The sequence below is a fragment of the Adiantum capillus-veneris genome, chromosome 6 (assembly GCF_014529385.1).
Source record: "Adiantum capillus-veneris isolate H3 chromosome 6, ASM1452938v2, whole genome shotgun sequence".
NCBI lineage: Eukaryota > Viridiplantae > Streptophyta > Polypodiopsida > Polypodiales > Pteridaceae > Adiantum > Adiantum capillus-veneris.
In genome coordinates this window covers 159,079,191-159,151,279 of record NC_140936.1, presented here as the reverse complement: position 1 = coordinate 159,151,279, position 72,089 = coordinate 159,079,191, and the positions used below count along the sequence as shown (strand labels likewise).

Below are 72,089 nucleotides of genomic sequence, written 5' to 3'. Positions count from 1 at the left end.
GTGGCTTTGAGTTGTAGGTCCCAAAACTTGTCTACATATTTGTGGATGGATTCATTGGGAGAGAGCTTTAAGCTTCGCCATTCGGTGAGTACTTTGTCTTTGGCATCGGTGGCCAAAAACTGCTTCATAATGGAAGCTCTTAAAGCCTTCCATGTTCGTGGAGCTTCACCGTTGGCTCGTAGGCTAGACCACCATTGTCTGGCGGACTTTTGAAAGTGCATAGCTACATGGCGTAGCTTAGAGGACTCCGTGAAGCCCTCATCTCCAAACGCCGCATCGAATTGCTGGATAAAGGCCAAAACTTTGTCTGTAGCACCGAAGGTGCCATCATAGGTAAGGAAAGAGATGCTCTTCCCTCCCTCTTTGAATTTCTTCAGCTTGGACGACCTCTTCCATGCGGCATAGGATTTCCTATGGCCTCTTCTTTTTGATGGTTCAAAAGTTGCACCATCACTTTCTTCAGAAGATGAAGAATTTGAAGAAGGTGGAGAAGAGGGTGACCTCTTTCTCGCCTTTTTCTTGTCTTGATCTTTGTCGTCTTCACCATAGCTTTCATAAGAGGAAGAGGATAAAGAAGATGGAGAAGAGGGTGTCCTCTTTCTCGCCTTTTTCTTCTCTTGCTTTTTATCATCCCTCTTTGAATTATGGCGTGGAGAAGAGTGTGATGGTCTTCTCCGCTTTGGTGGTGATGGAGAGCGTTTAGCCCGCCGTCTTCGTGGAGCCATCTCCGTCGAGGTGGCGGGAGACTCGCTTCTTTCTCGTTCCTTCGGTGGAGGCTCTTGAGTTCTCCTTTGGGAAGGAGATGCATCATCAAGAAGTAAGTTCTTGAGCCCTTCATATGGATTCTCTTCTTCTTCCCGAATCGGAGAGAGACCTCTTTTGGTAGTCTCACAAGGAGGCTTCCTAGGTGTTCTCTCGTCATGGTGATGAGCTTGGAGAATCCCGTGAGCACGGAGCTGCCGTTGCACTTCACTTTGGAGAGATGGATTGCCCATGGCTTGTTGAAGCCTAGAAACAAGATAATTAACAAGCATTGAAGCATCATTAGTAGCTTGCTCATGAGCAAAATCAAAGTTATCAACATTAATTTCACTCTCTTTAATATTGTCAGCCATTCTAACAACTTTTAGGTGTAAACTTTTTAGGTGTACTTTGGCACTTCAAGCCCTAGTTGCTACTCCTCTTTACCCCTTTAGAAAAAGCACTCAAGCTACTGTACCCGCGGCTCGAATACCATTAATTGCAAGGAATAGAAGAGAGGGTCTTTCGACACCAAAACAGCACCGGCTCCTGTCAAGCTTCTAATAGCTCAATAGTGGTTAAGCCGTAGGCAAGCCCCGTAGGACTCCACTATTAAGACCATAGCTCTCGATGGTGATGCCCCGTTAACTGCACAAAGGCAGGCGCACTGCAAGGCTGAAAAATCCCTATTCTACTTACTCACAGGCAATTAATAATACCAACCATTTGTAGCTAGCTTGAGGACCTCCCTTCTTGAGCAAGAAAAGAGAAACCTTGAGCTCTGATACCAATGTAACATTTAATGGCCTAAAATCTCATGTGTAGCGGAAATTAGCATGAACATAGTGAGCATTTCATTAGAGTTGATTCCTAATGAGAATTACAAGAGTGCTTGGGTGGAGAGAGCAACAAAAAGCATAACACCTAGTTAGATAGCATCGACAATACTTTCAAAAGAGAGAGCAATTAAGCTATTGACAACAGTTGAGGACCGGATTTGCATGGAGCCGGTCCCCCCTCCAAAAGGCTTTGTATTATGGTTTCTCCCATCAAGAGAGACATTGTACAATACAATTCTTTGTGTTCCTTCAAGACGAGCTAGTGCAATGAAGATGGAAGCTTCATACACCAAGCAAAACACTTAATCAAACACAACTTGAATTATCCCCGTTCTCAGACCCAAGACCTCACACACCTTCGAAGATGGTGAGAGCTAGCAGGGTATGAGAGTAGATTGAGAGGAAAAAGAAGTATCTTACGAGAAAGAAGTACATCTCCTCACATAATCACTCATATTAGCATAGCTTAGCTTAGTAATTAGCTTGGTAGAGAAGATGAGCATGCATTGAAGCTTGGCTCTTGGTTGGATTTGCATCCACATGCCAAGAGAGTGTTGATGTAGGCTTCTATCTCACAAGCTTGGAGTAGGTGATGAGCTCTCCATTAAAGCTTGGGAGGAGATAGAGTATTTTCCCTTCACACATGGTCCAGTGTGAGAGTGTGTGTGTCAATGCCAAGCAAAAATCAGCCCCCTCTCTCTCTTGGGCGAGCCCTAGCTGCTAAGTTAGTCTGGCTTTTGCCTCATTGGACCTCCCCAGGTCAAGCCAATAGGGATTAAGCAGCATAAGTGATAGCCTTCTGACATGTGTCCCCCTTTCCCCTTTTGTGAGAGCTTTAGATAATTAAATAATTAAACTAAACTCTCATTGGACCCCTTTGCCTCCTGGCCAATAGGAATCAGGCAAGCCATGGGGCTCCTGAATGCTCATTGGACCCCTTGGGAGACTGCCCAATAGTCTTCTAGGACACTTAATTCTTATTGGTTTCTTTTATTAAATGTTTTTAAATTAATTAAACTAGATTTACTCTAGCCTAATTCTCATTGGTCCACTTCAAGGGTCTTCCAATAGGAATTGGGCATACCTTGTGGGCATCTGGCCTAGGGAGCTGACATGTGTCCCTCATTCCCTTTGTGTAAAGGGAGCCTGTGTGTGTGTGTGTGGCTTTCTCTCTCATCCCCTAGCTTTGGGGCTCGCCCCTTCCCATGTAGGGATGTAGAAAGACTTTTTGGGCACACACTAAGCATCCAATTTTCCCTAAGGTTGACCTTTGGACACAACCTTTGAATTTTGGAACCTTAGCATTTTGGAAGTCTTAATGGGCTGAACCTTAGGGTCTTTTTAGCCCGTTGTTTCACATGGCTCTTTTGCAGATGGCCCCCCCTTTGGATCCCTATTTTCCCTCCTTTGGATCCCTACTGTGGCCGGTCTGCTAACTTAACCAATATTCTAGCTTTTTCTCCCTTGGCACTTTCCCACATTAAATGATCAGTTTAATATGAGAAAATCATTTAGGAGAATTAGATATTGATTATTATGACACATTTCACATAATGTGGAAATTTTTCCCCTCCCCCACCTCTCTCTCTCTCTCTCTCTCTCTCTCTCTCTCTCTCTCTCTCTCTCTCTCTCTCTCTCTCTTTCTCTCTCCCCCCAATTGTGGACATACAACCAAGGAGATTGGTAGTTCTTGAAAAAAGGTGGTGGTTATAAACACCATAAATAAAAAACAACATTTGGGTTTTTATGATTTTTAAGAATTGTATGTATGTCAGTGTGATTGGATTTCTACATTTATATATGCAACCCTTGATGAGCTTTCTTGGCTCTCCTTTTTGGTATCTTCATTCTTGTATACGGTCTTAGATTTTTAAATCTCCATGACCAAAGAATTACATCGACAGCTTTCCAAACACAAGACTACTTGATTCTCCATCGAAAGCCCTTTCCAACAATCAACATAGATCTTAGCATCCAAATCCTTGCACATGGTGCCCAATACTATATCATTAAATTCTTATATTTCTGTGATATCAAATAGGGTACACATCTTGATATAAAGGGAGCAAAAGAACAAAGTCTCCTTGTTGGATATCTACAACTCGGTGGATTCTTCTCTTGATTTCTCTCTTTGAGGCTAACGATAATGAACGGTTGAATTCTTCATATCCTAAAAATCTTGCAATATCCATGGAATCAACAAAGTTACGACCTTGAGATTTGGGCCAAAAATGCATGGACAACCCAATCTATGTGGGAGGATGGGTTTATGAAGCTCCTATATTACATTAGTTTGTAATAGTTTGGAATGAAAGATCCATTTCCAATTTTTTTTTCATAATCTAATAGAAGCATTTATCTTGAAGACGACTTCCGCATGGCCTTTAACATACTCTACCATTGGTAATAAGTGAGGATCATCAAATGGTAATATTGGCTTGCCGTTGTTGTATTTCTTCAAAAGTGTAATACCAGCATTTGGCCTCCAAACCGGTGTGGTCACATATACTTTGCATTGCATTATTGGTGTGTCCCCATTCTAGGAATGAATCAATGCCAATGCATTCCCTCCCTAATAGCATATACATCTTGTCTCTATGTTTTACTTTCATACCTATAGTCCATCTAGATTAAAGTAGAAGCCTTAGTTTACAATTTTTGAAAGAAGACTTTAGACCACAAATATTTTAGAGAAATAATAATAGGCCAAAATAATAACAAATCAAAACTAGATTCTCAAATGTGTTGAATCTTGTAATTGGCAAATGGTTTTGGAAAACTTATTTAGATAGAATGGTCTTTGGACCATTCGTAAAGTGTAATATACAAATCCAATATTTCTTAGGGATAGGATAAAATTTCTACCAAAGATATTCTTACTTCATATTTTTACATTCAACCATGGCCTTGGGACAATGCATCCTATCAAAGTCTTGTGAGGAAGCATCAAAGGATGATCATGGGACTATGCAATTTTTTTGAATTCAAGCATGGTCATGAGACCAAGCATCTCATCATGGGATTAGGATGAAACATCAAAGAATGGTTTTTAAGCCAAGCATCATGAGTTTATATCTAATCAAGCAGGCACATACACGCAAAGCGTACACACACCCAATTTTGGAAGGTGATTAGTGGTGCTAACCTAATCGTACTTGGATGATTAGGGATTCAATTTAAAGCATGAAATAGGGACTTTATGATTATTCTATTATGCGCAAGCAAAGGTCTAGAGCTGGCAATTTTATTATGCAACGAAGATGATGAAAAGAAAAAACCATATTGGGAGCAATAAACCATTATTAAGTCTACTTATTCCATCTTAATTACTTCCCAAAGGGTAATTGAGTATGAGTACACGTACACTCAATACCATAAATTGGTGCGAGTAATTAATACATAGGATGAGGATTTTATTGGAATTTGACCTAAATGCATGCACTCACACCATAATGTAACATGGGATAGTTCTCAATCTACATCATTAAGGTAAAGGTTGTTGCCCTAATATCCTTTAAAGTCATAGTCCAAAGGGTGTTAAACTTTATGTATCTCAAGTGAATGCCCAATGTGATCCTATTAGGCATGATTTTACTTATTTGACATGATATTGAGTTGGTCAAATCTTGAAGGGGGGTACTTAAGGACCCCCAAGTTAGTATAAAGGTAGACTCTCGACCCACATTGTATAATCATTTATTCATTGCTAAGTTAGTTCATTGAGAGCACACTCTCTCTCTTTATCTCTCTTGCGTTGTCTCCCTAACTCTATGCTTTTGCATCATTGACTTAAACATGGTATCAGAGAGGCTTGCTCTCTAAGTGTGAGAGAAAGGAGTTGCACAGAGAAGGGGAGGATTGGCATGGTTGACAATGTTTTGAAATTCTAGTGGTAGAAGCTCTTTTGACAACATTCATCACCACATTTTGAAATGTTGGTGGTATGTGAGGTCTTAATCCAATAGTGTTTTGAAACGTTGATCTAGAGGGCGACCTTTCCACCAATAATTTTTTTTACATGTACTATTTGTCTCCCCCTTTTCTACGTTTTAATGCTAGCTCTACAATACGTCTTTTCCTACCCATTTTGCTTGCATCTTAAGACGCGCCCCCCTTGGCTCTACGTCCTCTGTTTGCCAATAATGAGTTTTTTGATACACCCTTGACTTTGGTCTGCTTTTGGACTTGTTCTCGCAAGCATCTTGAGACACTACCCATTAGTGAGACCCCTTTACTTGGTTTTTTGGTACCCTCCACAAAGTGTTTTGAAAAGCAATCCGTAGGGTTGTTCCTTGCAAGCAACTGACAATACAAGGTGCCAGTAACAAAATTCAGATTCAGAGAAACAACACTAAGAGCTGGAGAAAGGAGTTGCGACCAGAAGAGCTTTGCCAGAAGTATAAGGTGAAGAAAATTGAGAGGATGCTGGTGGTAGTGAATATTTTTCTACTAGCGAAAATAGATCTCAACGCAGTATTATTGGACAAAGATCAGGCTGAAAAGCAAAAGAAGCAATTTCCAGATCAGTTCATTGAACTGAACTTTGGGGAACGACCAATTCAGCTGACTGGAAGGATGGAAGAACCAGATGATTCCAGTACACCAGCGGTTTCTAAATAAGCATACTCTGGAGAAGTTACTGGAAATCAGAATAGCAGTTCAAAGCTCAAAGGACCATCTTGGGATTATGCTGAGGAGTCAACCAAATAAAAGGGTGGTGGGCCTAACTGGTTGCTTCCAGATGATCAAGAAATAGAGGAATGGAATCTGGGTTCTGAGGAAAATCCTAGATTGATCAAAGTGAACAAGCATTTGAATCCGGTAAATGAAAGAGAAGCCCGACGCATGTTCCAGCAGTACAAAGATGTGTTCGCATGGGAACATACTGATCTCAAGGGAGTAAATCTAGAGGTATGTCAACATCGAATACCATTCAAACCAAATGCCAGACCAGTGCGGTTGCAAAGGTATAGAATGAATCCAAATTATTCTAAGAAGGTCAAGGAAGAAATCGATAACCTTCTCAAGGCTGGGTTCATTACTGAAGTAGCGAGTAGTGACTGGTTATTTCCTATTGTGGTGGTGCCCAAGAAGAATGGGAAGCTTAGAGTCTGTGTGGATTATCAAAAGCTGAATGCTCAGACCATTAAGGATCCCTTTCCATTACCATTTACGAACATGCTGCTTGACGAAATTGCAGGTTATGAGATGTATAGCTTTATGGATGGTTATAGTGGTTATAACCAGTTACAGATTGCTCTTGAGGACCGAAGTAAAACTACTTCTATTACTGATTGGGGAGCATTTATGTATCTGGTTATGCCATTTGGTCTTTGCAATGCTCCAACAACTTTCCAACGATGTATGATAGAAATATTCAGTGAATTTCTCCATCGATTTCTTGCCATATTCATGGATGACTTCACTGCATATTTAGAGGAGGAGAAGCATTTACTTTTTTTGGAAATGGTTTTCCAGTGTTGTTAGGAAAAGCGGATCTGTTTAAACCCATTCAAATCTGTTTTCTTGGTCTGGAAAGGACAGCTATTGGGACATGTAGTGTCCAGAAATGGTATAGAAATGGCCAATGACAAGATTTAATGTGTCCAACAGGCCAAGGCGCCCCGCAATGCATCAGAGTTAACTTCTTTCTTGGGATATATCAATTTCTATAGAAGATTTATGCATCAGTTTTCTTCCCAAGCATTACCTTTGTATGAGCTCACAAAGAAGAACAGCAAGTTCATTTGGACTGCTGAATGTGAGGAGAGCTTTCAGAGTTTAAAGAATTCTATTATCAGTAAGCCAGTATTTTGATAACCAAATTGGGATGTCATTTTTCATGAACATGTAGATGCTTCAGGACTGCCGATGGGAGCAATATTAGCTCAGCCAGAAGGGATGACTGATTATCCAGTGTATTTTACTAGTCGGAGATTCAGTCATGTTGAACAAGGATATACCACTACTGAAAGAGAAGCCTTAGGAATGGTTTTCAGTGCTACTAAATTTCGACATTATTTACTGGGCAAGCTATTTCATTTTTATGTGGATCATCATGCATTATTATTCTTAATTAACAAAGTCATTATTCAAGGCAGACTGATAAGATGGATGATGTTCTTGATGGAATTTGAGTTTCACATTTTTCATAAGCCCAGTAAAACCCATTGTGGTGCTTATTTCCTGTCCAGGAGTACGGATGGCTACTCTGAGGCGTCCTTGAGAGATGAGCCAGTGGATGTAGAACTATTTCAGATAACAGCAAAAGAAACAACTGATCCAGAGTTGTATGATGTATATCAATTTCTCTTAGGGAGGATTCCCAGACAACTGGACTCAAAATCAGAAGAAGGCTCTGATTATTAAGAGTCTGAAGTTCACCATCATTGGCGGATCACTTTACAGACTGGGAGTAGATGGGGTTCTTCGAAGATGTGTTCCTATGGAAGGGAGAATGCAAGTTATTTCAGAGGCACATGATGGGGATTCTGAGGATATTTCTCCACTGATATCACTTACAAGAAGATTTTGCAGGCTGGATTTTGGAGGCAAACTTTAGTGTCCGATGTCAGAAGCTTTCGTAAAACATGTGATATATGCCAAAGGATGAGCAGACCCACAACAACAGATATGACTCCTCTAGCTCCAGTTCAGCCACTGGGTGTATTTATGAAATGGAATCTGGATTTCATGAGTCCATTCAAGAAAATTACTCCAAGGAAGAATAGGTATATATTAATGGCCACTTGTTATGTCACCAAATGGGTGGAAGCTAAGGCTCTTCCTGACAACACCACGAAGTCCACTACTATATTCTTATTTGAAAATATTATATGCCGTTATGGATGTCTTGTGGAGATTGTGTCTGATCAGGGAACACACTTTATAAATGATATTATGGACATTCTAATGGAAATGCTCTCAATAAAGCATCAAAAATCAACACCATATTATCCCAGATGCAATGGGCAATCAGAGACCAGTAACAAAATTGTCAAGGCCATTCTCACTAAGATTGTGCAGAAGGAGCCACACCAGTGGGATTTGAAGCTCCAGACTGCTCTCTGGGCATATAGGATAGCCTATAAGGTCACCACTGGACTAACACCATTCAGAATGGTGTATGGCACTGAAGCTGTCGTGCCTATGGAATTTGTAATTCCCAGTCTCAGGAATTTGTAATTTCCAGTCTTAGGATGACACTGGAATATGGATTGGATTTTAATCACAATCCTAAACAGAGACTGGAGGAGTTAACACAGTTGGATGAGTTAAGACAAAGGGCTATGCTGGAACAGGAAATTGTTCAGCAAAGAAGGAAACAGTGGCATGATAGACGTATCAAAGTTAGGGAGTTTCAAAAAGGAGATTTGGTTCTACTCTATCAATCTAAATTGGATCCTAAGAAACCAAACTTAAAGGTAGCTTGGGCTAGTCCATATGAAGTCGATTGGGTATTTTCCAATGGCACACTAAGGCTGAAAGATTTATCTGGGTTACTGCTACCAGGTGTGTATAATGGGACCAAAATCAAGCTATATTATTCAGAAGACAAAGAGACTTCCAGGAATAATGATACTGCTATTCTAGGAACTGAAGGCCAGGAAAATTCAGAATCAGTTATTTTAAGCCTTTTTCATGTACCACCAGTACCAAAGCCAGTCAAAGGGTCAGAAAATTCTCAGCACGACAAAACCATGTCAGTCGCATCATTAGTAAAGTGACAGAGCCAATATCAGTTTTTATGGGAAAAAGGGCCAGTCAAACTGTCTGTGATAATCATTTCAAGGAACATGGAGAGTATTAGCCAATGCATGTATGCCACGTCATTGGTGATGCACAGAACTCTAGGAACGGTAAGTAGTGAAGCTTTTATGGCGTGAACGCGTATAACAGTAAGGCGAGTAGGCATTTTTCCTCATAAGTCTCCTGCGTGATGTCTGCTACTGTTACACATTCTCCATCGCCAAGCTCCAAAGCCTCTTCCCTACAACCACAAACTTCCTCATCAAAAGCAACAGTTGATTGTTGTTTGTCTTTACCAAACACACCTAGATACGGATTTGAATATTCGGGTAAGTCTTCTTCTTCTTCCACAAAGTCATTGTCTTCACCTTGTATGGGCAGAAGAAAAATGTCAGGGAAGATGCAGGACACTATAGATCAAACTTCGGCACTTATCACCTCTATCAAAGCTTCTCTACTACTTATTCCCCATAGTAAGATACAGCGGTATGTGTTTATTGAGCAAGCAGAAGCATTGCTATGAGTGTGGGATTTACATGTGGTTGTGCAAGCCACAAGAATAGAGTTTGACACAGCTATCATTAGGTAGGTTCTTGATTCCTTCAATGCTAATGACGGCAGCGCTGTAGTGTATGGTATGAAAGTGTCAGCAACTCCGGACGACATTTCTTATGCTTTCAAGATGCCAAATGAGCCGAACCGACTGTGGAAACTGCAGAATACATAAGTGCAGCTCTGAAGGAAGATGAAGCAGACAAGAAAAAGTGTAAGGCCAGTGCACAAGTAGCGGGTCTGGACGTCCCAGTTGCTTACCAGTTTGTGGTTGAAGCTGTGAATCTGAAAAATAACCCCACATATGTTTGAGAGAAATTCATTGCTATGTTACTGGCAAAAATATTAGATGCCACAGCTTCAATCAACCTATGTCAGATATTGTCTCATAATGTGATTCAACAAACCGCCAAGCTAAAGTCTCAGACTATTTTTAAAGCCTTGTATGTCTGGCAATTTTTGTACTGGGAAACTTCTCCTGATGCTCATGACCAAATACGAATGGATTGGAGTCAGAAACCCATCTTGACGACTAACAATGTTGACTTATCTTTAGATGAAGAAACACCAGGTACTCAGTTGGCTTTCACTGGTCAGAAGAGAAAGGCTACGCAGGTGGAAGCTGGTAGCTCTAAGAGAGCGAAAACTACATTGGCCAAGAGTAGTGCTTTCTTGAAGCAGCTAGAAATTCAGGTCAAAACTGTGTCTACTGAAAAAATCCAGTAGGCCATACTTCAGTTGCCAGGCAGACCAGCCACTAGTAAAGATTTCTATTGGGACCAGCTAGCAAGCAGGGTAGAGTTCAACAAACACCAATGTAGACAAAGATTAGCCAGACATGACCAGTACTGAGCAGTCGGCAGTTCATACTGATAAGGGAAAAGGTCCAGCACCTCCTAGTCCAATTAGGAAAGTTTCTATCCCTTTCAGTGAATTGGCTTTAGCCTTAACCAAGAAAGACAAATTACAACAGCTACAGACTCATCCTCTCACAGGACGATTAGTCCTGCATAAACCTGACTTTACCATATTACCATATATGGCTCATGTTACAGTTTATGAGACAGTTGCCTTTGACCCAACGACGGTCAATGATGGCTGCTCAGTGCTTATCTAGTCATCCTGGAATACGATTGTCCATGCTTTGGGACAAATGATGGATGCCTTAGCGTCTACTGATGAACTGACCAAGTTAAAAGAGAACTGAGGAACAGTGAGCAGCAAGTCGTGAAGTTGAAGATATAGGGGCACAATCCTTGCGGCATAGTGTTCTTGAAAATCAGTCAGCCAGGACAATTCAGACATTGGAAAGTAAGTTGTTAAAGCTTGAGTTTGAGATGAGGCAGTTAAATGAAGAAAACGTAGAGGTTGAGAGAGGTGCTGACAGATTTGAGACTATGCTAAGGATGAAGAGAGTTGATTTCAACACATTGTTGACCAACCATATTGCATTGAAAGCCTCTTTAACAAAGAGATACATATATAATAACTTGGCTGATATTCTGAATCCAAAAGGCAATGCCATTTTCAATATAGATAATCTGAAGGCGCTCATGGAAACAATGCAGAGTGATTTGCAGGATAAGCTGTTTGAAAATAACATTGCTTTGAAAAATCAAGCTATTCTGGACTATATTGATAAGCAGAATGACCTCGATGAGGATTCTGAGAAAGCAGTAGAGAAGGATGAAGAGAGGGAGGATGAACCAGCAAATAAACATGATGATGATAATGATTCTCCTCCATCTCCGCCTTCAGGATCTAGTGCTGGTGGATCAGCTGCCACAGGGGACATTCAGCCCAACACAAACTAGCTAGACCAATATAAGGATCAGCAACCGGGAGACCAAGGGACTGATGATCAGCAACCAGGCAACACTGAAGATTCCCCATTACACCAATCATCACAGCACAGTTCAGATGTGAACGGGAAAGCTAAAGTTGTGACTGAGACTATGAAAGGTGATGAGCAACATTCATTACAGCTCATCACATTGAACAAGAGGCTAAGACATCAGCAATCTCCTATAATTAGGATGTGTCTGGAGGATGATGTTCTTCTTTTTTATTTGAAACATTTTCAGAGACTATATGTCGGCGCCAGAAAGATGATCCAGCATTGGAAATTAGCCGCTTTCCATGATCATGAGTTGTGCCAATTACCTGAGCATCCTAGCAGAAGTCAGCTGCTAGAGAGAGTACCTGAATGGGCACTACCTCTGATGATAAGCTGGTCAATCCACACTGGCAGTCTACTGCAGACTGTCACTCCTTAGCCATTGAATTAGAGCTCCTACTTGGGAACAAGCCAACATATAAATGTATGAAAGAAGTCAGAAATCAACTAAAAGAAGTCCTACTGCAAATGCAAATTGCCAGAGGAGTTCTGGACCAGAGGGTACAAGCTATTATTGAAGATCAGACTTCCAGTAGTAAAGGACCACAAACTCAAATGAAAGTAGGGGAACAGGCACCTGCTCTTCGAAGATTGTTTCAGTTGGTTAGAGTCACCAAGAAGATGATGCAGCAGGAGAACCGGGCTGTCCTCAACTTTTTAGAGTTTGTCCCTGATTCCCCAATTCTCATGTATGCATTGCCTACTAGTGAAATTGAGCTGCCTAGGTTTTTCTCAGCTTTGTATCCTCAACATCTAGAACCAGTGGATTGGCTCACATACTATAACATCACTGATGATCTTCAGGATTGGTATGCACTGTAGAATGGAAAACCTGGCAAACACTGATCAATGATGCTCTCCAATTAAATGATGTTTTGGAACTGCAAGGCGAAATGCAGAGGATCAAGCTCTCTATGGGACAATGGAAGATCCAGCTCAAAGGTCTCACCAAGATCACAAATCAACTGGTCCAACTTACTGTGGAATCCCCTAAGATCCCTGAAAGGATATTATGGCTAAACGAGGTCTGGGGCCACAGTATAGAGAAATGGTTGAGATACTCTTTGAAGCTAGGATTAAAACAAATCAGCCTCTCCTAGAAGGATGGATCCACACAACTTCGCATTGTCATAAATTGGTCAGATGCCATCTGACAAAGGGTAGACGCACGATGTATGATCCCGACACCAAAACATATAATCCTCTCACGCCTTATGAATTGGAGATGTCCACAGCAAGGCGGGATCACAGCTTTAGGCAGGAGGCCATTTATCGACTTATTCAGAAGGACAATGCTGGCATTGGAACTTTTGAAGCACCAGCACAGAAGAAGGGCAAAAGGAAGCGGGTTCAGTGGAAGGATACTGGGTAGTTCCATCTTAGAATCAGGTGGAGGATTTTCCCAGTGAGGCGCTAGAATTTCTTTGGCTTGGCACCCTTTGAATTACAATTATATGGGTTTCAAGCACTCAACAAGCATGAAATATGGCATAAAGCTAGCAATACCAAAAGAGCTAGTGACTCCAGAGGAGTACTAGCATAAGGAACATACGCCAACTCATGAGGAACATTGGCCAACTCAGCAAACACACAAATGGGTTTAGAATTTAGGGTTTGGGCCTCAACCAGAAACCCATATGGGTTCCTCAACACCATTTCAGAATCAGGCGGTGGATTTTTCAAAAAGGAGGTGAGGAGGGAAGGATATAGAAGGCGAAGACAGTCCCAACAGGTGGGAACTGTCTCCTGGAAAGCCGAACAGTGGATCAGTCACACATCAGTAATTACCATGGTAGTTACTATAGTAACTTCTAGAAGGCTATAAATAGGACCCATTACATTGTAATCGAGCTTCTTGCTTCTTACTTCTAAGTTCTCTTGGTTTTGGCCTTCCAAGTATTTCTTGAGCTACAATCTCTTCGCCTGTAACTTCACCTTGTAATCATTACTGCTGTAATCAATTGAGCTTCAATTTGGTACACCTTGTACTGGTTATTCGTGAACTATGAATCTGAAACTGCAAACACTTTTCCAGTTGTCCAATTTGTTTCTCATTCCAGTATACTATTTCTTTCAGATAACAATTTCAGTCCAGTTTCCAGTTTCTTTTCCAGTTTCACTGATTGAACTAACGACTTACCAGTAGCTCTAAATTCTAACACTGGAATCCACTATCTAAAAAGATCAACTCCAATTCCACACATCCTGCGATTCAATGGTGATAGACTCCACACTTGGCAGATAAATCCCTAGGGTTATTTGATGAAAAACGGTATATGGGGGATAGTAATGTTTACCTTTAGTGATTTCTCTTTAAGTGAGGGTACAATAACATGTTTTGCAAAAGACAAGCAAGCTTTAGGGATCATCATCCCATCCTTGCATGACAATTATGTACACTTTATAGATGAATATGAGACATTCTCATAAGTATGAGAGATACTGGAAAATAATTTTGGGGATACAAGAAATAAGAGTAAAGTGAACCTTGAGATGGGAATATATAATTAAAAAAGGGACCTTAGGAAAGACCTACAAAATCTTGTCAATTGCCTCAAGAGCATGATCACACAACTTACATATGTGAAATGTGATGTGCCTAAAGAGGACAAGATTGTTGTTGTATTGTGATCTTTACCATCCAATATTGACCACATTTTCACTATAATTGAAGAAAGATACCCAACTCGCAATATGGAAGGTGTCATTAATTCCCTTCAGCCTAAAGAGAGGAAACAAATGAGAGATCAACCATCAAGGGGGAGGCTTTTGTATAAATTGTAATGAATAAGCCAATGAACTTTGAAAATAGAGGAATTAAGAGAATTAGAGTGGGCATTTTTGTGAGGTTACTTTGAGAACATAGAGAGTGAACTTAATTGATGGTAGCAACATAAACATAGTACTTAATTAACTTGGCATGAACAATACTTTTGCGAGAGAGCGAGAGAGTATTAGAGAACATGACAATAGTTGAGGACCGGATTTACTTGGAGCCGGTCCCCCCTCCAAAAAGCGTTTATATTATAGATTCTCCCATCAAGAGAGACTTGGTACAATACAATCTTTGTGTTCTTTGTGACCTTGGTGATGCTATGAAGATTGAAAGCTTCATGCATCACGAGCATAACATAAACTTTGCAAAAAGCATTAACTATCCCAAGCCTCGGTCCCAAGGCCTCAAACACCTTCGAAGGTGGAGAGAGCTAGCAAGGAATGAGAGTAGGGAAGAGGAAGAAGAATCATTCATATGAGAAAGAAATAGTTCCTCACGTATCATCACTCTTCTTGCTTAGCAGCATAATAGCATAGTAATGAAGACGAAGAAGATGACAAGCTTAAGCATTGAAGGATGGCTCTTGGTTGGATTTGCATTCCATAGCCAAGACTGTTGGTGTAGGCTCTCCACTTCTCAACAAGCTTGGAGAAGGAGATGGAGCTCTTGCACTTTGCACTCCACACAATGAGAGAATGTGTGTGTGTGTGTGTGTGTGTGTGTGTGTGTGTGTGTGTGTGAGAGAGAGAGAGAGAGAGAGAGAGAGAGAGTATACCTCCCTCTCATGTTGGTCCACCTCTCTCTCTCTCTCTCTCATTATTTAATTATTTCATTTGGACATGTGTCCTCTTTTTCTTCTTTGAGAGAAAAAACTTAATTATTTACTCTTATGCATCTAAATTCTCATTGGATCCCTTTAAAACATATCCAATAGGATTCAAGCACATCATGAGGGCCACATGTGGAGGATCATTTGAACATGTGTCTTTTATGCTTATTAAGTCATTTGGTTTGAATTGAATACTTCAAGCACTTAGTCAATCAAGCATGGAAACGTTTTATGCCTCTTGAGAGTTTATCTTTGAATTGAACAATTCAAGGACCTTAGTCATTTAAGCATGTGAGAAGCACCTCAAGCTTTTGGGCAAGGTTCCCACAAACACTTAGCAAGCCAACAAGCACCTCATGCTTGGGTAGGATTCCCACCTCAAGGTCAGCCCTAGCTTGCCTAAGGTCAAAGAACTTTTTAACACTAATTTTTGGAGGTCTGTAATGAAGCTAACCCTAAGGTCTTTTAAGCTCCATTAGATGCACGTTGCTCTTTGATAGACTACCTCCTTTTGGACCCCTATTGAGATGTAACCATCTTGGTCCCTTGCTGAGGTAAATCTAGAAGCACTTATTGCATATTGCTCTTTGGTAGACCGTTTCCTTTTGGACCCCTATTGAGATGCAACCATTTCTCCTTTTGGTCCCCTGTTGATATAGGTCTAGAAGAGCATAACTATATCCTAACTCTTGTTCCCCTTTTATCTTCCCATACTAAATGATCAGTTTAATATGAGAAAATTATTTGGCAAAGTGAGATATTATATTTTATGACATTACCTCTCTCTTGAAATCATAGTCATCCTCGACTATGAGGTAGAGAAGATAAATCCTAGTCATTAGTCCATGTTTCTTAACGGGTAGAGGATCCCTTTTTATCCTATGACATCATTCTAGAATGGATGACTAATCCATTTGGTGCTCTGGAGACTTAGCTTCCAGAAGCATATCTACTCTTTAGTCCATATCATACTTCCAAAGTAGAGTGATAAGTTCTACTTGGTATTTGGGAGACGTCTTCACCACAAACATGATCCTAAGCATGCATACTTCTTAACTTTTGTGCACAATAAAAGAAAGAGAATGAGTCTTATAAGACAAAAATTTGTTCACTTAAAATGTATTTTTATTTGTTTACTCTAGTGTAGCTTTGTAAACATTGACAAGCTTCATATTATCCTTAAGCTAGGTTCCTTGCATCCATGTAGCATCTTTAAAAGGATAATTCTGTGAGATCCCCAACCCACCAATACCAAAATTGGGATGGGGTCCTTCACAGGTCTCTAAGCTTAATAAAAATCAGATTTTATAAACAAGAAAAATCCAAGGAATAGACCTTTACCATTGACAATGCTTGGGTCTATAGCCCTAGAAGAAGACCTAGCCCTGTCTCGCAGCAGAAACGGGATAACATATTAAAAGTCCAAAACTATTTCGGCTCTATAACTTCTCCAAGTTTAGCTAAGGTATCCTCAACCAACGCTTTTCCCCCCCTAACAGATGTGAGGGCACAGTCGTTGGTGGACTCCTCTTCCAAGTGAAGAAGTTTTCTAAATGTTTTTAGTGCATAGGGATGGATAGTTACCTGAGTAATCAGGTCCACCCCTCCATGATTGACAACCTTAGTCAATCCTCACTTATCACCCCGTACTCACACATGATTCTTTTGTTTTCGAATTACTATCACATTGTTTTAACATTTAAAATAATGGTTTCTTTTAACTTTTCGTCACAATAATTCCTTCAATCAAGTATTAAAGATAGCATTGAAAAGCATTCTTTTAGGAAACAGACATCTTTAAACTTAAGATAGGGTATTGTCAATCAAAACATTGTCCATAATAACCATGACCAGTACTCTTCTTGTCTCAAGACCACTTAAGGGTGAAAAACGGCACCCATTCCTTGTTCACAATCGGGGGTGGATAAACCCCTACCCAAGGTTCAGGGTACCCATACACCAAAACAGTTTCCCATACAACCGGGCGGCTCCCTTAGGATAGAAATGGTATCTTAACTTATATAGAAACATCAAGACATGACATGGAGTAGAAACTCGTCGTTCAGGGGGGTAACCAACTTATCCGTGGCTGAAAAGCCATCATTATCATCAATTTATACCAAGGAGTCGGAGGTGTCTTGAGACAAGCTGTCTTAAGGATGATCAATCATATCTTTCCTAATTCAACCAGTTTTAACTCAAACAATTTATTTTAATTTATAAGCAAATGCACGTTGGTTTCTTGGAGATGTCTTCTGTTTCAACCAGTTTTACTTTTCCTAATTTCTAACTCCCTCTTTACGTATGCAATGTTAATAGTTAAAGAACTTGAATTAATTAAACTTAATTATAACGAAGACCCACTTGGGACTGATCTGGCATTTGTTGTAGTATCGGGGCCTGTACACTCATCAGTAGGCCTACTACTAGGCCCGTCTTCGTTGTCGTGCGACGTTCTAGTTCTTTTTGGAGCTCCGTCCTCATCATTAGATGTAGGATTTTCTCGGGTCCTTTTAGATGCCATAACTTCTTATCCTTATAAAAAATGACGTCTAATTATTAGGTAAATTATCCGAAACCTAGTCTTAACCTTTGTATTCAATCTTAATCCAATCAAGGTTAAATTGGTAGTTTTAATTGGTAAATTCTTGACCTAGTAATCTCTTATTTACCTATATAGGTATGATAACTTTTTTCGAAGCTTCCCTAAGAGTTTTCTAAGCTCTCCTAGTTTTCTTATAATTTTCTATATCTTTTTCCTAGTTTCCCCATCGAATTCTAACCTTGGAATTTGCTTATGTTGAGCTTAATATTTATTCTATTTATTTTCTCTCAAAGATTTCATTTATTCAACTTTAAATCAATGGCTTACACTTATTGTAATTTTCCTAAAAATTGTTGACCGCAAAGTCTATTTATTTTAATTAATCTTTAGCTAAAAATAGGACTTTTGGTCAATTATAATTTTCCAAACTGACAAATTAACTATGATACAATTATCACTAGTAAATAATGATTTTTTTGACCTCTAGTAATTATCTTTTAATTTTCCAACTTAATCATCTAATTTTTCCCTTTCTTTTTCAGCTATAATTAGTCTAATTTGACTTAAATAAATAGTGATATTAATCTTCTAACCGTAAGATAATTATTATGGCTTCTTTATTATGTAAACTAGCTCTGATAAATAGCACCTAAATATCTAACATGATGCACTACTTTTTTTCTCTAACTTTTTGCTAAAATTAGTTTAATTTGACTTATATAAATATTTAAACTAATTTTTTGACCTTAAGATAATTTTCACCACTTAACTTATGATGTAAACTAATGTTGATAATTAGCACATAATTATCTAACTTAATTAGCTAATTTTTCCCTTTTAATTTTAACTATTTAACCTTTTTGTCTTAGATAAATATCTAAATTAATTTTTTGACCTTAAGATAATTATCTTGGCTTACATATAATGTAAACTAAATCTTATAATTATAAAATAAATATTTAACTTAATTAGCTAATTTTTTCTTTTAATTTCATCTATAATTAGTTTAGTTTGACTTAGATAAATATCTAAATTATTTTTTTGATCTTAAGATAATTATCACGGCTTACTTATAATGTAAACTAACTATGATAATTATAAGATAAATATATAACTTAATTAGCTAATTTCCATCTTTTAATTTTAATTATAATTAATCTGTTTTGGCTTAGATAAATATCTAAATTAATTTTTTGACCTTAAGATAGAAATCACTGCTTAATTATGATGTAGACTACCTCTGATAATTATAACATAATTATCTAACTTAATTACCTAGTTTTCCTCTTTTAATTTCAGTTATAATTGATCTATTTTGGCTTAGATAAACATCTAATTTCATTTTCTGACCTTAAGATAATTATCACGGCTTACTTATGATGTAAAATAACTTTGATAACTATAACATAATTATCTAACTTAATTAGCTAGTTTCCCTGTGTTAATTTCAGCTATAATTAATCTGTTTTGTCTTAGATAAATATCTAAATTCATTCTATGACCTTAAAATAATTATCACAGCTTAGTTATGATGTAAACTAGCTCTAATAATTATAACATAATTATCTAACTTCATTAGCTACTTTCCTCTTTTAATTTCAGCTATAATTAGTGTGTTTTGGCTTAGATAAATATCTAAATTTTATTTTTTGACCTTAAGATAAGTATGAAGGTTTAATTATGATGTAAACTAACTCTGATAATTATAACATAATTATCTAATTTAATTAGCTAGTTTTTCCCTTTTAATTTCAGCTATAATTAGTGTCATTTGTCTTAGAGTAAATAGCTAAATATATTTTCTAATCTAATGATAATCATCATGGCTTCCTTATGATGTACATTAACTCTAACAAATAGCAGCTAATTATCTAACATGATTTACTAATTTCTCCATTTAATTTTTAGTTATAATTAGTTTAATTTGACTTTTATAAATAGCTATAGTAATTTTTTAATCTTAGATAATAATCACAGCTTCTTTAATATGTAAACTAAATCTAATAAATAGCACAGAATTATCTAACATGATTTACTAATTTTCCTCTTTAATTTTTGGCTAAAAACAACTAATTTCATCTTAATTAATTACATAGATTAATTATTTGTTAATGAGTAATTTATCCCGTGTTTTCTAATTGTGATAATAACTTAAATTTTTTTGAGTTAATTAAGTAGGTTTTTCGATCAATTTTTTGATATAAAATAGCTAATTTCTAGCTAATTAATTACAAAAACTAATCAGAAAATTAAGAGATGCTTTTTCTAGCTTCTTGAAAGTTTAATCTAGCTTTGATAATTATCTTCTACTAATCTAAGTTTTATTAGTATAATGACCCCTAATTTAAGACCAAAAAGATTAATTTTAACCTAATATGGCTTAATAAATAATTAGATTAATATCCCTAATCTTAATCTAAGTAATCAAAAAAATATTAAGAATCAAGAGAGTAATTTAGATTGTAAATAGGTTTTATCTTTTTAATAAATTAAATTAATTAAAAATAGAGGTAAATTAGCATAATTTTGTTAATTAAAAAAGAATTATGCTAATTACCGTGGATAATCAGCTAGAGTTTTTGTGATTTATGAGTAGAGTTCTCTCTATGTGAGAAAGAAATGACAGGACTCCGAGTCTGAGTGAAATTGTGAAGCAAGGGATCCTATTTATAGGTTTTTGGACACTCACACGCTGGAAATGGCAGTAGCTTGCATCCCGAGGCAGCCCTACAGCTCCCCTAGCGCCCCCTACTGCTTTTCTTGTCCTTGGCATGTCAGTGATGACCCCTCCCATCACCTGTCAGCTTTAAAAATCAAATTTGCTTTATTTTGACATATTTTTGCTTAATTGGTAAATATCTGGGATGTTACCATATACATGTGGTAGTGATGTGTGTAAACACACTAGGACCGCCGGGGCATTTTGCCCCTCTTTAGGAGGTTTTTTCCCCCGAGCATTGTATATACGCCCATCACTCTAGGGCTATCTATCTTTCCATTGCACACTAAGTAACACACTCTATTGTGTGCCTTGATCTTCCTTCGTCTTCTCCAAGCTGTGTGTGTTTCTCTGCAACCCTAATTCCAACAATTGGTATCAGAGCAGGTTACGTCCTCCCGGGCTTAGTCGCCAGCTGCTCTAGCACATGCCTGCTCACTTTCTCCGATTATAGTGAGGTTTGGCGAGCGTTCGTAGGTCGACAAATATTTCGACCTCCGTTTCCACTACAGGCAGGTCTGCACAGGCTATTTCGTCATTTTGTGCAAAATTTTTGTCAGTGCCATTTTCTGCATAACAGGTGCCTTACAGCCTACTACGGTTTGTGCTATATAGCACGTGTTGTTCCCTCTTCGTTTCTCCTCTTTCCGGGCAGTTTTCACATCAGGTGCAGCATTTACCATGGCTGACAACAACACAGATGTGTTCAAGATGTTTGCTGTTGAGGACAGGTTGGATGGGGACAATTACTCTATGTGGTCTTACATGATGCAACATGTTCTTGTCTCAAAGGGCATCTGGAATATTGTTCAAGGCATTGATGTACATCCTGGTTCTGAGGATGCAGGCGATGTTGAGGATGTTGCAGGTCTTGCTGCAAGGATTGCTGCTATTAGAGTTGTTTTGCCTACGGTAGAACAAGCTCGTTGGGATGTAAAGGACGCGCAGGCTCATGCATGGATTGCATTGTCTGTGAAGCATATCATTGTTCCTCACATTCGTTCAACAAAATCTACAAAACAGGCTTGGGATATTTTGGCTGGTCTTTATGCAATCGCAATGAGGCTAAAATTGCTTTGCTGTGTAAAGAGTTGGAGTCAAAGATTATGCATTAGGAAGATGATATGGACACTTTTCTTGCTGGTGTCAAGGATATCAATGAGCAACTTATTTCTGTAAGTGAAGTCATTTCAGACAGTTCCCTTGTGCAGATTGTTCTTGATGCCTTACCAGATTCTTACCAGACTTTTCCTAGTACTTGGAGACTTATGACCCAAGGAAATCCTAAAGTTGTCAAGTTTGATACATTATTGTTGCAAGAGTCACTTTTCAGAAAAAACAGGACTAGGCAGCGTGCAGTTGAACAGGCTTTTATTGCTTCGCAAAGAAAGGGTCGTAACAGTAATGCAACCACTTCTTATGGTTCTGCTGCAAGTGGCAAAAATTCTGTTCCTAATGGTTGTTAGGAAATAAGACGTAGCTAAATAGATAATTGAGTAGATTACTTAATGGAGAGAGACAGATTTATATACACGAAATTATAGAGTAGAGAGAGAGAGAGAGAGAGAGTACACACGATATACGTGGTTCACCCAATGTGGGCTACGTCCACGGGAAAGCAGCCACTCAATGGCTTTAGTACTTCAAAACAAGAAGTAGTTTACAAAGGGATTATACACTTAATGGAGCTCCCGCCTTGCTTCACTCTCACCACCTCACACTCACCTTGTTGCATCAACTTCACACTATGAAATGTGTGTAGAAATGGCCTCCTTTTATAGGCCAAAAGGGCTGCCCTCTCTTATGAGAGACAGCCATGTGTAGCCGCCCTTGTGCGAATAAGTCCAAATCGGACCCTCGAATCCGCCCATGTGTGGCCGCCCTTGAGAAGACAAGTCCGCTTTTGAATTCGGCCAATGGCCATTGAATTCGGCCACCGGCCACCGGCCATTGACTTCCGACCACCGGCCACCGGCCATTGACTTCCGACCACCGGCCATCACCCATTGACTACCGGCCACTGGCCAACCAACTGGTTGTTTTCCGACCACTTTCTGGCCGCCGGCCGGTCATAATATTCCGACGAAAACGAATATTCCGGTGAAAAAAAAAGTCTCAGGGGCCTCCGCCCCCGAGGCCTTTAAAGTTGCCCGTGATTCTTGTCCGTGAAAATTTTGGTTTCCGGTGAGTGATTTTCCTTCACGCACGATGGCTTCTCCTCATAATGGGGGCCTTACAAATGTGCGCTTTTACCACAGAAAATTACAAGGGTAAATCAGGCTCCATACTTAACAATGCTTCTGCTGGCAGTAATTCGTCTGGAAACTCTGGTGATAAGGGCAAAAATAAAATGCGTTGCCATTATTGTAAAGCTAATGATCACTTGATCAAGTCGTGTCCTAAGTTGAGGCCAAAGAGGCTAAGAAGAAAGAGGGTGGTTCCACTGCAAATGCTGGTTCCACTACAAATGCAGCCATTGTTGAGTCTTTTGTGAAAGGAGACTGTGTTGTTGATGTTGATGTAGAATGGGCTTTCAGTGCAAAGTGCACTTACAATCCTGTTGTCCATGATGCATGCTTGTCAGTTGTGTTGCAGATTCACATGTGTGGTATTTTGACAGTGGTGCTACAAAGCACATTACCTCACATCGTGAATTGTTTACCTCTCTCGAGTCTGTCCCTCATGGGAATTCAGTCCCTTGTGCCAGCAATGCCTCTTATCCGGTTCAGGGAGTTGGAAAGATTGTGCTTACTGCTGCAAATGGAAGTTCCTTCACACTTGTTGATGCACTTTATGTACCTAGAATCTCTTGTCTGTATCCGCACTTGCTAGACTTGGACTTGTAGTCAAATTTGTGGATGACAAATGTACAGTTCATGATCTCAGTTTTGGTGATGAAATTGTTGCATCTGGCCTTTTGTGCCGTTGGCTATATAAGCTCACTTTGTATGATGAGTGTGGACAAAATTTGCAAATGCTGTTGCAGATTCAAGGGCTATTTTAGATGCAAAACTTTGGCATGCACGTTTTGGTCATCTGAATTTTGCCAGTTTGCAGAAAATCTGATATGGTTGCTTCTCTGTTGTCTCTTGAAGCACCTGTCAAACATGTTTGTGAAGGCTGTATTTTGGGTAAGATGCAAGGATGGTTCAGTTCGGGCCACATGCAGGTTGCAGCTTGTGCATAGTGATGTTTGTGGGCCCATGCAAACTCTGTCCTTGGGCAATTACCTTTACTTCGTGACTTTCATTGATGATTACTCCAGGCATGCATGGGTATTTCCGCTTAAAGCGAAGTCCGAAGTTTTTATGTGCTTCAAACAATTTTCGGCTATGGCTGAAAATGTCTCGAAATGTACTATGGGCACTTTGCATTTCGATCGAGGGGGGGAGTATATGTTTCATGAATTCAATGCATTTCTGGCTAGTCATGGGATAAAACACCAATGTACAGTGCCTTATACACCTCAGCAAAATGGTGTTGCTGAGAGGAAAAACATGTCACTTACAGAAATGGCACGATGTATGGTCAAAAGTCAAGCTTTGCCGCAGTCTTTTTGGCTTGAGGCCATCATGTGTGCCACTTATGTACTAAACAGGTGTCCTACAAAAGCTTTGCAGTCTATATTACTCCATATGAAGCATGGAATGATAGAAAGCCTTCTATTGAGCACATGCGTGTTTTTGGTTGTTTGGCATATGCTTTGGTGCCACAAGTGCAGCGCTGAAAATTGGATGATAAGGCTGTCAAATGTATTTTTGTTGGTTATAGTGCTGAAAGCAAAGGTTACAGGTTGTATCATCCGCAAACAAACCGTATTCTGGTTTCACGGGATGTAGTGTTTGTGGAAGATTTTGTTCATCCCTTGCTGTCATGTACTAGAGACAGTAATGTAAGCTCACAGGACATTTATGACACTTTGTTGCCTCTTTTCAGTGGTGGAAATACGAAGGTAAGTTCCAATGAGGCAAATGTACAGCCTATGGGGGTTTCTGAAAATGTTATAGATCAGCCTATAACATGATGTACTTGATGAGGAAAGGGCTGAAAATGAGCAGGCTAGAGGTATGCCAAAATGGCTGGTGCACACTTTGCGTGATAGTAAATTGCATGCACCTTTGTCTAGTCGTACTCGTTCAAGCTCTCGCCATGCATCTTATGCATCAGATTGTTATGTTTTGGATGTGTCTAGCTTACATGATGTTGAGGAGCCTCTGTCTTTTGATGAAGCACAGAATTCAGAAAATTGGATGGTTGTCATGCAATCAGAATATGATGCACTTATAGAAAATGACACATGGACTTTATGTGATTTGCCTCCTGGAAAAAAGGGCATCGGTACGCAGTGGGTTTACAAGTTGAAACGCAAGCCGGATGGTGAGATCGATCGCCATAAGGCTCGACTTGTTGCAAAGGGTTATGCACAGCAAAAAGGCATAGATTATGAAGATACTTTTGCTCCCACTTGTCGTATGACTACTTTGCATTTTCTATGTGCATTGGCAGCTCATTTTGGTTGGGATGTACATCAATCAGACATTGTTACTACTTTCTTGAATGGTGACATATTTGAGGAAGTTTATGTAACACAGCCTCGCGGTTTTGTCATAAAGGACAAGAGGACAAAGTGTGGAAATGTAAGAAGGCTTTGTATGGGTTGAAGCAATATCCTCGTGCTTGGTATGAGAAAGCTGACACTCATTTGGTCAAACGAGGCTTTCGTAACAGTCCAACAGAAAGCACATTGTATGTAAAGCGTGAGGGTGATGTACTTCTCATTGTGGTTCTTTATGTCGATGATTTGCTGATCACTGGACCAAATGAGAGACGTATTGCTGAATTTAAGGCTGATTTGAATGCTACTTTCAAGATAAAAGATTTGGGGTTGTTGCATCATTACTTGGGTATACAGTTCAAGTAGTGTGATGGTGGTATTGCCTTGTGTCGGAAAAGTTACATAGAGACATTGCTATGTAAGTCTGGACTTGAGGATTGCATACCTATTGCCACTCCCATGGAAACAGGTTTGAAGTTGAGTCTACATGATGCTGGCGATCCTGCTGATGTCACTCTTTATCAAACTGATGTTGGTTGCCTCATTTATGTATGCAACACGAGGCCGGATATTCAGTTTGCAGTCTCATAGGCCAGCAGATTTATGCATAGCCCAAGGTCTAAGCATTAACAGGCTGTCAAGAGGATTTTCCGCTACCTTAGTGGCACTTTACATCTTGGCTTGTTTTCCCGGGGCAGTCACTTATCAAAAGACCCCTATATCACGTGCGTTGAAGAGGTAATTAATAATACCCCAATATGCATACTATACTTACACTATGAGCCTATTTAAAAAACCCCCACCCCCCTCTGTATGATACATTTTTATACATTTTGGTCTTTCAATAATCCTCTCCGGTTAACTCACGTGATATCATACACATTCTAAAAAGTGACCGCCCCGGGGCTTGTTTTATCCCAAGGGGGGATCATTGCCGCCAGACTTACATGCTTTTTCGGACTCAGATTGGGCTGGTTGTTTTGACACACGAGTGTCCACAAGTGGTTTTTGTTTCATGCTTGGCATTGCATGTATATCATGGTTGAGCAAGAAGCAACCTACTGTGGCCACTTCGAGTTGTGAGGCTGAGTACAGGGCAGTCTTCACAGCTACGTTTGAGTGTGTATGGCTCAGACGCCTTATGGCTGATTTGGGTGTTGGACAAGACACTGCCAACACTATCTACACTGACAGTCAGAGCGCACTGGCAGTTGCGGGGAACCCAGTTTTTCATGCTCACACAAAGGACATTGAGGTGCATTACCACTATGTCAGGGAGAGACTCTCAACAGGAGAGATCAGCTTGGCTTATGTGCCAACACAGGACAACCTTGCAGATCTTTTCACAAAGGCATTGTCTCATGAGAAGCTTGAAGCTTTCCGCAAAGCTTTGGGCTTACTCCCCTTTGTGGACTCATCATGTCCTCAGGGCATGGCACTTCCCTTTACTCATGTGCCAGCTCTCGTTCACCGCATCACTCCAGGGGGGATTTGTTACCATATACATGTGGTAGTGATGTGTGTGAACACACTAGGACCGCCGGGGCATTTTTTCCCTCTTTAGGAGGTTTTCCCCCCCGAGCATTGTATATACGTCCATCACTCTAGGGCTATCTATCTTTCCATTACACACTAAGTATTGTATATATCTAGAGCATTGTATATACACCCATCACTCTAGGGCTATCTATCTTTCCATTACACACTAAGTAACACACTCTCTATTGTGTGCCTTGAGCTTCCATTCGTCTTCTCCAAGCTGTGTGCATTTCTCTGCAACCCTAATTCCAACATGGGAGGCCTTTAGTAAGTCTATGCTTAGATGACTACTGCATTTTAATTTACATTGAATCTTTCGAAAGGAATAGAGGGGTCAGTTTTTGTTCGAATTTAATTCTGAAAATTTCTAGCCCAAGGTTTGATGTGCTTAAGATTCCAAAAATACCATTTTTTATTGCTTTTGAGATAGTTTCTTTTACCTAATTGTATGACCAATGCTTTCTCTCAAAGCTTTGAATTATTCCCGACAGTTAGAAAGGTGGAGACCTTACAAGTTTTTAAACTTAACAAGATATCATTGGATAACATTACTGTTTCTTAGTACCTTGTCTTCGTGTGTCGAAGAATCGATTCGGGCTACAACACCTCTTGTTGATCTTCGATCTTTGGCGGGTCCTCCATTATTGGTTCTTTTGGTGGCTCTCCTTTGTAAGGCTTGAGTAGGCTCACATGGTTAACATTGTGAATGAGCCAATGGTTGAACAACTTTAACTAATAAGACATCTCATTGATTGGCTTAAGAATTTTAAAAGAAAGGACCATAGTATATTTTTGCTAGTTTAGCATAATACTCTTGGTGGCCCGTAGAATTCTTGCCCGTAGTATGCCTTAGACGAGCCTTGAGAAACTTTAGCAAGACCCAATCATTTTCCTTAAAGGCTAAGGCTCTTCTGTGCTTATTAGCAGCAGCCCTTTTTGCCTTTGCTTTGAGATGGATATAACCTCTCTAATCTTTGGAAAAGATTCTTGTGAGTCTCGGTTATATTCATCAGTAGCAAAGCTCTTCCCATGTACTTTAAGTAGTAAGGGCCTTTTGGATCTTCCCTTTTTAACCTCGAAAGGTGCTTTCCCCATAAAAGTATGTACAATGTCATTGTACGCATACTCTATAAGAGGTAGGTACTTCTCTCATTGAGAACATTGATCTACTTCCATGACATAAGCTTTTAGTAGATTCAAGAATCATTAGATTAGTTATTTCACTTTGGTCATCCGTTTGTGGATATTAGGCCGAAAGAGAAATTCAATCTACTTCCTAGATTCTCAAAGAGACCCTTCTAGAAATTACTGGTCATTCTAGGATCTTTGTCCGACACTATGGATGTTGGCAAGCCATGATACTTGAAAATTTGAGATCTAAAGAGGGTGGCCATTTGATGTGCCTTAATAGTTTTTTTGACAGGCATAGAGTGTGTGTTTTCTTGCTAAGCCTATCGACTGAAACAATCCAACTTGCTTCCCTCGATCAAATTTCAATTTTTGGTATACCGCGCATTTTGAAACATACTCTTGTATGTTTACTTTTCATGGTAGAGCAACAGAAATACATTTCTACTTCTCAAAGAGTAGATTATGGAATCCCTCTTTGCCCCGCATAAAGAGAAGCATGAGATTCATACATGACTTTCTTATTGTATGGGTGAGTAACACATAGCCTATTGCCGTTTGGAAGATAAACATCCTTCAAGGTGAATGGTTCTTTTTTTTCCTTCCCTAATGCAAGGCTGTAACTACCTACTTAAAGTCTCGATCAGTAGCATACTCATCTATCATAAAAGATAGATCATTGTGAGTTGCTATAGACAGGACATTTACCCTTGGCCGTTGTGAAAGTGCATCGACCACTTGATTGTGCTTGCCTACAATGTGAGCAATATGAAATTTGAATTGTGAAAGAAAATTTGCCCACCTCATTTGTTTGAAGGAAAGCTTGGTTGCGTCATAAAGTTCTTGAGACTTTGTGATCCATTCGTAGGATGAATGGAGCGCCCAAGAGATAGTGCTTCCATGTGTCTAGGGCATGTAGAATAGCTAAAAGCTCTTTTTCGTATATGCCCAAGACCCGTTCATCGGCATTGAGCCTTCGGCTCTCATATGCTATGACATGCCCTTCCTGAAGCAATACTACTCCAAGGCAATCACCACAAGCATCACATTGGACCTGAAATGGATTTGAGAGATCAGGAAGCATAAGGAATGGTTGGGAGGTAAGCTTCTCTTTGAGCTTGTCAAAAGCATTTTGTCCTTAAGCAGTCCATGAGTTCTTAACGTTCTTCCTTGTTAAGTCGTGCAATGGTCGTGCTATTTGAGAGAATTTTGCTATGAAGTGTCTATAGTATGCACACATACCAATAAAGCTTCTTAGCTTATATAGATTCCTTGGATTAGGCCATGTTTTTATTACCTCCAACTTTGCTGGATTCATACATATACCATCTTGAGAGATAATGTGACCTAAATATTGAATCTCTTGTTGGAAAAAATCACTTTTCTTTTGATTAATGAAAAGCTTATTCTCTCTCACAACTTGAAAGATTACCTGGAGGTGTCACTTGTACTCCTCAAGAGAATTTGAGTGGCCTGAAGATTTTTTTCCATCGTGAGTTTGAATGCAGCTAGAGCATTTGCCAGCCCAAAACTTGTAACTTATCAAATAGATCTTCTACCCACGGCACGAGAAATCTTTTTTTTAAATTTATAGTGATCCTATTTAGTGCTCTATAGTTGACACACATGTGATATGTGCCATCTTTCTTTTGCACTAAAAGTATCGGTGAACAGAATGGAGAGGAGCGAGGCCTCACCATCCCTTTTTCCACAAATTCATGCACTTTCCTCATGATCTCCTCTTGTTGAGCTTATGAAACTCAATAAGGAGGTTTATTAGGGGGTGAGCTTCCTAGTAGAAGATCTATTGTATGGTCATCATTCCCTCGTCTTGGAGGTAGCTCACTAGGGATGTCATCAATGAAAACATCTTGGAATCCATTTAGGAAATTAGATAATTCTAATTCCTCTTGATTCCCTTATTGCAGCTTGTGAAAACATTAGAATCATTTACACATTCTCTAACAAAAATCATATACGAAAAAATATAATTTTTTTTATTGACTTATCAAAAGCAAGTGTATTTACCAGGGATATGGTGTTTCCCGAATCATTAGCATCTATGTACATGGTCTTTTCCCTGTAGCTGAAATAGATTCTCCTTTCAGGGAACTTCATGTTGGCAGCCATGTTTTTTAACCATGGTGCCCCTAGGATAACATCCTCATGTTGGAGAGGAGAGATAAAAAAAGTCTTCTTTGTCGATGTAGCTTTGGACATGAAGCCTCAACTTCCCAATCAAGGGAGTAACGGAGGCTTGCTATCCCTTGAAAGCTCCATCGGCAAGTTACAGTATCTCCCATCTCGAAAGCTTGAATGCCCAACTTAGTGGCCAACTTCGTTGATATGAAGTTGTGAGTAGAGCCAGGGTCAAACAAAATGAAGGCATCATGCTCCCTTACTTTTCCCCAAGCATAGGAGAGGTATGAGCCTTTGCAATGAGTATCATCTTTTGGAGCTTCAACCATGGAAGCTCTACGAGTGTCATTGCATACATTTCTTTTTGGGCAAGAACGATAACCATGTCCTTGCTCCCCACACTTCAAAGCATTTATGGTCTTTATGAAATGCCTCTAATTCTTTGGGAGGGAGCTTATTTTTACCTTTGTAAGCTCCTTTCTCCTTGGCCTTGTTGTTGTTGGTGTTGGTGTTGCCTTGGGAAGAGTTTTGAGCATTGCTCTTCCCTTTAGCTTCATTTCGACCCTTGTTTTCCATGGGCTTGAAATTTCTTCTCACCCCTCGTTGGAAATTGATCCTTGAAGCAACCATAGTGTGGTGGATGGCTTCAGTGATAGAGCTAGGCCGTTCTGAGTTGACATACACGGCCATTTCTTCAAGTAATACCACATAAAATTGTTGCTTTTGTTTGACGAAATCTATTCTTTGAAAGACTATAGCTTTGAGATGTAAATCCCAAAACTTGTCTACATATTTGTGGATAGACTCATTGAAGAGAAGCTTCAAGCTCTACCATTCGGTAAGCACTTTGTCCTTTGCATCGCTTGCAAGGAATTGCTTCATGATGGAAACTCGTAGAGTTTTCCATGCCTTTGGGGCCTTGCCATTGCCACGAAGGCTAGCCCACTATTGATGAGAAGATTTTTGGAAGTGAATAGCTACATGGTGTAGCTTGGAGGACTTCGTGAAGCCCTCGTCTCCAAAGGCCGCATCAAATTGTTTCATGAAGGCCAATACTTTGTCTGTGGCACCAAAGGCGCCATCATAGGTGAGAAAAGAGATACTGTTTCCTCCCTCTTTGAACTTCTTGAGCTTTTGTGATCTTCGCCATGCAGGGTATGATTTGTGATGTCCTCTCCTCTTGTATTCTCTAGGAGAATAACTATTGCTTTCGTCGAAAGAGGAGGAAGGTGAAGAAGAAGGAGAAGAGGGTGACCTTTTTCTTGCTTTTTTCTTCCTTTGTTTCCTCTCTTCCCTTTCAGAATGACGAGGAGGACTATGGGTTGACCGTTTCCTCTTGGAAGGAGTTGGCGATAGTTTAGACCGCCGTCTTCGTGGAGCCACATCTTCAAAGGAGTTTAGGGATTTGCTTCTTTCTCGTTCTTTGGATTCCTCCTCTCTTATGGAAGAGAGTCTTCTTTTGGGAGTCTCATCAAGAGACCTCCTTAACTCTCTCTCCTCTTGGAGAGGAAGGGAAATCCCATAAGCACGAAGTTGTTAGGTAACTTCGGCTTGCAAAGTAGGGTTGCCCATAGCTTGATGCAACCTAGTAACAAGATAATTAATAAACATGGCGACATCATCATTAGCATCTTCATGTGCAAAATCAAAGTTATCAACGTTATTCTACTCTCTTGGTTATTGTCAGCCATGCTAATTATACTTATGTGTTTACTTAGTGTATCCTTTGGCAACTCAAAACCCTAGTTGCTACTCCTCTTAGACTTTGAAAATAAGCACTTAAGTATCTACACCCACGGCTTGAATGGGTTAATTATAGAGAGTAGTGGAGTGGGTCTAACATAGCAGAATGGCCAAGGGATAGCTCCTTTCGGACTTCTTATGGCTCAATAATGGTAAAGCCATAGGCAAGTTTAAAAAGACCCCATTATTAAGACCAAAGCTCCCGAGGTGTGCACCATATCCCACATAGTGGGCTCAAACAAAACTGATAATAGATCCCAATCCCACTTACCCTAATATAATTAACAAAATCAACCATTAATAAGCTACTGAAGGACCTTTCTTCTTAAGCAAGAAAACGGAAACCAAATACTCTGATACCAATGTAATGAATGAGCCAATGAACTTTGAGGATAGCGGAATTAAGAGAATTAGAGTGGGCATTTTTGTGATATCACTTTGAGAACATAGAGGGTGAACTTAATTGATGGTAGCAACATAAACATAGTACTTAATGAACTTGGCATGAACGATACTTTTGCAAGAGAGAGAGAGAGTATTAGAGAACATGATAATAGTTGAGGACCGAATTTACTTGGAGCCGGTCCCCCCTCCAAAAGACGTTTGTATTATAGATTCTCCCATCAAGAGAGACTTGATACAATACAATCTTTGTGTTCCTTGTGACCTTGGTGATGCTATGAAGATGGAAAGCTGCATGCATCACGAGTATAACATAAACTTTGCAAAAAGCATTAACTATCCCAATCCTCAGTCCCAAGGCCTCAAACACCTTCGAAGGTGGAGAGAGCTAGCGGGGAATGAGGGTAGGGAAGAGGAAGAAGAATCATTCATAGGAGAAAGAAATAGTTCCTCACTTATCATCACTCTTCTTGCTTAGCATAGCATAATAGCATAGTAATGAAGACGAAGAAGATGGCAAGCTTAAGCATTGAAGCATGGCTCTTGGTTGGATTTGCATTCCATAACCAAGAGTGTTGGTGTAGGCTCTCTTCTCAACAAGCTTGGAGAAGGAGATGGAGCTCTTGCACTTTGCACTCCACACAATGAGACAATGTGTGTGTGTGTGTGTGTGTGGGAGAGTATACCTCCCTCTCATGCTTGGGCCACACCTCTCTCTCTCTCTCTCTCTCTCTCTTTTTATTTAATTATTTCATTTGGACATGTGTCCTCTTTTTCCTCTTTGAGAGAAAGAACTTAATTATTTATTTTTATGCATCTAAATTCTCATTGGACCTCTTTAAAACCTATCCAATAGGATTCAAGCACATTATGAGAGCCACATGTGGAGGATCATTTGAACGTGTGTCTTTTATGCTTATTAAGTCATTTGGTTTGAATTGAATAGTTCAAGCTCTTAGTCAATGAAGCATGGAAACTTTTTATGCCTCTTGAGAGTTTATCTTTGAATTGAACACTTCAAGAACCTTGGTCATTTAAGCATGTGAGAAGCACCTCAAGCTTTTGGGCAAGGTTCCCACAAACACTTAGCAAGCCTACAGGCACCTCATGCTTGGGTAGATTGATAATCTCCAATGTCTAGTATACTTAAGTCAAGAATGCCTATTTGCTCCACTCACCATAGCCTACATCCCTAAGGTTTAGCTGAAGTCAGAAGCACCATGAGTATGGTTAATAGGGGCAAAGAAGGTGAAGAAGCTAGAGTGAGTGGATGAAGGAGGTAGTTCTCTATTGTCTATGATCCATGTCAAAGATACCCATGCCACAAGGTGATCAGTCCATTGGATGTTGTAGGGTTGCTTTAACTATCAAAGAGTTTATGCAGGCATCCTTGACCTCTATATGCACTTATTGCTGAAGTTCTTCAAGGTGCTGCAAAGATCTATTGAGAGTATTAAATGATAAAGATATCCCATCCTATCATGAAACAATTTGACCAAGGGGAGCACTTCAATTGGTATTTCGAAAACTTCATGAATGATAGGTAGAAAACAGATACATCATGGTGATTGATGCAACAAATGTAGGATTAATTTGGAACATTGTCACCACACAAACACAACTTTATGCCATATGACATCTCAAAGCTCGCAAAAAGGTACAACAAAATCCAGGCATTGCAAGTTCATTCTTAGAGACATGGAAGATCAGGTCAAAGCTATGAAAAAGATGCAAGCACAAACAATCACCTAGAATTGGCCATTATGTGAGGCTCTCAAGATCCCCATTTATGTTTGATCATTGACACAAAGGCCAACATAAGGAAGGGGTGGGCAATCAGCCATGCAACAATGACTGCCACATCAACCAAAGTCTAAGGATAAGGAACCTCCCAAGAAAAAACCAAGACAATGAACGGTGCTTGAGAATGGGACATCAACGCAATAGGGGAGTGTTATGCAACCAACGAGTGGATAGGTGCTAGAAGAAGTCTTTGGGGCTAGTTAAAGCCACATGGAAACACCAAACTTTTCCCAACATGTATTTTGGAAGCAACAATTGGTAAATAATCAATAATCATGAATATTCAAATATTAAATGACCTTTCCCTATTAGTTAATGTCAATTGAATATAGGAAAGTGTGTGTGGATAGCCTCGAGCCTTAAGTTCCAAATTATAAGGGAATTATCAAGGATTATGCATTTTCAAAGTTATGGGCCAGATTATTGTAACATGTTTGTGTGCATGTGAACTATTTGAGGAACGTTAAGGGGGAGATCTATTCAAAGTGAAGGCCTTTTGTTTTGTGAAGGGTGCACACACTTCTAGGGCTCTCTCTTGAGGTGATGAGAACTAACTCCATCACACATATCCCATAGCTCTTTGTAATCTTGTCTTCTCCAAGCTATGCCATGTTTATGAAGTCACATAGGTACAATGGAAATCACTTCTTGTGTCCAATGTCTTCTCTCTACCTTACATTGTGAAGAATGGGTTAAATTTGTGTATAGCACTAATTGACACAAAACATGTTAGAATTTCAATCGAGACAACAAATGTTGTAATTTTCATGTTCTTACTATTGCTATTACATGGTGTAGAACACCAATTAGGGGACCACCGTGTTGGGTATAAAGGCAAATGGTTTAGCTCAGTCACCCACTGAGTTAACCTTATTAACTATTCATTATTCTCTTATTATCTCAATTTAAGAATGATAAAGCTGCAAAGATTGTGTGCTCCCTTGTTTGTCTCTCTATGATGCTTTGACAACATGATCGATTGTAATGCAAATGCTTAAGCTTCACTTTGTTTGCTTGATTAGGGCTTGAGTTGATGGGTAGAGCTCGAGTGTGAGTAGTAAGGGAACGGGCTTGAGACTCCTCATATTGACACATCACCATAGTATTGCATGAGTAGAGACTCCAATTTCATAGCAAGTTGATCTTGCATGAGTGGGATGTGGTAGAGAAAGGGGCAATGGTTGAGTGACACATCCAAGGAAGTGTGGGTGTAGTAGCAAGAAATGGTAGAGAAAGGGGCAATGGTTGAGTGACACATCCAAGGAAGTGTGGGTGTAGTAGATGTAAGCTATGGTTTTTGGTTCTCTTCTTATGTAGAAGAAGGGACGTACCATAGCTAGCTAAGGGTCATTAGCCCTAGTTTGACATAATTAATGGGTTGGGTTCAGCTAGGGTCTAGACTGTTCTATTGGGTAACAACTCCCCACCAAAGATAATCAGTGGAAGTGCAAGATCAAGATCATCATTAGATGCATAGTCATGTGCAATGAGCCTTGAAAAATGAGAAAGAAAAGGTGGAGATAAATTGAAGAAAGAGAGACACAGAGAGTAGAACATGCTCCAGGTAATAATGCTCAATATAGCAATGCATAGAAAAAGCTACAAACCAGTGCTAAGCCCCTTAGACATGCTCATCCATGCCAACATTAGACCAAAGTACACTATTTGTGGAGTGCCTTTGAGAGCTAGAATTTTGGTCGGGAGATGCCTTTTGAAATTTTAGGTAGCACACTAGACTTCATTGGCATCTAGAATATAACTTGAGGATGGCACAATGTTTGTTTGTGTGTGTGTGTGTGTGTGTGTGTGAGAGAGAGAGAGAGAGAGAGAGAGAGAGAGAGAGAGAGAGAGAGAGAGACTTCATTAAATGACCACATTGATTTTCTTTATATTTTCTTTTAAAATGCCTATGTGAGGCTTCACATTGTTTAGTTTGTGAAAGGGTCCCTCGTGACCTTGTCTTGTTTTAGAAGGTCTACGTGATGCTTCACAATGTTTTCAGCACCTTGAGAATCAGATGTGGTTAATTAAGGTTCACTACTTCAAAACACCCTTGGCTTAGTCTTAGTGTAAAAATTGGAGGAGATTAGTGTTAAAACCTTCAAAACTCTCTATATACTAAACGATGGATGGGAGCTCACCGTGCGCCAACATGTGTCCCTCTCTCTTCTTGTCTCTCGCCCCCCCATCCGAGGGATAGGTTACGCACTCATATAATTAGAAAATATACTAAAGGACAGTGTCGTCATGTTTTGGGTGAGGGGTCATTGATGGCCACCTATCTCCCCCCCACCCCCCTTCTCTCTCTTCTCGGATAGATCTTTGAGGTCTCTTGGATAGTTTCCTAAGACATTAAAATCTTCTTCTTCTCGGAATCTTGGGTGTGTGTGTGTGGGTGTGCGAATGTGTTAACAAAGAGAGGAAAATGGTTTAAATTTTCTATCACCCAAGTGTGGTAGATTGGTTATGCCATTTCTCCCTTGAATGATAGGTCTTGAGTTCAACTCTCGTCGGATACATCTTTGATTGAGGTCTCTTAGGATAGTTTCCTACGACGTTAAACTTCTCTCTTCTTCTCTCTCTCTCTCTCTCTCTCTCTCCCCCGGTCACGCGCACTCGTATAATTAATTTACCTTTCCATCCGAGCATTGGAGCAGCAGCTGCCACGTGGGCGGCTCAATGTGCACCAAATTCAAGTGTTCTCATTTTGTGTGTGCCAAGGCAGTCATGGCAGCAACGTACCAAACTACGGCTCTAGACCAGATTGCAGTATGCCATCGCCGCCCACCGTCGCTCCCTGCATTTCACCTTCATCATCAGCAATGCCTCCCCATAACCACCAATGTCTCTATGGATGTCTGCTCACTAGCCGCAGGGAGACAACTAAGGAGAAGAAGCAGAGGGATATACTGCGTCGCTTCCTCCTCTTCGACTTCCACTTCCACTTCTATGTACGCTAAAGAGATGGAGCGTGTTGCTGCCAAAGAAGCCCTTCTCCTAGCGGTAACTTCCCTCTGGATGAGAGAGAGAGAGAGAGAGAGAGAGAGAGAGAGAGAGAGAGAGAGAGAGAGAGAGTGAGTTGGCTGTCCATGGTCCAGATTCAAGATGCTGGGGGAGACAATGTCCTCAGCCCATCGACAGCTAATGCTACTGCTCGGATTGATGTCAATGAGAGGATTGTCAGTTTAGAGCGCCTTAATCCAACACCTCGGCCAACAACGTAAGCAGAAGGGAGGCATATGACTCTCTGCTAGGCCTCTTATCTTTTATTTCTCTCACTGTACATCCTATTCTATTGTTGCATTAAACTGTGACAGTTCTTTCTCGGCGTTGAGAATTTTACTCTTAAAATGCTAGGTGCACCTGTCATAAGGTTTCTAAGAATGCTAAGTATATGATTGCGTGACCATAGAGTTCGGTGTCCTCAAGAAGGTCAATTGCTTTACTCAATTCATCCTTAGTTGCTAGTTGGAGCATCCAACTTGGCACATGAGGTGAATATTTTTACCTGCTGAGGCTGTAGTTTATGGAGCATTTGCCAACCGTATCCAGAATAGTGTCACCTTCATAGTGGTGAAGCCATAAAAAGAAGGAACGTCTATGTCTGGGGTAGACATGTGGTGACTTACCAACATGACATAAGAAAGCGATTAAGAAGTTGTCAACTTTATCCAGAAGTATTTTATCCCCTTAGTGATGATGTATGCATCAAAACAAAAAGAAACCAAGGGACTTGTTCTAAGCAAAGTGTTTAGGACTTACCAACATGGCCTTTGTGATAGTGAATGGAAGCTTTTGGGAAAATCAATGTGTGAATAATGCCACCTAAGTGTGATCAAAATAATCTTTTATATTTTTGTGAGTAGTTTAGCCTCTCTTATAATTTGTAAGTTCATACTTTTTTGACCTTATGAAGGTATATATAATCTTTTGAATGTACCTGTTGTCAAATTACCTATACCTTCAAAGTACAATGCTTATGTAGAATTAAGTCTTCTATTTTAATCTCTAATTTAGATAGGTGGATCCAAAAGTGAGATATTCAGGTTAGGCCATCAGAAGTCACACTTACACCTAGATAACCCTAAAAGGCACGTGTGACTTGGAAAACACTAGCATATCCGGGTCAAAGTCTTCCATAGAAAGGAGCAATGCTTTGGAGTATATGCCAGATCCAGGAGAAAAGACAGTCACCATATCATAGATTTCTCAATATGTATATGTGGGTTGAGTGCTTGAAATTCTTTCATCTCTTTATAGGAATCTCAAATTACTTTTCTAAATCCATCTTGTTCACCATCAGGTGTCATCATTCTAGAGCCAAAGGGCTCTAATCTAGGGAGTGCATTGCAAGAATTGCATGCATTGTGAGCCTACATTCGCAACAACATCTCTTGCAACGAGGAGGATTCATCTGCAACTTCTATCAGATCGATGAACAGTAAGAGAACCAATTTAGAGATTTTGGACTTGTTAAAGTTTTATATCTTAAAACATAAGTCTTAGCAGGAGCAGTATTTGCTATTTGTGGAGTTTGCAACAATAACACTATTCATACGTCGACAGGGAAGGCACCATTTGAGATTGTCAAGGGTGACAAAAAGGTTCCCTCTATTATGTGCACCAAGGACAAGATCTTTCAAGTAGATCACTTTGTATAGGATCTGGAGACTGCCCATGCTAAGGTTAAGGAGGCTTTGCGGAAGTTTCAATAATGATACAAGAAGGTAGCAGACAAGCATCATCGTGACTTGTAGTTGAAGGAAGGGGATTGGGTGACAAAATGGTTCCTCCTATTATGTGCACCAAGAACAAGATCTTTTAGGTAGATCGCTTTGTATAAAATTCGGAGACTGTCCATGCTAAGGTTAAGGAGGCTTTGCGGAAGTTTCAAAAATGATTGTCACGTGCACATCTAACCCTATGTGCATGTGGACAAGCTACTTCAAGTCTAGGGTTCGTGTCGTCTTAGGAAGTGTTCTCTGGTGTCACAAACTGCTGACGTGTCAAAGCCCTGAAGAAGGGAGCCAACTTGCAGATGTGGGCCAAGGGGCTCAAACCCTAAGTGAAGAGTCAGAGCAGCAGGAAATAAAGCAGGGCTCTCTCTCTCACACACACACACACAAGAACTTGCGAAGCAGGTCGATGATGTGGCCATAGTTACCCGGAACGCGGAACGGGAACGGCGACGGGATCCCCGCGGAACGGGGGAACGGCTAGGGGTCCGGAACAGGAACGGCGCGGAACGGGAGGTATAAAAAACACCCAAATAGTGCATTTTTTAGCTCCTTGTGTTTAAATACAAGGAGTATTAGAGTGCTTTGACTTTAATACTCACAAAAAACTCGTTTTGAAGACCATTCAACCTTGCTATGACTAGATGATGAGAGAGAGAGAGAGACTCGAGAGAGTGAGAGGGAGGGAGAGATTTGAAAGAGTGGGAGGGAGAGGAAGAGAGCTTGAAGGCCTAAAGCCTTGAGCCTTGAGAAAGAGAGTCTTGAGAGGGAGAGATCTTGAGAGTGTGAGAGGGAGAGAGCTTGAGCCTTGAGGATTAGCTTGTGGAGAGAAAGGGGGAGAGGGTGCATTTTATGAGTCCTTGAGGCCTTGCACACTTCAAAAAGAAGCCCAAACATTTACTTCAATTTTTTCAATTTTTGCCAAATTTGTTTGTAGCCATTGGCCGTTCTAAGGGAATTCCGGAACGTTCCAGGGCTTTCCGGAACGTTCTAGAACGGCCGTTCCGGTTTGCACTGGCCACCCGAAACGTCAGACGTTCCGGGACGTTTCGGAACGTTCGAGAAGGGAACTGCCCCCCGGAACGTCGGAACGGGGGCTAGGGGGTGTTCCCCGGTAACTATGGATGTGGCAGATTTCCGAAAATCACGTTGCTGATGACGTGGCAGAACTGTACGGATTTCCGCTTTTCACGCCGGCGGTGCTGACGTTGTAGGACTGTACGGATTTTCGTAAATTGCACTGGCAGCTTTTTGGCTTTGCTTTTGGACCAGATGCTTTTGAGTTTGAAGGCTTTTCACTGTAATTGCTTTTTAGGCCAAGGGCCTTTAAATATGAGGTTAGGGCTCATTTTCTGGCATGCTTCTTGGAGAAGGTGCAGAGTCTGGAGTTCCGGCTTGTACTGTGTTGATGCAATATAAAGAAATACCGAAAGGGGCGCTAAGGTTTGGGGCCAATACTCTCTGGGGTGGAATTCCGCCACTCCGTGTCACGTGTCGTCTCTCTCTTTCAGTTAGTTGTTATTGAAGTGCCAAAAGTCTGTTCAGTCTGTTCTTTTCTATTGGCACGTGGTGCTCGTCTTGTGACAGTGGTATCAGAGCATCAGGGCGTGTGCTTTTCTGAAAGCATACCGGTCCCACAAAAGAGCAGACAGAGCAAACCAAAGACTTCTGGAATTTATTCAAGGTATCTTTGCCCTCCACCTCGGACTTATTAGCCACTCCCACCCTTACTTCATCGCGCATCGGGCGCGCTCCCGTCTTCACCGCTCATGTCTTACAGGGTATAAGCCATAAAGATAACTTACAAGAGAAGGATCCGAGATTTGTTTCGAGGTATTGTTTTTCTCAGAGGCAGTGTCATGCAGATGTTGATAGCTACCAAGTAGCATACTCAAAGTACTTGGCAAGCTTTCAAGAAAATTTTTTGCCCGAAGTTATATGGTTTCTGACATCTTCCTTCGGAGTGCAACTTTTGGCAGAGTGGGGTATCTTGAAATGCTTGCCATGGAAACCCTAGCAGATTATAACTTGAAATTTCTTGACATCTCTCAATAGATGTCTCTTCACGAGCAGATGACCTTGGAGATCTAGTGGGATTGCTATCTTGGGACTACCATCGTCGCAAACGTAAACACTCTGTCCAAGAGCTGATGGACCATGTTGTGCTCGGTTACGACCTCATGGAAGGAACCTAACCCTAATTTTTGATGCAGGTTTCAGGATGGAAAGTCAGCCGACTTTTCAAGATCGGCTGATATCGAGATTGCTTTTTATGTTTGAATTTTGTTTGAGAATCTGTTTGAGAACTTGTTTGGTGATCCTGTTTGAAATTTGTTTGAAATGGATGGTATTTGTTTTGATCTTGTCTTGGTGCCGATTTGAATTGTTTGACTTTGGTTTTAATACTGGTTTCAATGATTGGTGATTTTACTCCCGTGTGGAGAAGTGACAAATACTGTTTTGGTATTGTTTGAACCTTGAAACGACTCAGGCCTATGCCTAAGGAGCGTTTTGTTGTATGTTGGAAAACCTCCGAACGACGCAGGCCGATGCTTGGGGAGTGTTTGGTTGTATGCTTGAACCTCCAAGCGACGCAGACCGCGGTCTGGGGAGCGTTTGGTTGTACAGTTCTCTGAGCTCATGGTCTGGACCTTTTTAGGTTATTTGCGAGGGGAGTGACGAGGTAGTCGTTGAGTAGCTTCATACCGTAGACCGTTTGTCTCGGGGGAGTGCTCAACGACGCTGTTTGTTGTGTCTTGTAACATGTATATGTGAGCATTTGTGTTGCATTGTGATGTGCCAACCGTTGAATATTCCTAATTGGATGAGATTGCTTGGGTATGTAATTTTAGTGCTTTGGTTCTACCACCCCACCCCCCCCACCCCTTTGTCTCTACCCTTTTTCGCAAGACTCGCTTGCTTATCTTCCTTTTTTAATAAGCTTTTATGCAAAGAAGAAGAATTTTTATAAAGCCAACCAGTATGACTTTCTAGAGGGTAAAAGCAAGAAAGTTCGAGAGTTTAAAGAAAGGGACAGTCAATTAAATTTGACACGTTTTTTGGATATCGAGATGCTTCGAAGGCTTTGGCCTTCATACAACAATTTGACATAGCTTTTTCTGGAAGGCGTTACGCACTCCAAGATTCGGAGGGCTACCTCTTACTTCAAGGGAAATGCTCGAACTTGGTGGTCCACGCTTCTATTGAACAAGACAGCGCCAGTTAAATGGTTGAAATTTAAAAGGCTTTTTATTTCTTCTTGGTTGACTTGGAAGTACGAACGCGACATACGAACTGCTTGGAATCATCTTCGGATGACCAAGAAGGATACATTGGACGCATATTGCGAGAGATTCTGGAGCTCTTTTCTACCAGCCTCTTCATTTAAGAAGATCTCGTTCAAAGAATAGATTGAGCGGTTTACCTTGGGACTTCCTACAGAGATCCGAGATCATTGCTTAGAGCAAAAGTCGCCTCTTGATTTAAGAAGATCTCGTTCAAAGAATAGATTGAGCGGTTTACCTTGGGACTTGCTACAGTGATTCGAGATCATTGCTTAGAGCAAAAGTCAAATTCCATTCAGGAACTGATGAGTCATGCGAAACGGGGTTTTGCCATTCACTCAGGCAGTTTGACCTACCCCAATTATGAAATCATGACGCAAAGGACCAAACAGACTTCGAACAATGAAAGTAGAAAGAGGAAGAGCAACCCAGAAAAGAAAGAAAAGGATGCACGACCCAAGCTTACTCTTCGAGAGAGAGCTCTCTACATCAAAGAGGGGAAGTGCTTTGGATGCAGGGAAACTGGGCACATCTCCGCGAAGTGCCCTGAAAAGGCACCGAACGAACATGACGACAAGGATGAAGACAGGCTTGAGGGTTCGAAAGCAGCTGAGGAACGTGGATGAAAAGGCAAGATGAAAGCAGAACTGATTCCAGATTGCATGTGTACTGACCCAAGCACGATTGACGAGAGTACAGAACTTTACCGAGCTTGGGGCAAAGTGAAAGACCAAGAAGCCCTGATTTTCTTTGATGGAGGAGCTAAGGCCAACTTCATTTCACCTGAATTGGTGGCGCGGCTCGAGATTACACCCGATCGGATGGGACCACTAGCAGAGGCAGTTCTAGCGGCACCCGACATAGATGTGGCCATTACACCTGTCATTGGCAAACTTCGGTTGCATTGTCAGGGGTATTCCGGGCACGAGGACATCTACATAATGCCCTTGGAAGGTTGTGATGTCCTCTTGGGAATTCCTTGGTACCATAAGAACAATGCTGTGGTCGACTATCGGGCGAGAAAAGCGACTTTGACTACAGAGAAGGGTCGAACTATTGTACTTGATGTAAAACTTAAGGGCAAGTCTTCCCTATTGTATCGGCTTCGGCCGTTTCAAAGTTAATGAAATCCAATCTGTTTGTTTACTCGATCTTTTTGAGAGAGTTGAATGATGAGAATAGGACAAATATGTCTGAACTTGATAAAGAACGCCAAGATTTTCTCCACACTTATGTCTATTGCTTTTCAGAGGGCCTGCCAAGCGAGTTACCATCCGCTCGTCCTGAGGATCATACCATTGATCTGATACCTGGAAGCACACCACCGAACCGGCCACCTTACCGTGTGAGCCGAGCCTAGAACGAAGAAATTATGAACCAAGTGAAAGACCTCTTGGGAAAGGGTCTTGTCCAGCCTAGTACTTCACCGTACTGCTCTCCATCTTGTTGGTTTTGAAGAAAGACGGATCTTGGAGAATGTGCATCGATTATAGAGCTCTCAACAAAATCACCATCAAGATCAGATTTCCGATTCCTAGGATCGGTGATATTCTTGACCGATTAACAGGGATCCTCGTGTTTTAGCAGGATCGATTTGAAGAGCGGAGATCATCAGTTCCGATCGCGCCGAGAGATGTCTACAAGACAGCTTTTTGGACAACTTTTGGGTTATTTGAGTTTTTGGTGATGCCTTTTGGCCTAACCAATACTCCTGCAACATTTTAACCAGATATTTTTCGAGAGTACAGACTATTTGTTGGCACTTTTGTTGACGACATCATTGTTTTCTCCAAGGATGAGGCAGAACATAGAGAACATCTGTTACCGGTCTTTCAGGCATTACGAGATCACAAGTTGGTGATTAATGCGAAGAAAAGTGAATTTTTCCTACCTTAGATACACTTTTTGGGACACATTGTCTCAGTAGCAGGAGTGCAGATGGACCTAGCCAAGATAGAGACTATCTACAGGCGGTTCATTAGAAAGTTTGCAGAGGTTGCTTCCCCTTTGCATATCTTGACACAGAAAGGAGTCCCTTTCTCGTGGGGACCCACAAAGGTGACTGCCTTTCAGACATCGAAAGAGAAATTGACTATAGGACCAGTTTTGACTTTGTCGGATTTGCAGAAGTCATTTGAAGTATATTGTGATGCTTGTGGTCGTAGTTTGGGTGCGGTCTTAATGCAAGAAGGCCATGTCATTGCCTACGAGAGCCGATTGTTCTCAAGGCCGGAATTGACAGCACATATTTATGAGAGAGCTTTTGGTGGTCGCTCTTACTCAGTGGTGGCATTACCTACTCGAAGCAGATTGTACTGTCTTCACAGACCATCAGAGTTTACGCTACTTCTTGTCACAGAAGCAGCTATCGGAAAAGCAGATGCGGGGGGCGAACATCTTGTCACAGTTTCACTTCCAGATTGTTCATGTGAAACCGGCCTGTTCAATCCAAAAAGGGCGGTAGACTTTACTTCAAACCTTGATTTAGCTTTCACCCATTATTAGTCGTCTATTTTACGTGTACTTTCAAGACACAACAAAGGGGAGAGGGATACAGGCTGCTAGATTGCACCTGTATGAGTAGACGGACACCAGATTGGCCCCTAACTTAGGCGCCCCTTTCGGTATTTCTTTATTGTTAAAAAGAGGAATAAACGCTGAGGTTCCCTACAAGCTGCCCCGCACAAACTCGGCTGAATTTCCACTGTTCCAGCCCGATTTCGGCAGCATAACTGTACTAGAACCCTTCACGGTCAGTATTCCCACGCATTGGCCGACTTTCCCGACGCATACGGGCACTTTGCAAAACCTGGCGAGAATCTGCAGCACGCTGAATTCTCTGTTTGCAGCCCTGAAAATGCGCCAGATCACCTGTACAGTGGTCCCCTTGCGTCCCCGAACCTCCTGGGGGTATTAGGGTCCGTTTAGGGCCAAAACCCTAATCCTGCAAAAATACACAGCAGGCTGTAATTTACTGTTTCGGGCTCCGTTTCGCGTGCCGGTCGCATCCTTAGCAAGTCCTCGAGCTCCCGCACCTGTAGGGCTACTTGCCCTTTGAATCGGACGAGATTTCGAGCGTGAAACCTCTCCGAATTCACCTGTACTTGCGGGGGGATTAGCCGCTAGCTAATCCAGTACCTGTGCAAGAGGCTCTTGCCTCGGCAATCGCGCATGAACCCACACAACTGTACATTGGTCAAATGAAAAGCCCACTAGAGGGGCATAACATACTGCCAAAGGGGAGAGAGAGGGCAGTGCGTAGCGTGCAGGGCATCACTCCTGGCACCGCACTGTACATAGGAGGGAAAGCAAGCACTCCATAGCTCTTAACCTGTGACAAAAGCTGCAAATGAGCCTCTCCCAGCTTAAAATTCAGCGCCAACTCTCTCTTGCATTAGAAACTGCACCAAAATGTGCCACGCGGTCCCCTTGCGTCCCCGAACCTCCTGGGGGTATTAGGGTCCGTTTAGGGCCAAAACCCTAATCCTGCAAAAATACACAGCAGGCTGTAATTTACTGTTTCGGGCTCCGTTTCGCGTGCCGGTCGCATCCTTAGCAAGTCCTCGAGCTCCCGCAACTGTAGGGCTACTTACCCTTTGAATCGGACGAGATTTCGAGCGTGAAACCTCTCTGAATTCACCTGTACCTGCGGGGGGATTAGCCGCTAGCTAATCCAGTACCTGTGCAAGAGGCTCTTGCCTCGGCAATCGCGCATGAACCCACACAACTGTACATTGGTCAAATGAAAAGCCCACTAGAGGGGCATAACATACTGCCAAAGGGGAGAGAGAGGGCAGTGCGTAGCGTGCAGGGCATCACTCCTGGCACCGCACTGTACATAGGAGGGAAAGCAAGCACTCCATAGCTCTTAACCTGTGACAAAAGCTGCAAATGAGCCTCTCCCAGCTTAAAATTCAGCGCCAACTCTCTCTTGCATTAGAAACTGCACCAAAATGTGCCACTTGGCACATTTTTAAGCATTTTCCCGTTTCGGGGTTGCTGTCTAAAAATATCCCAACCGGTTGCCCAGTTGACTTCACGGAAGAGTAAGAAAATGTTCCCCTTGTCATTCCGAAGGTAATGACGTCAACACATTTTCAGGTCCCAAAATAGCAGTTCCCTAAATTTTAGGAGATGTTGCCATTGTATCTCTCTAGGTTATCCGACCCTCTTTGTACACTGTGGCCACATCCAGAACTGAAATGTAGCCTCTGTAGCAAAGGATTCCACTTTGGCTAGTCAATGACCCCACTTGGCTAATCATAGTCCTTGTCCAACCTTAGTGCTCTCTTGCCCTTAGGCCTGGACTCCCTTTGGACAGTTCCACACTAGCTATGCAATGCAGGGCAGTTAGATTTCCCGAGGGGTGTTTCCAAAAAGTGAAAGTAAATAGATAATAAGAAAGAAATCAACAAAAAGGATAGATAGTAGTCACACGCTGGTGACATACCCCCCTCTTGAAATCTCAAACGTCCTCGTTTGCATCTATGTCGTACATGCTCCTAGTCAACACTGATGTATTCAACACCTGTCGACACATATACGACACATACATGCTCATTGTCAACCCTGGTGTATTCAACACCTCGTCGACTCATGTATTGCTTGCGTGTGAAGCTGTCCCAATGACATAGTGGTAGCTTCGCACTCTGCCATTGCTTTGAGTCACTGACTTTCCAATGACAAAATGGTAGCTGCACATTTTGCCACTGTCTTATAGTACACGTTGGATCCCGTAACACTTTCGAGCATACCCAAACCGACAGTTTAAGAATGCAGTTACACATATACTCTTCAATAGAAGCAATCACTGTATCCTTGACAAACTGACAAGAAATACTCACTTCTATAACACTAACCAAACTTTTGGACATTCCATAAGAGCAATTGCCAAACTGACAATCTGTACAGCTCTAACATTCATGTAACAGGTATTTCATTTGAGCTCACTTTAAATACCATGTATATCATTTGTTTCAGAAGCCATTGTCACACTGACAATCCATGTAGCTCTGAAACTCAAGGGGTCAAGGTAGGTTGCAAATCGAAGTCTTCCAGGTAAAGTGATAACACAGTTGGTGACTCTGCAAGTTCACCTTCTTCCATCCACTTAGCATCCATTGGTGGATAGTTTCTGAACTTTACCAAGTAACGCCTAGCAACCTTGCCTTTCACTTTCCTTTCTTTGTGTGCCAAAATCTGTTCCGGGACCAAGATCTCGTCAAGTTCCTCGACTTCCGGCTGATCTTCAGCTGGCATATCTTCTGGCACATCACCCACATAGGGTCTGAGAAGACTCACATGAAACGCATCGTGAATCTTCTAACTGTCAGGCAATTTCAGCCTATATGCAACATCACTGATTATGTCGCATACTTGAAAAGGCCCATAGTAACGCATGCTGAGCTTTGGAAACAGTCTTTCCTTGCCCTTCATCTTCTTTAACCTTGCCTTTTCAAAGCGTAAAAGTACCCAATCACCAAGTGAATATACCACTTCACGACGGTGACGATCAGCTGCTTTCTTTTGTTTTGCCTGAGTCCTTTCTAAGGCCACTTTGACCTTCTTGTACATTTCATCCATGTCCTGAACATACTTATCTGCTTCAAATATCTCGTCCTTTGTATGCAGTATGGGAGGAACTTTCTTGCCACCTTCAACTATCTCAAAAGGTGCCTTGCCAGTTGATGAATGCACTGTATTATTGTATGCATACTCCACCAATGGCAAATACTGCTCCCACTTTCCTTTATGCTCTGACACATAGCACTTCAGCAGATCTAGAACAGTAGAATTTGCCTCTTCTGACTGCCCATCTGTTTGAGGATGAAATGACGAAGAGAATTTGAGCGTCGTGCCCATATTCTCAAACAAGCCTCTCCAGAACAAACTTGTCATGCGTGGATGACGGTCGCTAACAATCGACTGTGGCATGCCATGATACTTGAAAATATTGCTCATAAACAAGCGTGCCATCTGATCTGGCTTTATCTTCTTCCTGACAGGAATAAAATGAGCCTGTTTGCTGAATTTGCAAATAATGGTCCAAATACCATCGTTTCTTGTCTGCGTTCCCGGAAGATCAAAGATAAAATCCATAGCAATACTTTCCCATGGTTTATCTGGAATAGGTAGTGGTTGCAATAACCCTGGTGCCTTTTGCCTGTCAAACTTGACCTTTTGGCATATTAGGCATTCTCGCACAAAGGCATCCACATCCCTTCTCAATGTAGGCCAATAGAAGAATGTCTCAACCGCTTTAACTGTAGCATCGATACCACGATGCCCTGCATACGGTGGGACATGACTCTCTTCCATAACTTTGCGTGGCAATGGCTTTGTGACACACAATCTGCCATGCATCATCATGAACCCATCTTTGAGAAGATAGTGTTCATGACGTTGTCCATCCATTAGTTGCTCGAAGACCCTTGCAAAATCTTCATCATTTGCATACTGTTCTCTCATATCATCAAGTTCATGATGATAAGGAATCGACACAGCTGAAATTTGTGGCTTCCTTGACAAGGCATCAGCCACAACGTTCTTCTTGCCTTCCACATGCACAATCTGAAAATGGAACATGGACAAGATATTTGCCCATCGCATATGCTTCTTAGATAACTTTGTCTGTGTCAAGAAGTATCGCAAGGTCTGATGGTCCGTTTGGACAGCAAAGTCTGCACCTAGCAGGTAGTGTTTCCAACTTAAGAGCGCATGAATCACAGCCAGTAACTCTTTCTCATAGACCTGCATGGTCATCTCTCGCCCTTGCAAAATTCTGCTCTCATAGGCTACTACCCTGCCATCTTGCATTAGCACTGCACCAATGCTACTACCGCAGGCATCACATTGGACCACAAATGACTTCCTAAGATCTGGCAACACAATGACTGGATCTGAAGTCATCTTTTCCTTTAAGAGATTAAAAGCTGAAATCTCTTTCTGTGTCCATCTGAAGGTGACTGCCTTCTTTTGAAGAGCATGTAAAGGTGAAGCAATCTCAACGAAATTTCGGATAAACCTTCTGTAATAGGAGCATAGTCCCAAAAAGCTTCGGACATCATGCACCGTCTTCAAATTTGGCCATGACTTGATCGCTTCAACTTTTGCAGGATCCATTCTGACACCATCCTTTGAGACAATGTGTCCCAGAAAGTGAATCTCTTCCAGAAAAAACTCACTTTTCTTTGCATTGATGTGCAACCTATGACTGCGTAGCTCTTTGAACACAATGGCCAAGTGATGCCTATGCTCCTCTTCATTCTTTGAGTAGACTATCATGTCATCAAAGAATGTACCAACAAACTGCTGGTGTGGATGGAAAATTCTGTCCATCATCCTATTGAACGTAGCAGGAGCATTTGTGAGACCAAAGGGCATCACTAAAAATTCGTAAAGGCCAAACGTTGTTCTAAAAGCAGTCTTGTGCACATCCTCTGATCTAATGCGGATTTGATGGTACCCACTCTTTAGATCTATCCTGCTAAACATAGCTGCTCCTTCTAATTTGTCCATAATATCATCAATTCTAGGTATAGGGAACCTATTCTTGATGGTATTCTTGTTCAGTGCACGGTAGTCGATGCACATACGCCATGAGCCATCCTTTTTCTGCACCAACAACACTGGAGAATCGAATGGAGATGAACTGGGCTGAATCAGCCCCTTTTCTAACAACTCCCGTACTTGGCCCATTATCTCTTTCTGCTGAGCCGCACTAACCCTGTACGGAGGCTTATTTGGTGGGCTACTGCCTGGCACCAAATCTATCGCATGGTCCTCGGGTCTCTCTGGCGGTAATTGAGACGGTAATGAATTGGAAAAACAGTCACTGTACTGTTGTAAAAACATTGACCTTTCTTTATCTAGCACAGATAAATTTGATTCATCACAATCTGACACTTCACGTGAAAAAACCAAGTACGCAGAAAGATGCTTTTTCATTACAGAAGTAATAGCAGAAGCTGATACAGTAGGAATAGACTCCCCTTTAAGCTTTACATCCAGAATGTGAGTCTTTCCCCTGCTCTGTACAGTGATCTTTTTGTTGTAGGCATCCATGATTCCCTGTACACGAAACAACCAAGGAATACCTAACAACACATCACATCCGTCCAGTGGCATGATGTAAAATTCTTCAGCATCTACATAGGACTGGATATGTAGACGCAACTTTCCAATGATGGGTGTCACAGCCTCTGTATGGCCAGGACATGCCAAACCTGCCTCTGCTGTATACCCCATCTCTTCAGGTCTGATTCCCAACTTTGAAGCCAATTCTGGGGAAATGAAGTTGGCTTTGGCACCTGGATCAAAGAAGATAAGCACTGTTTGATCCCTGACCTTTCCCCATGCTCTGCAAAGCTCACTTGCATCTGAATTTGGCTTGTCGCCCACCATATCTGGCACTAGACCAGCCATGGGCTTCTTTCCTTTCTTGTCTTCCTTGTCATCAGAATCAGCTGGCCTTTTCTTTGTAGGACAATTGTAAGCAATGTGGCCAGGCTGCTCACATATAAAGCATTTGTTCTCTGTCCTCAGGACCTTCTTTTGCTCTTCTAACTTGCGAGGAAAACGTCTTTTCCATTTCTTTGCTGGTCCTTTTTCTGATTCAGCCGTAGCTTTATCTTTCCCTGCGTTGGCTGACTCGTGAGTCCCTTTAGGAGCCTCATTGGGAACGTGCTTCTTGGCTGAATTTTTCTTGCCTGATCCTGCCTTGACGCCAGTGTTAAATTCACAATCTTCTCCCTTGAGCAAACCATTGCCAGTGTTTGCTACTTCAATGAGCTGCGTCAAAGTAGTGACTTTTGTCTTCGTGCAGTATTTTCTCAATCCTTTAGGTAGGCCACAACAGTATTTTTCAATCTGTTCTGTCAATGGCACAAACCTATAGGAAGTTACTGGAAGTAGAGCTTTCGAAAACTTCCGATTGTAATCATCCAGATTTCTGCAAGTGGCAGCATTTAGCTGGTGCCATTCTGTCATGACATCTGCTTCAAAGTCATCAGATAACCATGCTGCTGCAAAAATCTGCTTGAAGTAAATCCATGTGGACGGAGCTTGCCCTTGAAGCAATAAAGTTGTCCACCATTGTCCCGCATTCCTTGTCAAGAAAGTGGCTGCCTTGCGGACCTTTGAAGCCTCTGTAAAGTTTCCCCCTGCATAGGCCTTGTCAAACTGCTGGAGGAATGAAAGAGCCTTCTTCCTGTCATCAAACCCTGTAAAGGTCGTGAATGACACACCTTTGCCACCTTCTTTGTATGGAGTTGGCCTCTCCAACGGCGTTAAATTGTCATATGGAAGTGACTGAAACATGGGAACACTATTAGGGTTCATTTGTGTTCCTTGGCTGCTATTAACTTGACCTCGAAACGCCATATTTGGCTGCTGATTTGTAATTCCAGCCATACCAAAATTTGCCTGTGGCATCCCAAATTGGCCGTGAGTGCTCTGAAACCCTGGTTGCATACCCATGACACTGTACATGGGGTTAGGCATCATCGTTTGAGTACTCCCGAACACTGTTCCTGGCGTGTAAAACTGATTTCCAGGTGCATGACCAACCATGCTCTGGAATACGGATCCACCTCCAAAATAGCCAGGGTGTACTGAAGGTGGTGGGAAGACCTGTTGCATAGCCTGTAGGTTGCTTCCCTGCCCATTAGAACCAGCTATAGGCTGCTGAAAGGTGGCGGGCTGAATTGGTACAGCTTGAAAAACTGGCATTTGAGCCACCTGTTCTTGCACCTTAGGCATAGGTTGTGGAGACTGCATGTTCTCCGTCAAGTGTACAGGTGTTTCCATTGACTGTGCGGTATGAATCACCTGTGCTCGAGCCTTAACAGGCTTTTGAATATGATCCAGTGACCCAACTTGCTGAGACGGAACAGGAGGTTGCAAAAAGGCTAAAAACCTCGGGTTCTGCATTACTTGTGTGAACATAGCCACAGCAGTAGCCAACTGGGTCCTGAATATATCATCATCCGTCTGTGGTGGTCTTGAGGACTCACCCACTTCATGCGTCTGTTGACCCTGTGAAGAGGAAACCTCTTCAGTCACATCATCTGGTCTGTCAGCCATAATTGCAATTCCCTGTGTTTGGTCTATGATCCCCTGTGTCTTCAAGCCCAAAACTGACCAAGGCTCACTTCTATGGGAAAAAGTGATTTAATCCCGTCGATGGAACCATCAAACCGGCTTGTTCAATCCAAAAAGGGCGGTAGACTTTACTTCAAACCTTGATTTAGCTTTCACCCATTATTAGTCGTCTATTTTACGTGTACTTTCAAGACACAACAAAGGGGAGAGGGATACAGGCTGCTAGATTGCACCTGTATGAGTAGACGGACACCAGATTGGCCCCTAACTTAGGCGCCCCTTTCGGTATTTCTTTATTGTTAAAAAGAGGAATAAACGCTGAGGTTCCCTACAAGCTGCCCCGCACAAACTTGGCTGAATTTCCACTGTTCCAGCCCGATTTCGGCAGCATAACTGTACTAGAACCCTTCACGGTTAGTATTCCCACGCATTGGCCGACTTTCCCGACGCATACGGGCACTTTGCAAAACCTGGAGAGAATCTGCAGCACGCTGAATTCTCTGTTTGCAGCCCTGAAAATGCGCCAGATCACCTGTACAGCGGTCCCCTTGCGTCCTCGAACCTCCTGGGGGTATTAGGGTCCGTTTAGGGCCAAAACCCTAATCCTGCAAAAATACACAGCAGGCTGTAATTTACTGTTTCGGGCTCCGTTTCGCGTGCCGGTCGCATCCTTAGCAAGTCCTCGAGCTCCCGCACCTGTAGGGCTACTTGCCCTTTGAATCGGACGAGATTTCGAGCGTGAAACCTCTCCGAATTCACCTGTACTTGCGGGGGGATTAGCCGCTAGCTAATCCAGTACCTGTGCAAGAGGCTCTTGCCTCGGCAATCGCGCATGAAGCCACACAACTGTACATTGGTCAAATGAAAAGCCCACTAGAGGGGCATAACATACTGCCAAAGGGGAGAGAGAGGGCAGTGCGTAGCGTGCAGGGCATCACTCCCGGCACCGCACTGTACATAGGAGGGAAAGCAAGCACTCCATAGCTCTTAACCTGTGACAAAAGCTGCAAATGAGCCTCTCCCAGCTTAAAATTCAGCGCCAACTCTCTCTTGCATTAGAAATTGCACCAAAATGTGCCACTTCGCACATTTTTAAGCATTTTCCCATTTCGGGGTTGCCGTCTAAAAATATCCCAACCGATTGCCCAGTTGACTTCACGGCAGAGTAAGAAAATGTTCCCCTTGTCATTCCGAAGGTAATGATGTCAACACATTTTCAGGTCCCAAAATAGCAGTTCCCTAAATTTTAGGAGATGCTGCCATTGTATCTTTCTAGGTCATCCGACCCTCTTTGTACACTGTGGCCACATTCGGCCTGGACTCCCTCTGGACAGTTCCACACTAGCTATGCAATGCAGGGCAGTTAGATTTCCCGAGGGGTGTTTCCAAAAAGTGAAAGTAAATAGATAATAAGAAAGAAATCAACAAAAAGGATAGATAGTAGTCACACGTTGGTGACATCATGTGCAGGGATAGAAGAATTTGGTGGCAGATGCTTTGTCCCGGAAGCTGTTGGTTCTGACTATTTCCGTGATACATCCTAGGAGCTTCGAGGATATGGTCGATCAGTATGCCACAGATACAGATTTTGCAGATATTTTCACTCAGACACGCAATGGAGAGATAATAGCGGGATATTCCATTCGGGATGGCTACTTGATGAGGAAAACGATGCTGTGCATTACACAGCCGTTGAGGGAAAAGGTTATGATCGAATGTCAGTGTCCACCTCTTACGGGTCACCGCGGCATAGCTACCACCTTGAGAGGTGTGGGAGATACTTCTTTTGGCCGAGACTTAAGAAGGACGTGGACGATTTTGTACGCAGTTGCTTGGTATGCCAGAAGGTCAAGTTTGACAGGCATAAAGCATAGGGATTGTTATAGTCTTTACCCATATCCACCTGCCCCTGGGAAAGTATTGCAATGGATTTCTTTTTTGATCTCCCGAGAACACAGAGTGGCCACGATGGTATCTGGACTGTTATTGACAGATTTAGCAAGCAAGCTGATTTCATTCCAGTAAAGGAAACAGTCATGCTGGATCACTTAGCGAGACTGTTTGTGGCCCAGATCTTCAGATTACGTGGCATGCCTGAGACGATTGTCTCCGATAGGGACCCCAGATTCACGAGTTTGTTTTGGAAGGCTATTTGGGAGAACATTGGCACACGGTTGCAGTTGTCGTCATCTTTCCACCCGCAGACTAACGGGCAATCAGACATTGTCAATTCAGTGGTACTAGATTTATTGAAGTCTTATATCTCAGATTAGAAGACTCAATGGGAAAAGTATTTACCTTTGGTGGAATTTGCCTACAATAACACGATACACTCTTCGACTGGGAAGGCGCCATTTGAGATTATTGAAGGTGCTACGAAGGTTCCACCCTTCCTAAGCACGAAAGATAAGATCTTTGAAGTCGATGAGTACACGCGTGACACGGCTTTTGCCAAGGTTCGCGAGGCTTTGCAGAAATCTCAAGAAAGACAAAAAAAAGGCAGGAGATCGCCATTGTCGTGATTTGAAATTGAAGGAGAACGATTGGGTGCTCTTATGTTTTGAGAAGGCACGCGTAAAGAAGAAAAAGGGAAAGGAGAAGCTTTTTCTAAAGCTTAGTATGCGATACTACGGACCTTTCCAGATTTCCGAAAAGATAAATGATGTCTCCTTTAGACTGGAGCTCTGGGTTGCATGATTCGTTATTCGACGTTCGTTTTATTCGTGAATAATGGTTGATTAATACGTTCTAAAGTTTTATTCGTGCGTATTATTCGCTGCCATGTCAGCTTTTTTCAAAAAAACGTTTTATTGCTTACATTCGATCGATAAACTATCGATTGATACTTGGAGAATTCACAATGCTTTTCATGTGAGTCTCTTGAAGCCTTTTAAAGGTGATGTGCCCGAAGATGGGGAGCCTGATGAGCAACCCAAAGTGGAAGAAAACGAGGAGATCCTTGTTCCAGAACAGATATTGGCACGTAAAGACAGAAAGATTAAGGGTAAAGTGATAAGGCGGTTCTTGGTTAAATTCAAGAACTATCCTACATTGGATGCGAAGTGGATGGAGGAGGAGGACCTAGCAGATACTCCTCAGATTGTGAATCTTTACCTTGAAGCATTTGGATTAGCATAGTCTATTCTAAATGGAACCCCGAACTCAGCTTGGGCAGAATTTGGTGTAGCGGGTATGCACAAGAGGGGAGTTGCTCCGCTCCTTTGTCAACAGATTGCCTCGATTTCTGATATTAAAGTCACTGATGTCTCTTTGAGTTTCAAGGATACTGTGAGCTGACAATATTCTGCTGTATGACTTTATGAACTGGAATTCCCGATAATATAATACTGATATGTTCTTGACTTGTTTAAGTGAAACCGGCCCGTGGGGCGGTAGGCTTTGGCTTTCACCTGAAATTCTTTACTTTAGACACACACAAAGAGAACATGCAACGGAAACCTGTGAGACGGGAATTAACACTTAAGCACACACACGGCTCGGAAGCTAGAATGCTCCGAGCAGACGCCGACAACGTGTAGGCCCCAAAATTGGCGCCCCTTTCGGTATTACTTTATACTTTGAGAGGGTAAATTACAAAGTAGAGTCCTGGGAATCCTTTACCTGTATCCAGCTAGATACCACCTGTTTTGGCCAAATTTCGGTAGCATAACAGCCCCAAAACTTGCGCAAAACGGATTCCCCAGCTGGAACTCACTTCCATTGGCATAAACCCTTTGATTCCTGCCCAAACAGAGTAAATTCAGCACGCTGTATTTACTGGTTTTTGCCCTGTTTTCAGCGCTAAACAGTCCCCGAACTGTCCTCTGCCAGTGGGGCACTGTTCCCAATGGTTCTGGCGACCGTATGGCTGAAAAACAGTCGATTTACAGCACATACACATCACTGAAACCGCACGTGTAACGGTGAGGCTATGACCCTCACGGGTGCCTGCTTTGGAGTAGCAACTAGCTACCCCTGTTCCTGCTCAAGGAGGCTCTTGCCTCAGCACAAAAGCATGAAACCACACAGCTGTACATCAGTCAAATGAAGAGCCCTCTTGTGGGGCATCACATAAATGCACGTAGGGGAGAGAGAGAGCAGTGTGTAGTGTGCAGGGCATCACTCCTAGCACCACACTGTACATTGAGTGGAAAGAAAGCACTCCATAGCTCTTAACCTATGACAGGTGCAAAATGAGGCCTCTCCTAGCTTAAAATGAGGCGCCACTTCTTGATGCAAGAGGAAAGTGCACAGCAATGTGCCACTTGACACGTTTACAGGCATTTTCCCGTTTCGGGGTTGCCGCTTAAAAATCTCCCGATTGGTTGCCCAATTGACTTCGCAGCAGAGTTGTAAAATGTTCCCCTTGTCATTCCAAAGGTAATGACGCGAACACATTTCACCGTCTCATCTATCCAAAAGTCTTGATGCACCTAGATTCCTGTGTGGCCATCTCATTCCGTTGGAACTCTTGATGCGCTCAGCATAGTATCGAGTCATCTCATTCATATATGGGAGTCTTGATGCACTAGAATTATTCAACATGCGTCATCATCCATTCATTCAAATTCATCATTCTTATCTTGAATCGATGGATCCATTCTTGAGCTTCCGTCGCTCCCGATCTCACCATCTCATCCTCGATTTCACCTACAAACAAGCAAGGAGATGTCTCACCTCGTTGCAAGAGAGTGGAAGTCTAGCTCCATGCTTCCCAATCCATACGGATGCCAGTTCCTCGCTCCTTATTTCGGTTATCTGTCACAACCAACCAGATTGTCAGTACATCAGTATTCCTTTCAGTGACCTTTCCAGTATCTAGTTCATCTTCTGGTCAACAATTCTGTTCAGCTCTTTCTATGAGTAAAGCTTCCACTTTTTTGTCCTTTCAGCTTTCCACCCCGTCCTGAGAGGAGACCCAACGGCATCACGCCATCTCGAGTGAATCTCATCAATCGGGTAATTCTTCAGGTGTTTCGCAAATTTCGGGTTTCTGGGGTACTTGTAAGGTGCTGCGGAAGTGAATCTTGAACTTTGCTCAAGATGAGTGTTCGGAACTCTGCTCAAGGGTTCCTTTAACTTACAGAAGGGAGAGCCTTCCGATCCTTTAGCGAGAGAGTGCAATGGACACAAACAAAGTGATGAACACTGTGAATGAAGGTGCATGAGACTGAGAGAGAGAGAGAGAAGATTACGACACCAGAATGTTGTCAAACCCTCCTCTGAAGGCCCCACTCTCTATGGTGAGAGCGGTCTACTATTGATTGCACAAATCTCTACAATGCTTGGACTTGCCGACGATGATGAGGATGACGACGAGACGGGCTGAAATCTGAAAACGCTAAGGGCTAATATCTGCAAATCTTTATCTGCTGAATTTAGACTCTATGTCGGTGACGATGTTGCGGTGACGATGCAACGACAATGTGCTGAAAACGCAGATGCTGAAATCTCCGTTTTCCGGGCTGAAATTGCAAACTACGCTGGATCTGACCGTGCGGCAAGGATCTGTTGCGGGATGGTAAAATCTGCGAGGTTTGGGGGTTCTATTGCGTTGTCTTGATGCTGAAAACTGAAAACGCTGGTGCTACTGCTGATTCTGTCGCGATGGAATTGCAAAACGCCGAGGCTGATCTGCAAACCAAAAATGTTAGGGCTGAAAGCTGTCCTTGCTGAGGAAATCTGTTAACGCTAGGGCTGATCTGCTGTCGTTGTGGAGTCTGCTAACGCTAGGGCTGATCTTCTGTGTCTTGTTGTCGCCAAGGCTGATCTGCCATGCAAAAACGCCAAGGTTGGTTTGTGGATGGAAAACGCTAGGTCCTTGCTGTGATGCAAAAATGCTAGGCCTGTTGGGGGTCCTGCTGAGAAGTTGCCTGTTGAACCGAAGTTGCTGTTGCCTCTTCTGCCCAAAAGTGCTAGCGCTAGGTTTCTATATGTTTTGCTTAAAAAAAATTGCCCTACCTAGTTTCCAACAAAAGTCACGTAAAAATAATAAGTGAAAATTGGCTAAAATAGGGAAAATAGGTCTATGCACTGTAAAAATGCTCCTGATGGTTTCTGACTGAAATCTGATGGTCATGCTGTGCGCAACCAGAGGATATGCATCTACTCTAAGTGTCTGGACATGCACGATCTGCGAACAGACTCACAAAAGTGCCAGATCACTTCCTAATCTAGGTTGATTGAACTGAATTGAACCCATGTCATAAAGTAGCTTGTCCACATACACATAGGGTTAGATGTGCACGTGACATTACTTGATCAATCTTTTCACACATGTGTCAACGTGCAATTAACGCTTGTACTTCGCTCTGACAAACTTCTCCGTCGAGAAACTTTGCCAAAATCTTCATTCTTTTCTTCAATTCTCGTGCCAGATTTCAACTCTTCTTTGCCTTCCCGCTAAGAGGTGTTATCTTTGTCAGATTCTTTACGAGAACCCATGTGTAATTTGGGATTCTTATGGCTTATGCCCTGTAAGAGCGATGAAGACGGGAGCGTGCCCGATGCGCGATGAAGTAAGGGTGGGAGTAGCTAATAAGTCCGGGGTCGGGACACAAAGATTCTCTAAAGTGCCCGACCGTCTCTTTGATAGGACCGATATGCTTTGAGAAAAGACACGCCTGATACTCTAATACCACTGTCACAGGCTTGGGCACTTCAAATCGAGATCCCGACACGACACACGAGAGAATAACTTAAAATACTTTACAACTTTAAAATCACAGCTCAATTTGGTCGACATGGCCTGATGTAGTTCCGTGCTCAGAGGTATTGGCCCTAAAACCTGGTGCCCCTTTCGGTATTTCTTTATCATATTAATGTTTGATCAAAATACATCTCCGGCGGGTCCTTGGCTGTCAGACTCTGCGTCTAGATGCTCTCAAGAGTGAGGCCCTTCGATTTCCTTTTATTCTTGCAATGGATACCAAAAGCAGAGCCCCATAAGCAGTTAAACTCAAAAGCAAACTGCCCCAAAAGCAATTGGTAAAAAAAAACTGCCAAAAAGCATCAGGGCAATTTACGGAATGTTGTACAGTCCTACCACGTCAACAACGAGCGTGAAATGCGGAAATCCGTACAATTTGTCACGTCAGCTTGCCAGCGTGTTTTGCGGGAGTTGGTGTTGCTGCCACGTAGCACTTCTGCCGCAGGGTCACTGTGTGTGTGTGTGTATCCAGGCAGTGTTGCCATGTCATCATTTTGTGATAGTTCAGCTGTTATTTGAATTTAGTCTATTCGTTTCCGTTGGCACATGGTGGCCATCCCCCGTGACATTGGTAGCAGAGCTTCAGGTGTGCTTTTCTGAAAGCATACCAGTCCTACCAAAGAGCAGACAAAGCAAGATGGTGCTTCCAAATTGTCAGAAATTTGTTTTTCAAAGAATCTTTGTGCCCCGACCCTGACCTTATGAGCCACTCCCACCCTTACTCCATGGCGCATCGGGCGCGCTCGTCTTCACTGCTCTGTCTTAGAGGGCATAAGCCGTAATGGAAATCAAGATCACTTGCAAGAGAAGGATGAAAGATTTTCGAGCCACCGTTTTTCTTAGAGGCAGTGCCATGTAATGTTGGAAGTCCATAGCTACCAAGCCGCACACTCAAAGGACTTGCTTTTGGCACAGTGGGGTATCCTCAAATGCTTGCCACAGAAAGCCTAGCAGATTACAACTTGGAATTTCTAGGCATCTCTTGCAAGTTTCTCTTCTCAAACCTCGGAGGCCCAGTGTAATTGCTATAACTTTGGGCTATTATCACCACCACAGGAACACAATTTTTCCAAGCCAGTTTCGACGATTCAAGAGTTTATAGACCATGCCGCGGTCGGCTACAACCTTATGGAAGAAATCTAACCCTAATTTTGGTGCAGGTTTTAGGACGGAAGCCTTGTTGACTTTCGAGCTCGATTGATGTCGAGAATGCTTTCAGTTTTCTGAATTTGTTTGAGATTTGTTTGGTGAGCTTGTTTGAATTTATTTGAAATGGATGGTATCTGTTTTAAACCTGCCTTGGTGCTGATTTGAAATGTTTGACTCTGGTTTAGTACTGGTTTCAATGCTTGTTGATTTACTCCCGGGTGGAGTAGTGAGAAATGCTGTTTTGGTATTGTCCAAAACCTCGGAACGATGCAGACGAGATGTCTTGTGTCACAAATTGGTGACGTGGCAGGGTCCCGAACATAAACACTCACACACACCCTGCGGTAGAAATGCCACATGGCAGCAGAACACGATCCCGAGAAATGCGTCGACAGGCTGATGTGGCACTGTACTGACGGCTGCAGAATGCACTGACATGTTGGCGTGGCAACGTACGAAATTCCGTGATTTACACTGACAATACGGATTTTCCGCAAATCGCGCTGCCAGCTTTTGGGAACTAATGCTTTTGAGTTTGAGATGCTTTTGAGAGCCATTGCTTTTGAGTTTATTTGGGCATCCCTTGTAAGAATAAATAAGTTCTTTGGGACTCACTTCTTAGAGCATCTGGAGGCAGAGTTTGAGAGTGAGTACCCGCGGACTCTCTTGTACTTTGTACACTGATTAATAAAAAAACAAATACCGAAAGGGGCGTCAGTCTTTGGGGCCAATACCTCTTGGCACGGAACTACATCGGGCTGTGTCCTCTTTTGTGAACTGTTTTGAAGTGAATCTCTGTTGTGTTGCGGTAGCATCTTGACTTGGGGGTCCAAGTTTGGTACAATGGTATCAAAGCACGACTGATTTCTCTTCTACCGGGAAATTCAATCTTTTTTTCGCGACACTTATGGATTCCAACAAGAATCAATCGACTTCTTCTGCATTTGCTGATGCGGGAGGAGATCACGAAGAAGATTCAACCGAATTAACAGAGGAAGAGTACGGGCCACCGCGGCCTACTCAGTACGAACTTCAAGAGATGGAATGTCGACAACAGGTTGACGAGTGCAGAAAGCAGATGATTAAATTTGCGAAGGACCCTCAGTTTGCAAAATTTTTGTCTCAGCAATCCATTGCTGAAGTGCACACTCAGTGGCATAAAGCCACCGAACCACCCATCAAACTGGCAATCAAGAAACCCCCTTCTCCGAGGATGTTTATAGAACAAGAACTACAGGAGGTGGTTCAGAGACCAGTCAGCTTTTGGACGCGAACAATCAATCCGAAAAGCAAGTGAAAAAGAGCAAGAAGGGGACTGACTACCTTGGTTATTTGGGCTGTCAATCTTCTTTTGCATGTGCAAGAAAGTAGAAGAAGCGTGTAGGCTTTGAAGGACTACCCAGTTCTTCTTCCTCTCCTTCAGACAGTTCTTCTAGCTCTTCTAACTCGAGCGAGGAGGACAAGAAAGGCAAAAAGCGAAGCAAAAAGCAAAGCTTTGGAAAGGGCAAGAAAAAGGCAAAGAAACCCAGATTTCACCCAGTTTTTGAGAGTTCTATAGAGGAGTCATCCTCTAACAGTTCCGGCTTCAATGATTATATGTTTTATGCAAAGAAGCATTTTTACAGAGCCAACCAATATGACTTTTCTGAAGACAAAAGCAAGAAAGCAAAAGAATTCAAAGGTGGACAGTCGATTAAATTTGAATCCTTTTTCTGGGTTCCGAGATGCTCCGATGGCTTTGGCCTTCATCCAACAATTTGACATAGCCTTTTTTGGAGGGCATTTCTCCGAGAACTCCAAGATTAGGAGGGTTAAAGGTAATTTTCTTAAAGGCAATGCTTGAACATGGTGGTCCACTCTTCTTCTGAGGAAGGAAGCTCCAATGAAGTGGTTGAAATTCAAAAGGCTCTTTATTTCTTCTTGGATGACCCAGGAGTACGAACGGGATATACGAACCGCTTGGAACCATCTACGGATGACCAAGGGAGATTCTTTGGACGCTTATTGCGAGAGATTTTGGGACTCTTTTCTACCAACCTCTTCATTTAAGAAGGTCTCTAAAGGAACATATTGAGCGGTTTTGCTGCGGACTCCCAACAGAGATCCGAGACTACTGTTTGGAACAAAAGTCAAACTGTATCAAGAATTAATGGGTCATGCGAAACGGGGTTTCTCGATACATTCTTGAAACTTGACTTACCGCACTGATGAGATTCTGACTCAGAGAACCCGACAGACCTCCAACAATGAAAGTAGAAAGAAGAACTTAAAAGAGTTCCCAAGAAAAGAAGGATACAGATACACGACGCTGGCTCACTCTTCGAGAGAGGGCCAATTATATCAAAGAGGGGAAGTGTTTTGGTTGCAGGGAACATGGGCACATCTCTGCAAAGTGCCCCAAAAAGGTACAACAAGAATAGACTGAAGATAGGCCAGAGGGTTTTAGAGTAGCAGAGGTACGTGGCAAAAAAGGCAAGATGAAAGCAGGACTGGTTCCAGATTGCATGGGTATTGACCCAAGCCTCATTGATGAAAGTACAGAACTTTGCCAAGCTTGGGGCAAAGTGAAAGATCAAGAAGCCCTGATTTTCTTCGATGGAGGAGCCAAGGCCAACTTCATTTCACCCGAATTGGCGGTGCGGCTCGAGATTACACTCGACGGACCACCAACAGAGGCAGTTTTAGTGGCACCGGGACGGGACATAGCCATTACACCTATCATTGGCAAACTTCGTTTGCATTGCCAGGGGTATTTAGGGCAGGAGGACTTCTACATAATGCCCTTGGAAGGTTGTGACGTCCTCCTAGGAGTCCCTTGGTACCATAAGAACAACGCCGTGGTCGATTATCGGGCAAAGAAAGCAACCTTGACGAATGAGAAGGGCCGAAAAATTGTACTTGATGTAAAATTGAAGGGCGAGTCCGTCCCTATTGTATCGGCTTCGGCCTTTTTCAAATTAATGAAATCGAGTCAATTTGTTTACTCGATCTACTTGAAAGAGTTAAATGATGAACACAGAACAAACATATCTGAACTTGATAAAGAACGCCAAGATTTTCTCCACACACACATGCTGATTGTTTCTCTGAGGGCCTACTAGGCGAGTTGCCCCCATCTCGTCCTGAGGATCACATTATTGATATGATTCCTAGAAGCACACCACCGAACCGGCCACCTTACCGTGTTAGCCGAGCCCAGAATGAAGAGACCATGAACCAAGTGAAAGACCTATTAGAAAAGGGTCTTATTCAGTCGAGTACTGCACCTTACTGCTCTCCGGTGTTGTTGATTTTAAAGAAAGACGGATCTTGGAGAATGTGCATTGATTACAGAGTTCTCAATAAAATCACTATCAAAAATAGGTTTCCAATTCCAAGGATCGATGATATTCTTGACCGACTTCAGGGATCCTCTTGTGTCAGCAGGATTGATTTGAAAAGTGGTTATCATTAGATCCGAATCGCTCCGGGAGATGTCTACAAGACAGCCTTTCGGACGAGCTTCGGTTTGTATGAATTTTTGGTGATGCCTTTTGGCCTTACCAATGCTCCAACGACTTTCAACCGAATGATGGATAGGATTTTCCGAGAGTATAGATCATTTGTCAGCACTTTCTTTGATGACATTATAGTCTTCTCCAAGGATGAAGCTGAACATAGACACCATCTGCTACAGGTCTTTCAGGCATTACGAGATCACAAGTTAGTTATCAATGCCAAAAAGAGTGAATTTTTCTTGTCAGAGATATACTTCTTGGGACACATCGTCTTAGCAGCAGGAGTACAGATGGACCCGGCCAAGATTGACACTATGTGTGATTGGCCAGATTTGAAGAATGTTCATGAAGTTACAAGCTTCTTGGGCTTGTGTTCTTACTACCGGCGGTTCATTCGAAAGTTTGCAGAGGTAGCTTCCCCTTTGCACATTCTGACACAGAAAGGAGTCCCTTTCTCGTGGGGATCCACAAAGGTGACTGCCTTTCAGACACTGAAAGAGAAATTGACTACTGGACGAGTATTGACTTTGCCGGATTTGCAAGTCATTTGAAGTATATTGTGATGCGTGTGGTCGTAGTCTGGGAGCAGTATTAATGCAAGAAGGCCATGTGATTGGCTGTTCAAGGCTAGAATTGACAGCACAGATCTATGAGAAAGAGCTTTTGGCAGTGATCCATGCTCTTACTTAGTGGCGACATTACCTACTTGGAGCCGACTTCACGGGCTTCACTGATCATCATAGTTTACGCTACTTCTTGTCATAGAAGCAGCTTTCGGAAAAGCAAATGCAGTGGGCTAACGTCTTTTCACAGTTTCACTTCCAGATTATCCATGTTCAGCGACAAAAGAACTTGGTGGCAGATGCTTTGTCTCGAAAGCCGCTAGTCTTGGCTATTTGTGCAATTCATCATAGAAGCGTCGAGGACATGGTTGATCAGTACGCCACAGATCCGGATTTTTCCGATGCATTCACTTGAATACAGAATGGGGAGGTAGTAGCGAGATATTCCATACGCGATGGCTACTTGATGAAGAAAACGATGTTGTGCGTCACATAGCCGTTGAGGGAAAAGGTTTTGATTGAGTGCCATTATCCACCTTTTATGGGTCACCACGGCATTGACACCACCTTGAAAGGTGTGGAGCGTTACTTCTATTGGCCGAGACTCAAGAAGGATGTGGCCGACTTTGTATGTAGTTGTTTAGTATGCCAGAAGGTCAAGTTTGACAGGCACAAGGCACAGGGATTGTTACAACCTTTACCCATTCCCACCCGCCCCTGGGAAAGTATTGCAATGGATTTCATTTTTGATCTCCCGAAGACACAGAGTGGGCATGATGGCATTTGGATTGTCATCGACAGATGTAGCAAGCAAGCTCACTTCATTCGAGTGAAGAAAACAATCAAGCCGGATTATTTAGCACGATTGTTCATTGCACAGATTTTCAGACTACATGGCATGCCTGAGACAATAGTGTCCGACAGAGATCCCCGATTCACGAGTTTGTTTTGGAGGGCTATTTGGGAGAACATTTGCACACGGGTGCAGTTCTCGTCATCATTCCACCCGCAGACAGATGGGCAATTTGAGATTGCAAATTTTGTTGTTCTGGATTTATTGACGTCTTACATTTCTAATCAGAAGACTCAATGGGAAATTTTTTTCCCCTTGGTGGAATTCGCCTATAATAACATGATCCACTCTTCGACGGGGAAGGCGCCATTTGAGATTATTGAAGGTGCTCTGAAGGTTCTACCCTTAGCACGAAAGATAATTTTCTTGAAGCCGACGAGTACACGAGGGACTTGGACACTGCATTTGCCAAGGTCCGGGAGGCTTAAGCGAAATCTCAAGAACGACATAAAAAGGCAGCAGATCGACATCGATGAGATTTGAAATTAAAGGAAGACAATTGGGTGCTCCTACATTTGAAAAACAAGTTTCTGTCAATTTATAAGCGTCGTCTTGCTCTGTGTGCTCTCTGGTAGGACCAAGATTCTATGAAAAACAAATTTCTGACAATTTGGAAGCGCCGTCTTGCTCTGTTTGCTCTCTGGCAGCACCAAGATTGTTTGAAAAACCTATTCTGACAATTTGGAAGCGCAGTCTTGCTCTGTCTGCTCTTTGGCAGGACCAAGATCTTTGCAAAACAAGTTTCTGACAATTTGGAAGCGTCGTCTTGCTCTATGGTAGGACCAGGATTCTATGAAAAACAAATTTCTGACAATTTGGAAGCGCCGTCTTCCTCTGTTTTCTCTTTTACATGACCAAGATCTTTGAAAAATAAGTATATAATAATTTGGAAGCGCCGTCTTGCTCTTTGCTCTCTGGCAGCACCAAGATTCTTTGAAAAACCTATTCTGACAATTTGGAAGCGCCGTCCCAAGATCTTTAAAAAACAAGTTTCTGACAATTTGGAAGCGCCGTCTCGCTCTGTCTGCTCTCTGGCAAGACCAAGGTTCTATGAAAAACAAATTTCTGACAATTTGGAAGCGCTGTCTTGCTTTGTTTTCTCTCTGTGTCACAAACTGTTGATGTGTCAAGCCTTGAAGAATGGAGCCAACTTGCAGATCCCGACCAAGAGGCCTAAACCCTAGAAGAAGGTGAAGCAACAGCAACAGAAGAAGCAAAAGCAGTAGAAGGATTGTACATTGGCTTGTGGACGTGGTAGAGCTTTACGGAATCCCACATTTTACGTTGGGCTGCTGATGTGGCAATTGTACGGTCGATCGGATTTTGCGCTGACAAATGCTGACATGGCAATGTACCGATTTTCGTAATTCGCGTTGATAGATGTAATGGAGCCAACTTGCAGATCCCGACCAAGAGGCCTAAACCCTAGAAGAAGGTGAAGCAACAGCAACAGAAGAAGCAAAAGCAATAGAAGGATTGTACATTGGCTTGTTGACGTGGCAGAGCTTTATGGAATCCCACATTTTACGCTGGCTTGCTGATGTGGCAACTGTACGGTCGACCGGATTTTGCGTTGACAAATGCTGACATGGCAATGTACTGATTTTCGTAATTCGCGTTGATAGATGTTGTCGTGGCAGTGTACGGATTTTTGTAATTTGCGATGACAGTTTTTTTAAACATCAGCTCTTGAGGCCCATTGCTTTTAAGTTTGAAGGCTTTTCATGTAAACTGCTTTTCATAGGCCAAGGGCCTTGAAATATGTGCAGAGGGCTCATTCTCCGGCACGCTTCAGTTAGAAGGTGCAAAGCGCGAGTATCGGCATTGATTGAGTTCAAGTAATATAAAGAAATACCGAAAGGGGCGCCAAGGTTTGGGGCCAATACTCTTTGCGGTGGAATTCTGCTACTCCCTGTCGCGTGTGCTCTCTCTCTCTCTCTCTCTTAGTTCAGTTGTTATTGAAGTGGTAAAAAAGTCTACTCTGTTTGTTCTTTTCTATTGGGCACCAAGATTGTTTGAGAAACCTATTCTGACAATTTTGAAGCGTCGTCTTGCTCTGTCTGCTCTCTATCAGGACCAAGATCTTTGAAAAACAAGTTTTTGACAATTTGGAAGCGCCATCTTGCTCTGTCTACTCTTTAGCAGGACCAAGATTCTATGAAAAACAAATTTTGGACAATTTGGAAGTGGCGTCTTACTCAGTCTGCTCTCTGGTAGGACCAAGATCTTTGAAAAACAAGTTTCTGATAATTTGGAAGCGCCATCTTGCTCTGTCTGCTCTCAGGCAAGACCAAGATTCTTCGAAAAACAAATTTCTGACATTTTGGAAGCGCCATATTGCTTTGTTTGCTCTCTAGCAGGACAGATTCTTTGAAAAACAAATTTATGACAATTTGAAAGCGCCATCTTGCTCTGTCTCCTCTCTAGCAGGACGAAGATTCTTTGAAAAACCAATTTCGGACAATTTCGAAGCGCCATCTTGCTCTGTCCGGTCTCTGGCAAGACCAAGATTCTTTGGAAAACAAATTTCGGTCAATTTGGAAGCACCATCTTGCTCTGTCCTCTCTTTGGCAGGACCAGATTCTTTGAAAAACAAATTTCCGACAATTTGGAAGTGCCATCTTGCTGTCTGCTCTGGCAGGACCAAGATTCTTTGAAAAACAAATTTCGGACAATTTGGAAGCGCCACCTTGCTCTGTCCCTGGCAGGATCAAGATTCTATGAAAAACAAATTTCGGACAATTTGGAAGTGGTATCTTTCTCTGTCTACTCTCTCGCAGGAACAAGATTCTTTGAAAAACAAATTTTTGACAATTTGGAAACGCCGTCTTGCTCTGGCTGCTCTCTGGCAGGACCAAGATTCTTTGAGAAACAAATTTCTGACAATTTGGAAGTGTCGTCTTGCTCTCTGCTCTTAGGCAGCACCAAGATTCTTTGGAAAACAAATTTCTGACAATTTGAAAGCTCTATTTGGCCTCTGGCAGCACCAAGATTGTTTGAAAAACAAATTTCTGACAATTTAGAAGCTCTATCTTGCTCTGTCTGCCCTTTGGCGACCAAGATTCTTTGAAAAACAAATTTCTGTCAATTTGGAAGCGCCCTCTTGCTCTGTCTGCCCTTTGGCAGGACCAAGATTCTTTGAAAAACAAATTTGTGACAATTTGGAAGCGCCCTCTTGCTCTATCTGCCCTCTGGTAGGACCAAGATTCTTTGAGAAACAAATTTCTGACAATTTGGAAGCGCCCTCTCGCTTTGTCTGCTCATAGGACCAAGATTCTTTGAAAAACAAATTTCTGACAATTTGGAAGTGCCGTCTTGCTCTGTCTGCTCTCTGGGAGGACCAAGATTCTTTGAAAAACAAATTTCTGACAATTTGGAAGCGCCGTCTTGCTCTGTCTCCTCTATGGCAGGACCAAGATTCTTTGAAAAACAAATTTTTGACAATTTGGAAGCGCCATCTTGCTCTTGTTTGCTCTCTTGCACGACCTAGATTCTTTGAAAAACAAATTTATGACAATTTGGAAGCGGCATTTTGCTCAGTCTGCTCTCTGGCAGGACCAAGATTCAATAAAAACAAATTTCGGACAATTTGGAAGCTCCTTTTTGCTCAGTCTGCTCTCTGCCAGGACCAAGATTATTTGATGTGCCGTCTTGCTCAGTTGTGATGTGCTCATAGTTCACGAATGGGGATTCTTGGACGTAGTGTGGTCTACAGCTCAATTTTCCAAAGTCAACCGATGCTCAAGATGGCATTCTTCTAAGGAGCAAATTTGAGGGTAGAAAATCCAAGGTGTATCTAGTGGAAAGGATCCTCTGCTGGGGTGTCCATGGTAGCTTCTTCATCGAGTTGGTCTCACTACTTATGCCCACTATGAGGTGCAGAGAGGGTGTTAGAGTTTTGGCATCTCAAGTGAACTGCTCAATGTGATCCCATTATTTATTTTGGCTTTTATGTATTTATTTTACTTATTTGTCAAAGTTTGGGTAGGGCAATTTACTGAGGTTGGTATATTAGCAACCCTCAGTCCCCTTTGTATGAGATTGATTGCTTTTGAGTTTAATTGCTTTTGGGACTTTGCTTTGGGGCCTCCCTTGTAGGAATAAATAGACCCTTAGGGGCCTCACTCTGCAGAGCATTTGGACGCAGAGTCTGAGAGCAGAGGTCCCGTGGGTGTTGTACTTTGCTCAAGCATTAATATAAAAGTAAATACCAAAAGGGGTGCCAGATTATGGGGCCAATAGCTCTGGGCACGGAACTACGCTCGGCCGTGTCAAGTTAAATTTTAAAGTTGTGAAGTAGTTCAAGTGATTCTCTTGTGTGTCATGCTAGATTTCCGACGTGTCAAAGCACATTCGATTTCTCTTCTACAGGGAAATCCGATCCTCATACTGCGACACACATGGATTCAAAAGACGAATCCTGCAAGAATCAAACAAACCTACCCGACAACTCCGGATCGGGTGAAAGTACGGAAAATTTGAAGGGACAGTCAGAACAAGAGTACGGGCCTCCACGGCCTACGGAGTATCAATTGATGGAGATTCAATGTCAACAGCAGGTTGATGATTGTGCAAAGCAAGTGCTTCAGTTTGCAAAGGATCCCGAGTATGCCAAATTTTTTGTATAGACTTCTCCTCAGTAATAAAGATACTATTATGGGGGGGGGACCAGCCCTTCTTCTGGTCCTAGTACTATGTCTCTCTCTCTCTCTCTCTATATATATATATCTTCTGGCTTTTTTATCTGAGTATATTTTATATTGTTATGCGCTTCCGATTGTCTCACAACAAATGAACACCAGGGGATATCTCTGAAGAGGTTAACCACAAGGGGAAAAGGTCCTCAGACTGCCTGTAGAAGGAAATGAAGAGCAAGGAACAAAGCTAAAGGCCTGCTAGAGAATACTGTAGGTTCTGTATATACAAAATCTGCAGGCGAGACCGCAGGGTTAGGTCTTACGGGCAGGAGCGAAGACACAAGCAAGGGCTGTAAGCAAATCCTGCGAACAGATGCTGGCAGGTCAGAACTCACGAGCAGGGCAATCAGAGCCGTGACGGGCCAGGCAGGAGCACTTAGGGCAGCTTCGTGCAGGCACTCCAAGTGGGGCCGCGTTACGCAGGGCACCTCTCTCGTAGACCAAGGCAACACATATGCGAGAGAGCGCGCGCACGCACACACACATGCACAAATGCACGTGATAAAGGAGTAACACCTGACATAAGACTAGATATCCCTGTCTCTACATAGCACAAAGTCACATGCGAATCCTGCTAAAACTCACTTTTCTTAACCATAGGTGCACTTTTTCTGCCACATTTTCTTGAAAAAAATCTTTTGCTTGAATGCTGTCAATTGGGAAACCGCACGATGAGAACAACTGTACCTTGAAATAGAGTTTGACATAGATTAGCACACCATAGATCAAAACAGGCCTGAGAATAAATCTGTGAGCTTGAGATGTTGGGATTTTGGATGAAAGCCTCTTGTTTGATGGATTCAGGTCACCTTTATTAGAAGGACTTTGGCAATTCAAATGGATTGGAGCAGGGAGTCCTGGACAGCTTGCTGCAAGAATCGTGTTGCAGTAGTATTCTCATGCCCAGTGTTTGCTCTCTTGTAGACTTTTATTGTGTTTCATCACTTCTATGTGCAGGTAATCTTTTTACTGCTCTTATTATTGGTTGTCGAATGCAACAGGAGATTTCCCTCGGCAGTAGTAACTATTTCGGACTTGACAATCTCCATTCTGGATGGATCTGCCAAAGCTATTGCAACTGTAAAGTTATTTAACTCGGTAAGTTCTTTGTCCCCGACGTCTTCATTCTCAGCTTAAGTTGAGACTCCTTGAAGAAGACGCTATGTTTAAGCCTGCAAAGTATCTGCTCTCTTAAGGTGAATAATGCTATGGTTACAGTTTTGAATCATTCTATAAGCTCAGCATCTTATCACTCAACTAGCAGCACTTCAAACATGGACACTGTGCGTCCATCATTTTTGCAGGTACTTAGCAGTGTCACCCTGACAAGTAAGCTGAGTGTGGAAGGACCCTTAAGACTGAAAGAAGAGTATGTGGAGGGACTTTTATCTTCTCCCGCTCTTCAGGAGGGTTCTGTTCCAGTGCAAGTTAAGGATGCTTATGGACAATTTTTGAATGCAATTCAAAGGCTTCCAGATGCTATCAAGGACACGCTAATGAATGGAGTCAAGGTTCCTCTTGGTAGGTCTTGAAGTTTCTAAAAGGAAACCAACCCAACCCCCCACCCACCCACCCACCCCCCAAACCACCACACACACACCAAAAAAGAAGGAACCCACACTCGCACTATGCACGCCCACCCCAGGGTCCCTATTCCCTCTCTCTTCTATAGACAGACATACATATTCAGAGAAAAGTGCATTTGTTTTGATTAGCTTTGGGACTATGGTAGTGTTTGAGTGTTGGCCTTTCGAAGGTGTTTTCATTAGAACTGACATGGTGAATGGTTTGGTTGTCTTCTGTGAATTGCAGCTGGGACATTTGAGAGGCAATTACTGATTTCATACCTAGATGATGAAGTTCTAGTAAGTTGCACTTGGATGCTCTTGAGTCTGATGACAAGTTTTTTCCAATGAGTATTTTGCTCTTTCGAATATTAGTGTTGATGAGTCAATGAATTTGTTTGTAGGTTGCCAGGGATGGTTCGGGTGTCCCGGAGGTGTTGGTTCGTGTATTGGGAAGTGCACCAGCTGATACCGAACCTGTGTCAGAGTATGTCAGCTAATCCATGCATAACCTATGAAAAGCTGAATTTTTGTAACATTCTGGCACTGTTGTCTCTATAGCTGTGTAATATATATCTGACTGCAATGAATAATAATGCCTTCAAAGAAAGTCTCTCTTGGAGCTATGTTCTTATTCATCTGGGCTTTCTTTGACTTTGAACCATCTCAGCAGCACTGCACACAGCTTTAAATGACAGAAATGAAATGAAATGTTGTATTAATGTCTTCAAAAGGCCAAAATGACCTATGAGACTAAAAAGTTACAAGGCAGTGAATCTAATACAATGTCTTGAGTACCAAAAATAAAAAAGAAAAGGTATTGAAATGGAACTCTGCAGGATATGAGTAGGGGGGGTGAAAGTAGTGAATGAGGGCTAATATAACACACTATGGGTGTGTGTGTGTGTGGATATGATGGGTAAGAGCTGATACAAAGGTTGGTACAAGATGAGCAGGGTGTACAATCCTCAGAAGAGCT

General features: G+C 42.1%; 1 protein-coding gene across 1 annotated transcript; it reads left to right on the top strand.

Moving 5' to 3' along the window:
- The first annotated feature begins 36,649 nt into the window (after nt 1–36,649).
- On the top strand, nt 36,650–71,746 carry LOC147456592 (putative plastid-lipid-associated protein 13, chloroplastic). The gene is made up of 7 exons (XM_086515027.1): nt 36,650–36,959; nt 37,055–37,176; nt 70,350–70,433; nt 70,547–70,643; nt 70,850–71,066; nt 71,358–71,410; nt 71,515–71,746. The coding sequence occupies exons 1-7, from the start codon at nt 36,684–36,686 to the stop codon at nt 71,608–71,610; spliced, it is 945 nt and encodes a 314-aa protein (XP_086371153.1). The 5' UTR covers nt 36,650–36,683; the 3' UTR covers nt 71,611–71,746.
- Nucleotides 71,747–72,089: the final 343 nt, after the last annotated feature.

Excerpts from the sequence above, each read along its gene's own strand:
- LOC147456592 (XM_086515027.1), top strand. The coding sequence starts at position 36,684 with ATGGCAGCAACGTACCAAACTACGGCTCTAGACCAGATTGCAGTATGC. Across the intron at positions 36,960-37,054 it reads AAGAAGCCCTTCTCCTAGCG|ATTCAAGATGCTGGGGGAGA; the intron begins GTAACTTCCCTC and ends TCCATGGTCCAG. Across the intron at positions 71,067-71,357 it reads TGGAGTCAAGGTTCCTCTTG|CTGGGACATTTGAGAGGCAA; the intron begins GTAGGTCTTGAA and ends TGTGAATTGCAG.